At 34.8% G+C, this 56,663-nt stretch overlaps 3 protein-coding genes across 6 annotated transcripts; 2 read left to right on the top strand and 1 right to left on the bottom strand.

The window, feature by feature from the left end:
* Positions 1 to 5,932: 5,932 nt before the first annotated feature.
* SDR16C5 (short chain dehydrogenase/reductase family 16C member 5) lies at positions 5,933 to 23,032 on the top strand. 2 transcript variants are annotated; one of them, XR_001548808.1, is made up of 8 exons: positions 5,933 to 6,165; positions 10,646 to 10,987; positions 12,470 to 12,601; positions 14,267 to 14,366; positions 15,078 to 15,222; positions 17,394 to 17,519; positions 20,051 to 21,921; positions 22,486 to 23,032. XR_001548808.1 is itself a non-coding variant. In XM_015812367.1 (7 exons), exons 2-7 carry the CDS (start codon positions 10,670 to 10,672, stop codon positions 20,193 to 20,195), a joined length of 966 nt encoding a protein of 321 aa, XP_015667853.1. In that variant the 5' UTR covers positions 5,933 to 6,165; positions 10,646 to 10,669; the 3' UTR covers positions 20,196 to 22,318. The 2 variants fall into 2 exon arrangements, 1 of the variants encoding a protein (XP_015667853.1); XM_015812367.1 differs by lacking the exon at positions 22,486 to 23,032 and having other exon boundaries at positions 20,051 to 22,318.
* Positions 23,033 to 23,144: 112 nt separating this feature from the next.
* Positions 23,145 to 32,476, bottom strand: CHCHD7 (coiled-coil-helix-coiled-coil-helix domain containing 7). Of its 3 annotated transcripts, none has more exons than XM_015812368.1 (5): positions 32,373 to 32,476; positions 30,146 to 30,216; positions 28,228 to 28,335; positions 25,849 to 25,947; positions 23,145 to 23,370 (listed from the first exon to the last, which is right to left on the bottom strand). In XM_015812368.1, exons 2-5 carry the CDS (start codon positions 30,164 to 30,166, stop codon positions 23,266 to 23,268), a joined length of 333 nt encoding a protein of 110 aa, XP_015667854.1. In that variant the 5' UTR covers positions 30,167 to 30,216; positions 32,373 to 32,476; the 3' UTR covers positions 23,145 to 23,265. The 3 variants fall into 3 exon arrangements, with proteins under 3 accessions (XP_015667854.1, XP_015667856.1, XP_015667855.1); XM_015812369.1 differs by lacking the exon at positions 23,145 to 23,370 and adding an exon at positions 26,457 to 26,557; XM_015812370.1 differs by lacking the exon at positions 30,146 to 30,216 and having other exon boundaries at positions 32,373 to 32,423.
* Positions 32,477 to 52,477: 20,001 nt separating this feature from the next.
* Positions 52,478 to 54,476, top strand: PLAG1 (PLAG1 zinc finger). The gene is made up of 2 exons (XM_015812378.1): positions 52,478 to 52,731; positions 53,213 to 54,476. Exons 1-2 carry the CDS (start codon positions 52,490 to 52,492, stop codon positions 54,474 to 54,476), a joined length of 1,506 nt encoding a protein of 501 aa, XP_015667864.1. The 5' UTR covers positions 52,478 to 52,489.
* The last annotated feature ends 2,187 nt before the right edge of the window (positions 54,477 to 56,663 follow it).

The raw sequence follows: 56,663 nt of genomic DNA, 5'->3' as shown, positions 1-56,663 counted from the left end.
TCTTGAGGGCGCGGCGGAAAGTAAGGAGATCCGGAATCATCCGGATCTCGGGGGGTAGTTCGTTCCAGAGGGTGGGGGCACCCACAGAGAAGGCCCTCCCCCTGGGGGTCGCCAGCCTACACTGCTTGGCCGACGGCACCCTGAGGAGGCCCGCTCTGTGGGAGCGTACCGGTCTATGGGAGGGAATCTGTGGCAGATTCCCTCCCATAGAGGTAGTCTGAAATGCAGTTATAACATTCAGACTACCTCCCATAGAGGTAGTCTGAAATGCAGTTATAACAAAATGTTTTTTAAGACAATGTAGGACAGCAATCGATACTCCATTTTTTTCCCTTTGGACAAAAGCAACATGTAAGTGGTAGATAAAGAAAAGCAAGATGGCAATTTAATGGCAATAGCACTTAGACTTATATACTGTGTCACACTGCTTTACAGATTTACACTGCTTTACAGAGCTAGCAGTTTACTACTCCAAGCAGTTGAGAGAGTCAGCATATTGCCCCCAACAATCTGGTCCTCATTTTACCGACCTTGCAAGGATGGAAGGATGGAAGGCTGAGTCAACCTTGAGCAGGTGAGAATCAAACTGCTAGCAGTCGGCAGAATTAGCCTGCAATACAGCATTCTAACCACTGTGCCACCATGCACTATTAATTATTAAATTAATAGAAAGATTACAGCATTTTTGTAACAATGGCTATCGATGAAAACTTACACCAGACACATGCTGAAAGTCTAACCAAATACTTTTGAAATATAGTAAAGCAAGTAGTACCAATACATTCAAAGGAGGATTTGAACCCCGCCCAAAAAAACACAAGGATACTGTAGTCCTAGTTGAAACATGCTTTTTTTCAAAACCAGGTTTGTGATCTAAACTGAACCAGATTGTGTACAACAAAAATATCTGGGGTCCTACTTGAGAAAATTCAGAAGCAATACCAATTCATTATGTTGGTTTGCATAAATTTCCAAATTTTCATCTCACATATAAGGCTTCTATTGGAGAACAGCTGCCAAGAAACTGGCTTGTCTAGAGTTTTACTAATCAAGCTCGGTATTGTTCCATGCCAGCTATTTCTAAATGCTCAAAGTCAAGCAGCAAAAAACAGGTCAAAATTATGCAAGGACAGACTTACCTTTCGTGGAGAGTGTTTTCTCAACTCTGCTGTATGAAGATGCAAAAGGCCATGCTTGCTGGAACTGGAGCCCAAATAATCTTGATTGATGAAGGTTTTATTACAATATTTAGTGCACATAAATGTAAGTTTTAATTTACTAAATTGGATTTAGGGCAGCATTTTCAGAACCCAGCAAAAACATTTTTTTTAAGATAAACATTCAGGATATAATGACTCTCGTGCTTTTCTGACAAGCTTTGATTTTTATTCTCTTCTCTAGCTTCTAAATTACACAGCTACAAAGCCATCATTTGGCTTTTCGTAGCTTAGTAGAAAGAAAGGCTATATCATCATCTATTCAAATAATGTGAATATAGAATTTGTACTCATTTAACAGAAAAATGTATGCTATGTTCACAGATGTGTACAATTCAGCTAATAATAAGGATTAGTCACAAATGGTGAATGTCTTGATTTATCAATCAATTCTTTTTTTATTTACAAAGACTTAAAAATGCCCAATCTTGATAGATGGAGAAAAACTAACAATAATACAGGAAAAACTATAAATGCAGAGCTTTTTGGTATGATGTTCAACATATTTATAAACTATAAATAATTTGAATGTGAGATTGGAAATTGTGATTTGATATTATAACACAAAGATAGGAGGAGGGCAAATACCTTAGGGAATAGTAGTTGATGCTCCCATTAGATGAATACAGAGCTGGGTGAACAATTACATCCATGAGTGTACATCAGAGGATATAGTAGAAATATAGATCCAGTTTGGTCTATAGTTAAGTACCAGCCTAGTAGCAGGAGACTGTGAGTTCTAGTCCCACCTTAGGCATGAAAGCCAGTTGGGGTGACTTTGGGGAAATCACTCTCTCTCAACAACTCTCCTCACAGGGTTGTTGCTGTTGGGAAAACAGAAGGAAGAAATATGTGTTCACTGTCTTGAGTTATTTATAAAAATAATAAAGGCAGGATATAAATAAGTACTGTGGGGCTCTTTTCCTAAAAATAAAAATATTTTCCTAAGCATTTATAAATGTATTGAATAGCCCTCAGTTATTCAATACATTTATAAATGCTTAGAAAAATATTTAGAAAATATTATCAATTTTCAGGTGACATAAAAATAACAAAGCATAGCAAATGCCTTAGAGAAAAGCTTTAAGGCACAGGAGAATCTTGGCAAATTTGAACATCAGTCAAAATTCATTAAAATGAATTTTAACATACAGAAATGCTAACTATTGTGAAAAGGATTTAGTGGATCACAACCTGAACATGTACGAACAGGATGTTGAAATAATTTTTTTTTTTTCGTTTATGTCAAGATCCAATGTATTTGTCTACATGTTGTAGTTCTAGTTCTATTGTGTAATAAGAAGAGATAAGATGTAACTAGTTTGATATGGATTTTATAACACGGGTCGAGACTCGTGTAAAATCCTTCCTGTAACTGTTTCACCTCATACAGGTCTCCTTTCGTTTGACCTGTTGTCGGGACTTTCCTTAATCTTATGAGAAACAATTTGAGTTATGAGTGGGTGTAAATCTCGTTTCTCTTTGTTGGTTCTGCTAGAAACTGTCCTTTCACAAGGTTGGCGCCAAGCTGAACACAGACTAACTAACTAGTCAGTAAATTTTTATCACAACTAATGGATCAACAGTTTGATTCTGGTTGCTGCATTTGATCACATGAAACTGCATTTGTTGATCCAAAAAGCAGACACTGCACATGGGAAATGCTAGGATAAAGAAGAACAGTTCAAATCACTGAGTGACTGGGAAAAATACTGCAGAAAGGCATGATAGCTGTCCTCAAATATTAGAGAGGCTCTTATGTGGGAGCTGGGACAGAATTGTTCAGAATTATTCAAAAAATATTTCTAAACAGTGAGTTTAGAAAAATATTTCAATTATCAATCAGAAAAAAATCCAAAAGATAAGAACTTTTCAATAATGTAAAATAATGCATCAGAAAGTGATGGACTCTCTTTCACTGGGAGTATTTAAATAGGAAGAATGGCGCTCAGTTGGGAATAGTACAATAGTGGAACCCTGTAAATTGGGCAGGGAGTTGGACAAGATGATCTTTGGAGTGTTCTAATATTTATATTGTATGATTCTATTAAAAATAAAACGATGTGGGCTCCAGGGTGAGTATTATCAGGTATAAGAATTTACATGAACTCTTAGAGCAAAAATCTTAACTCTCTAGAAATACTATTCCATGTTCCATAACTATCTAATGGATACATAGGTATATCACAATGTATATATTATTGCTGTATGTATTATTGCTATATACATAGAAAGTTACCTGTTAAAGAAATCAAGCCTTCCATATGTGTTTTTGCATTAATGTCAGTTCCAAGTCCTCTTGCCATTTTGAATAAACAACTTTTAGGCATTCTTTTCTGGCCATCAGAGTTTTAAATATTTGCTTCATGATTTCATAATAATTATTTCTGTCTTGAAAATTGCTCATTATCAGCTTTTACACCAGATTAACTACTTGATTTGACCTTTGCATAGTAGGCAGATTATTGATTACATTTTTCTTAAGAGGTATGAAAATACAGTATGGAAAAAGTATTGGATGAAAATAGGTCTAAGATATGTGTGACTGTTATTCACACTTAAATAAGGATTTCTCTTTTTAACTTCTCCAAAGAGAAGGGATAACTCTTCCCAAGAGAGTGGTCTAAGTTCCCTTCCCTATCACCTGTCTATTCATCTTCCAAGTTGTTACTCTGCTTTAACTAATCATGCAGCTTTTTACAGAGATGCTTAACATATAAATTTACTAATTAGTTATGAAGCTTATTGTTCTATATTTGGTGCATTAGAAAAAATATGATCTGCAAGGTGTGCTAAAACAAACATTACATAACATACAGCAATAAGTAGCTTTCTTGTGCTTGCATAATACAATACTGCTATTTCAGAAGATTCAGGAAGCAGTTGCCCAAGTGACATTAGATTATGTTAACAGTATTATTCCTACCATGGCAATAATGTCAGACTCACTTAAGATAAACTGAAACTTCACATTTTGACAGTTCTACCGTCTCCAACCTTTTGGTATGTGTTGGCTGTTGAGTTCCATCACCTAAAATTAATCTTCATCTTTGCTAACATACATATATCTTCATGACTTATAACACTTGGCTTTTCTTGAAATTCATTCTGCATTTTCACTAATTTTATCACATGGCACATAATTCAGTCTAATAATTCAAGTTTGGGAAGAGCTTAATTAGGCTAGTTGAAGTCCAAATGATCATAAACTGCTAGTTTGTATCATTGTTAAAATGAGGTAAATTCTTAAACCCCATGCTTTCAAATTTTGGGGGTGGAATGGTGGGGATTAGTTTCACGAGCTAAGCTTAGTCTGGATCTGTCTTTCCCTGGCCACACTCCTCTTTCCCACTGTCTATGCAGGGCTTTTCAACCAGTGGTACGGGTACCACCTGTGATACATTGGCACCTGGCAGGTGGTACGCGAGCATCCTAGAAAAGTGGTAGCGGGGCAGGGGAATGAGCTGAACTGGTGGCAGCACCACACAAGCCTGAGTGAGAGATGGCTGGAGCTGCAGGGCTGTCAGGGCTCAGTGGAAATACCAGGATCAGTGCCGCTTTCCAGCTGATTGGTGCTTCTTCGGGGCTGTCAGGGCTCAGTGGAAGCGCCAGGATCAGCGCCAGGCTCCAGCTGGAGCTTGGTGCTGATCCTGGTGCTTCTGCTGAGCCCTGAAGAAGCACCAATTAACTGGAAAGCAGCACTGATCCTGGCACTTTTGCTGAGCCCAGAAGAAGCGTCGATCAGCTGGAATGTTGCAGCATCTCCAGGGTCTTGTGATTTACATTCAGATGCTTGGCAACTGATTCATATTTATGACGGTCACAGTGTTCCAGGGTCATGTGAAGTGACCAAAACCTTCTGCAACCACCCAGCAGACGGGGGGGGGGGTATAAAAACCAACCCACCCCACCCCACCCCCGCTGCCAATCCTCAAAAAAATGCTCACAACAATGAAAACCTTGGACAGGAGGAAGAGCGCCGCTAGGCGCTGTCTTGCTCGGCTGTGGCTTGGGGGGCACTTTTTTCAGTGCCATTGTAACTTTGAACAGTCACTAAGTGAACTGTTGTAAGTCGAGGACTACTTGTATTTTATCACTTTTTTCCTTTTGGGGGGGGGTCATCAAGTTTTTGACACCTTGCTAGGCAACTGGTGGTACTCGGATGTTGCCATATCCTAAAAGTGGTACAATGGGTGAAAAGGTTGAAAAGCCTTGGTCTATGCTTAGGGTGTCTTTTCTGTTTCCCGAGACCCCTCGGACTCTCCTTCCTCCACCGGAGCTCATCCTCGACAATAAGACAGTGCCAAGAGGCGGTTGCTCTGAGTAAACTGCCTCAAGCACATTCACCTGACCAAAGCATAATACGTAATACACACTGGCTTGTTTAAGAGCCCAAAGAACAAACAATCGCTGCGCCCAGAGTTGGCAGGGATTCAATTGCAACAGGATACTTCTAGTTTTCAGCTGTGCCAGGCGGAACGAGAGGCTCAAGCCGTCCGATCATTTTTCCTCTTTAAGGGATGCTTAAGTGGGTTAACGCTACCCACTGCGTTGCCCAAGGGGGCGCTCGGTTTTCTACTTTTTTTTTCCTCAGCAGCCGAATTGAGATAACTGGGCTGAGCAGTGGAAGGGAATTTCCCATCTCCTTTGCAACGACCCCTGTCAGACAACTTCTCCTTTCCATTGCTTTGGCTGAACAACGAGGAAGGCAAACTCGATCCTGCAATTGCAGATTAGACTACAATTAGACTAATTGTGGTCTGCGCGTAGAACAGCTGGTAGGACCGCCTTTGGAGTGAATGGGCGGGTCCTCTTCTGGACCGCCATCATTCTAGATTAAAGAATCTCCGCCGGCGGCACTGCTTCGTGGCGGCCTTCTTGCTCATAATACGGAAGTAACCTTTTCCTCTTCAACGAAGTATTGAGCCGGGAGGAGTGAAATAGCTGAGTAAGTCGGTGCGCGGGGCTGATAATGAGCTGGAATGCTTCTACGGCGTGCCTCTGGGGCGCTGAGGATTGTGGTTGCTTCAGCTCAGGGCTAGGACCCTAGAAATACTTAAGAATACTTTGATTTCACTTTGTGTGTTTGTGTGTGTACACGCGCGCGCGCGCACACACACACAGAGGGGGGGGAAGAATAGAAAGGTCTTTTGGGCCGCTATCTGCGGGTTCCCCAGTTGCTCTTTATGTCGCTGCTTCCTTTAATCCAAAGTTCACAGTTACGTCGCCTGAAACGGCTGTTAAAATACAAGAGCAGTTCCTTTTTAGTAGGAGGGAATTTCCTCTCGTTTCTGCACTAATTATGGTCAGGTCAGAACTTATCGAAGTTAACAGAGGCAATATTAAACTTATTTGCTTAATCCATATGTTGGGCTGTGGATTTATTTTATTTAAAAGATGTATAAGTCTCCTCCTTTTTATGAAGTATAACTTTGGATGGGTAACAAACCTATTCAATATATTAAAAATACAAATGTATCTCTATTCCCACTTAAAAACCATCCTCCTCCAACCAGGCAGCAAAACAACCTCCCACCAAATTGCATATGTAAGTGTACATTGTATATTTAGTATATTGTACTGTTTATATTAAGATTATCGTAATATACAATACAAATGAAAATAAAGATAATAGGGAAATGGAAAAGGAAAAGAAAGAAGTGTATGATAAAGGGGGGGGGGGAAAAAAGCATTGAGTTCCAGCTTTTTTCAGTTTCGTAACATACAAAATTAGAGCCTCGCCTTTTTACTTTTGCATACTGCACCATGCCACAGGGTGAGCGCTCTTTACTTGTTCCAACTCCTCCACAACTAGCAGTCCAAAAGCATGCAAATGCAAGTAGATTAATAAGTACTACTTCAGTGGGAAAGTAACAGAATTTTGTGTGCTTTTGGCGTAAAGCCATGCTGGCCACATGACCACAGAAATTGTTTTTGGGTGACATTGACTCTCTCAGCTAGGAAATGTAGATGAGGACTGCCCTAGAGTAGGGACAGGGAAACCTCTACCTTTCTTCCTTAGTAAATACTAGCCATTTCTATAATGACAAACTAATCAGCAAGTCCGAAAGTCAAGCTTTCATTTGTTTTTTTGCCTTGAGCAGTTTAATATATTGTACTGTTGTAGTTCCAAAAAGTTGGATTTATCTGGAAAGTCTCCGGGAAGACAATATTCTGAAACTGGGGGAATAAGGTGTTGTGTGATCTGACTACAGAACTAGCTGTTGAGCTGAAATGTAGTAAATAGTAACTTTAGCTTATCTGTTGACAGTCTAGAGAAGCTAAATTCCTTCCTTCCTTCCTTTTTTATTATTTATTTTTGCAAAAGAAGCCATATATAGGATTGGGGTTATCAGACCACTATACATTATATAATATTTAACGATGCTTGTTCACTAGTTTACTGGATCATACTGCTGGGTTTTATTTGTAATTAAACATACATAAGACTAAAGAAAGTGCTGAATTATATTCAACAACCAAGACATCTCTGTACATGAACATCACCAGATGGAGTATAGAGAAATAAAATTGGCTATATATTATAGCATCAAGACAGCCAGGAGCTGACTGTGGAACAGATCTCAAACTGCAATGGAATGTGTGATGACATTGAAGAACTAGGTCAAAAGAGGCTGCCTAAGAGACTATTAGGCAAGACAGGTAGCAGTTCCTAGTGGCTTAATGGTCAGAGAAAGAAGCTTAGGAAAGACCCAACCTAATGTAACAAGCAATTAAAAGTGGTGGCAGTAAATGTATACTGGTAAACTAGCCTTACAATAAAATGGAACTAGGTCATCTAGTCATGTTTCCCATATGGTTTAGTTGGGAGGACTGACATGAATTGTTCCAAGTTAGGCTAAATAAGAAGAACACCAGGCAGTTTCTATGATATGATCTTGAATATAAACCCATAATTTTCAAAGAGAACATCAAGAATCACTGTGAATCTTGTTGATAAAGGACAGATGAGTTATGGAATGAGCTTAAAGACATTGTTAAGGATGAATGTAAAAATGTCTGCCAAAAATGAAGAAAACAAACTGGATGTTGGAACAAACTGGAGATTCTCAGGAAGAGAAGAGAAACCCAAACCAAGAAAGAAAAACTCTCAGGAGTTTAACAAAGAATTTAAGAGCACGGTTTGAAGAAACAATAAGCAGTATTACAACATCTGTAAAGACACCGAAAATGGAAACATATATGTTAAAAACAAGGAAAGTCTTTCAACATAACTCTCGGTTAAAAAGGAGATTCTAAACTCCTTTTTGCCCCATAGCAAACAATAGGTTTATTTATTAACCATGGCATTTGCAAAAAAGGTTGACAATTTGAATCAGTCACATGATGACATATTTATGACTGCCACAAATTAACAACCATAATTGACAGGTTAAATTACAGTTTTGAAGACTCCTCGTCTTTAGTAATAAAACAAAAATCTGTAATTAATTGGAGGCTGGTGATTTTATTATTCTGTATTAACCAGTTTTATTATTTGGCAGGCATAAACAAGGCAAACATCAAACAGAAATATCTAAAGAATTGAATATCTACAGAAGGATGAGAAAGAAATACAATAAATCATGGGTAGAAGCAGACTAAAACTATAAATCCTTTTATGCAGTTTGCTCAGTATTCTTAGTAAATTCAATAGGATTTAAGTCAGGATATAATAAAGCAATTCTTAACCCTTAACAAAGAATTGTATATATAAAAAAGTGATATGTAAGTAACAAGGATGTCTGCAAAATAAGATATGGTAACAGTATGATAGCTGCAATGAGGTGGTGGCAGTGATACTGCAGTCAAAGTTCTGTCTGGCTTTCCAGTGCCCATGAACAACAGGTAGAGTTTTGAGTACCCCATTATGACACTATCTTGAGCTTTTTTTAAAAAAAAACTATAAAATATATTGTTTATTTAGTTATTTATTTTGTGCCCTTGAGTCAGTATTGATGAATCCCTGTAATTTATCAGTCTCTAATAAATAATTCAATGATGCTGGTGGCAAAAATCCTGAAAACCTCTAGTAAAATGTGTTTGTAGTTATGTGCTGGGGCACTTAAAAAGTCAGTCTACTCAACTATCATGCATATTTACTGCACTTCAGGAGAATGTACACATAAATTGTCTATGAAGAGACATAACAAACTTCCTCCCATTTTTGGACCCAATTTCACATGGGTTTTGCAAAACTAGATAAACCCATTCTTCATGTGCTACATACCATTTACTGTCTCGTATATTGTACTTTTATTTGTATTTAGCCAAATGCCACAATATCTGTACATAGGATAAACATTAATTGCAAATGTAATAACTGAAATTATTTAATTTATTGAAATTTACCTGTGATGTTTCCTTACTAATTGGGAAACCTTTGGGGAATAATCATTTAAACATGAAGCAATGAAATCTTTGTGAGATTTATCCCAGGTTTGCTTTAAAATAAATCCGTATACAAAGAATGATATCTTCTATACATTGAAATTAATACTGCAAAGCTTTTCTTACAAAAATATGTTAGAAAGTCCTACCATTAAATAAATTGAGAAAAGTGTTTGAAATCCATTCAGTTAAAGCTCGCACATTTTAAGACAAAATGGAAATGGAGACTATGTTCTAATTTATTTCTCCTTGAACAATAAAAGTATCTATTTAAATGAAACTAAAAGTCATAGCCCCATCTTCACCTCCATAATAATCATAAGTCTAGTTCAGCTAGACAAATCAATAATCATCTGTTCAAACATTTCCCATTCTAAGGTTATGTTGCTTTATCAGAATCTAACTAAACCCCATCTCTATTACTCCATCCAATTGGAGGGGGAGGTAGGCATTACCTACTCTATTCATACTGTGCCAGAATTTCAGATAATACAGGTATATTCTAATTACAATAAATTAGACTGGATTCTGCCAAGAGGAAAGCTGTAGATATACTGAATAAAGGCCCAGAAACTTTCCCAAAAATGTATTCTTAAGAGATTCTAAGGTATCACCAGCAACTGAGCTTAAATATGTGCTCTGTACATAATGTGAGCGAAAATAATATTTCGTTAATACTTGTCCATACAGACATTCCAAGGTTTTAGATAGAAGTGGGAGAAATTAACAGTATAGCACCTCTGTTCTGTTGCCAAGAAGAAAATATGGATATGTCCATGTAGTCACCATGATCAAGCTCAAGGAAGAGATCTTATTTTGGCTGAAAGATCTTCAATAATGTTAAACAGTTTCATCATTCACCCTGCCCACAGGAATGATATACATCTGCCTCTTTCTCACTGATAAACCCTAACAGTTTTGATCTACCCCTCTGGAAGATCCCAAGGGAAGAAGAAAGGATCGTAGTTGAAAGGGGGTGAAAACAAGACATAAATGTTTGGCAGTGGATTTAACTGATGTTTGAATTTATTCAACAGGTAATCTGAAACGTTTTCTCCAAAATGAATTTCTTCCTGGAAACGCTCAAAATAATCGTGCTGTGTATATATAATCTGATGGAGTATTTCTTATCGTTTATCTATGCACCGAAGAAAAATGTTGCTGGTGAAATAGTGCTTATAACTGGAGCTGGAAGTGGAATGGGAAGGCTGATGGCTTTAAAATTTGCTCATCTTGGAGCTACTTTAGTTCTTTGGGATATTAATCTGGAAGGAATCAAAGAAACAGCTAGATTAGCACGTAAAATTGGAACTGCGAGAGTACATGATTACATTTGTGATTGCAGCAAAAGGCAAGAAATCTATCAAGTGGCAGACCAGGTAATTATACTTTGTTATAGATTTTGTACAACATAAAATATTTTATTTATCCATCAAACATTTGTTCCATCTGCTAACATGGCATCTGTAATCACTGGAATCATATATTGCATTAAACTATAATTCATTTAAAACTGGATTGACCCAGCATGTTAGGCAATAGACCATGATTTATAAAGTACTGTGTCTGGATTTATACAACATATAAAATCAAAAATATCTGAGGATTGTACATGATATTCCAAATTACTTGCACGTATTCTAATACTACCTATGGTCTTTGATTTATTCATATAACAGTATTTTTCATGGAGACTTCTGCTTGTAAAACACATGCACCCCAATTTTTAGTGATGTCATTTTAAACAGCGGTAAAGCCCCTAACTTTACCACAGATCCTTAATGCTGAATGCTGAATTGAATAGAAGGGAATAAAGGTGAAAATCAGAGAAAAAATGTTTTATCTTGCAACTTTCCCCAGTGTTTTTCCTTCTTTGAAACTTTAAAGCAGGGCTTTTCAACCTTTTTACCCATTGTACCATTTTTAGGATATGGCAATATCCGAATACCACCAGTCGCCTAGCAAGGTGTCAAAAACTTGATGACCAAAAAAAAAGGAAAAAAGTGATAAAGTACAGGTAATCCTCAACTTACAACAGTTCACTTAGTGACTGTTCGAAGTTACAATGGCACTGAAAAAAGTGCTCCCCAAGGCACAGCCGAGCAAGACACCTGCCTGCCCACCCGCGGCGCTCTTCCTCCTGTCCGAGATTTTCATTGTTGTGAGCATTTCTATTGAGGATTGGCAGCTGGGGGGGGCATGTTTGTTTTTTATTCCCCCCGTCTGCTGGGTGATTGCAGCAGGTTTTGGTTACTTCACATGACACTGTCACCATCATAAATATGAATCAGTTGCCAAGCATCTTAATGTAAATCACAAGACCCTGGAGATGCTGCAACATTCCAGCTGATCGGCGCTTCTTCTGCGCTTAGCAGAAGTGCCATGATCAGTGCTGAGCTCCAGCTGGAGCCTGGCGCTGATCCTGGCGCTTCCACTGAGCCCTGACAGTCCCGAAGAAGCGCTGATCCTGGCGCTTCCGCTGAGCCCTGACAGACCTGCAGCTCCAGTCATCTCTCGCTCAGGCTTGTGCGGTGCTGCCACCGGTTCAGCTCATTCCTCTCCCCCGCTACCACTTTTCTAGGATGGTCACGTACTATCCAATGTACCTGCCAATGTACCACAGGTGGTACCCGTACCACTGGTTGAAAAGCCCTGCTTTAAAGTCTACTTTGCTGAACAGTGAAATGTGAGGATAAATGACAGATAAAATAAGCAGACTGATTTCATGTAATGTCCGACGGCATGTTTAATGCAAACATAAAGATCCTTATATGAAGATTTTTGGTAGCTGTACTTTTCCTTTGAATTATGTAAATTTACTAAAATTGTTTTAACTTGGGCCTGCTCTATGACTGTTCTAGGTGAAAAAGGAAGTTGGTGATGTTGGTATCCTGATTAATAATGCTGGCATCATAACGGGAAGAATGTTTTTAGACAGCCCCGATATGCTTCTAGAGAAGAGTATTCAAGTGAACACAATGGCACACTTTTGGGTAACAGATTTATGATTGATTATGAAAGCATATCCAGTATGAACTTGCATTTTTTGTATTAGTAAAAATGGCCTTACAGATAGAACTCCTGTGGAAAGTCCTTTTGTTTTTTCTCATCATCTGTTGACCAATAAGAGAAATGATTTCATAGTAGAATATCTTCTCTCACTAGTTTCTGATCAAATTTCTAAAAAGCAAACTAAACAGAATCCAAGAAAGATGATAGGGGGAAGAAAAACCAGGGGAACATGATTGTAAGAAAATCATAACTATAAATCCTGTTTCTCATAAGCAATTTCAAAGCTATGCATAACATTGTCCTCAGCCCCCACTCAATTCTACTCTATCACCACACAATACATTTCTATCCTACTGAAGAAGCTATAAGAATTGCACAAAGGCTCTTTTAGAAAATAATTCAATAATTTCAAAGAAGTAATTCTATTATGATGGGATCATATTCTTTCACAAAAGGACTATACGTGATCTCTAAGATCCACAAATATTTTAATGAGTCTCTTATCATTTTCAGACCATGGAAATCAGCCAACCTGAAGAGTGCTTGTATCCCACTCTCCCTGATCAACAAAAGATTATATTTTTAGTAATTTGTTTTTTTTTTTAAATTAAGCTGTACAATTAAGCATGTCCCTTCTTAACCCTTCTCTGGATATCTGAAAGGCCACCAATTGTTTAAGCAGATAATATTGATGTTGATTTTGACTAAGGTCTGCATTTATACACAATCAGCTATTGCTGTCAGCAATCACAGGTTCAACCCTATAAGCTTTTGAAAACATGTCAAACATGCTTCTCTAGACATAGTGCTTTGCAAGAAACAACAAAAAATAAGATTTTTACTTCTGTAGCACAGATATTCAAAAATGTTGTTTTTGTTTCTACTTTTGACTTCAGTCTTGATTCCTGGGAACTTCCTCAATACCATAATTCCATGCAGTTTTAAAGTCTGATTTTTTTTTTCTTATTGATGCCCTCTAGTGGTCTATCAAAGAAAAACAAGAATCATAGCTGTAGTTAGTTTATATATTAAGTAGTACATTTGAACATAACACAGCAATAATATAGAAATATAGAAAACTAATAATAGAAAAAGACCCAGCGGTCTATCGAATCTGCCCTTTGAGGGGTTTGTTTTGTTTTGTTTTTAAATGTTTTTATTATTTATTTATTTATTTATTTTAAAATTTTTATTAGATGATAGACACGTGTTTATCCCAAGCATATTTAAATTTACTTCCTAAAAACTGACCCATTACCTGCCCCAGAAGTTGACTCCAAGTTTCAACTATTCAACAGCAAATATTTCCAACAAAAGGAAGTTTGGAGACTGTATGATTATTATCGCAAAAGAGGGATCTAGTAGTGACCTCTTGAAGAGAGAGTGTACCCCTCCCTCCCTTTTTCAAAGAGATTGATACCATCACATAGACCCGTCCTTGGTCACCTCCAGGTTGCCTTAACATCCAAGAAGAGACCAAAATGAAACAGATAGCTAAACTAAAAGACTGGAAGACCTTTCAGAAACTCTGAAATATTGTTTTATCTACCCGATTAGGTCATTTTTGAAGTGAAATTTAAAACACTTCATTTATTTTTTATATATTCATATGCTGAAATGTATTTGTTTTTACCTCTTCTCCATAGACTGTCAAAGCATTTGTTCCAGCCATGGTAGCCTCTAATCATGGACATGTGGTGACTATTGCAAGTGTAGCTGGCTATTATGCTGTCAACAAAATGGCAGGTTAGTATATGGCAAAAGTGCTGCAGAAAAGATTAAAAAAACTTTTAATAGATAGTTTAAATAAAAGTCTTAATTTGACAAGTGAAGTAGGCCAAAGAGTTAGCAACTGTTGTTACAAATTAAAATTTCCTTCGGACAAGAAACAAAAGACTACAGTAGCAAGAAAAAAGAAGAAATATGAAAGAAAGGTAATCGGATTTATAGAAGTATTTGAATTTTTTGAAAAAATGATAGGGCAATTTACTTGAAGTAATTGAATTAAATTCAGTGAAATGATGGCTGTCCATTTTTTTAATTACTTCTTCTATCACATTTCATTGATAATATTTGAATGAACTGTATAGGGGTTCCCCTCAAATATTTTTAGGTATAGCACATTTTATCATAAACATGAGACAGGAGCTAATAACAAATAGTTTGATTTATTGTTGCTATTAAGTATAATATACATAGTAATTAAGAAAGTTGCATTTCCACACATCTGGAGCGTGCATTTTAAGAAAGTGTGTAGTTTACCCTAAAAATTCCCAGCCTTTTTTTAGCAGCAGTGTTGTAAATATAGAAAATAGACCTCTGAAGGTACAAACAAAAGATACCAATTGCCATTGATTTTATTCATTTATTTATGCTTATGTGGGATATCCAAAATATGTTATAGGAAGAATATTCTGCTTCATGCACATACTATTATGTTTTTTTCTCACTTTTCAGATTACTGTACAAGTAAATTTGCAGTTCTGGGTTTTGCTGAATCTCTAGCTTTAGAGATGATGACAATGAAAAAGAATGGTGTTAAATCTACAATTGTCTGTCCATATCTAGTGAACACTGGAATGTTTGAAGGCTGTGAAACAAAGTGAGTTGTTTGCATTTCATATATATATATGTATGTGTGTGTGTATGTGTATGTATGTATATGTATATATGTATATGTATGTATGTATACGTATATGTATATATGCATATAGATGTATATAGATGTATGTATATATGGCCTTAAATTACATAAAATAACGATGACACGTTTTAAATAAAATAGTGATGACAGGTTTAAATAAAACAGAACTTGCTCTTCTACAATGTTTTGCAACCTTAGTGCCAATTATATATATGAATTTTCCCAGTTTCCCTTCCAGAAGCTATTTCTGATATTTCTATAGTTGAAATCCACACATCTGGAAGACTGTTGTTGTATGTTGAAGTCACATACATGAAAGTATATTCTTTTGGAGAAACTCCTTCTGGTTATGAGCTCCTGCTCCCAATAATTTTAGTAATATATATAGGGTGACCATGAATGCTCTGAGGCGTACTTGGTACTGGTTCTGTTTCCGCCACCTTATATTTTCTCCAAAAGGAAAGCCAACAAGAGAAGATGCTTTGTTAAAGCAAATGCATGTTCAATTGTGAATCATGCAGGAAGGGATGATTATGGTGACTGGCTCAATGACAAATCAAATCCTTTTTACTGACAGAATCGAAGGGAAAAGTTCATAAGGGATCAGGATTTCCTTTGTTCAAATTTCTACTGCATTATTCAGTCTACCAGATCTTTCATCAGAGAAAATCTGGCCAAGAAAATCAAGAAGTAAAACAACAGCCTAATCAAGGAACAGCCAGATAAGCTAACAATAAACAGCCTAACCAAAAAACCTCCAAGACCACCCCCGACACTCACCAACACTGACTGACAGGGCAAGCCAGTGGTATATAAACTGAGAGCAAAACTCACTCCTTACTAGCACTGATGATATTACCTAGTTAAGGTAATGAAATGTCTGCAGGAAAACAACCAAGCTCAGAGAGCACCAAGGACTTCTCAGCTGTGGTGGCACAATGGTTAGAATGCAGTATTATTGCAGGCTAACTCTGCCCACCGCTGGTTCAATCCTGATCGGCTCAAGGTTGACTCAGCCTTCCATTCTTCAGAGGTCAGTAAAATGAGGACCCAGATTGTTGGGAGCAATATGCCGACTCTGTAAACCACTTGGAGAGTGCTGTAAAGTATTAGGAGGAGGTAAATAACTCTATTGCTATTGCCATTTCAACTCTGAACTACAAATACTCTCCTTTATTGGTAAAATTTAGTTTTGGTAAAATCTGGTAGAAATCTAGTAAAATCTATTAAAATGATTCTTTAGAACATGTATAAAATGCTTGAGCTATGCCTGTTATGGATAGTGATGTTTTTATACTCTTAGCATCAAATTTTACACTCGAATATAATGTAATTTGGTCAGCTAAATCCACAAAAGAAATCTCATATTTGCAATGTTAGATGTGCTTCTCTGAATGATTAATGGAGTATTGGCAAATTACTTCATTAGAATTAAGAAAACTACCTATAAAAAAATTGAAATGTCCTAAGAAAACAAAGAGTTCAAATTCTGATAAAACAGAACAATAAGGCAAATGAGAAGATATGGATAGATGATAGCTGGTAGGCAAGCAAATAGGCAAGCAGGTAGGTATTACAGAAGAGGGATTTTGCTGGATTGATAAGATACCAAATCTAAAATCAAATTTTAACAAAGGTTGGAAAATTAAGTTGGGGGAATTATTTATATAAATTATAACTGCTTCAAAGCCTTTTATACAGAAGGCATATGAAGAACTGAGTAAAATATAGATGACAAATTGAGGATAAAATATAAAAAATTAATAAATGTAGATTGTCCAAAGATTTTCTCCATTGTTAACTCAAATATGCAATTGTTAATTTTCTAGCCAATATGTTTTGCTCTAGAATACTATTTATTTATTGTAGTAAGTTGTATTATTGTAATATTGTAATAATGTGAACATATCTGTATTAAATATACACACACAAGAAAAAAAAGCATGAGCAAGATATTGGGGTTAGAGAGTGTGTGAGACAGGGAGACAATGTTCATGAGTTTGGTTGGTGCAATATGGTTCCAAGCATATTGATGATTGCTTTGTTTTGTTTAAGCTTCAGTTGCTATTATTACAGATGAAATTCAAGAAAAAAATATAATTCAAAATGGTGGTTCTTTATTCCATCAGGTGGCCTCATTTCCTACCTATTATAGAGCCAGAATATGCTGTAGAAAGAATTGTGTCCGGGATACTCCGAAATGAACGATATATCTTTATACCGCGAAGTCTATACTTGATTAATGTAATTAAAAGGTAAGAATGTTCTGCCTAGAACTAATTGAAAATGTGTCAAGAAAGGAACATTGAACAACAAAAACAAGGTAGCAGTATAAAAAGATCCCCAAATTGTATGTTATGTTGAAAGACCTCTTAGGTCTATGTAAATTAGGCAAAATTTTATCCAGGTTAATTTTATTTTGGAAATTTATCCAATTCAATTCAATTATTTTAATTAATCTGAATTATTCAGAAAAATAAGGCATCAGACTAGGCTACTTAAAATCTCTTAGAACAGATTCTAAAGTTGATATTCAGTTTCATATAAAAGTATAGAAAAGATGGATTTACCTATAGTTAATTTTAAAAAAATGAGAAATCAGTGCCATACATACTTTCATCCAATAGCACAAATAAGGAACATGCTGAGTGAAGACTGTATCTGAAATGTAGCAGAGTGGTACTTCAGAGAAAAACAGGGCAAAGAACAGTGTAGCAGATACAGCATCAAATTCCTGGTGTATATTCTTTGAGTGTGCCATCAGTCTTTGGGAAGATTAATTTCCTTTAATTTGAGGTGACAGCCATTAATTTTTGTTTTGAAAAGGGCAAGGGAAAGCTGCACCTATGCACTAAAGTCGGGCTCCATCAGTATTCTCTTTCATTTTTCTTGTTACTTTAAAGAAAGAAGAAAATTGAATTTCATATCCATAGGGATATGAAAGTTTTGCAGAATATTGAAATGTGTAAAACAGGACCACCAATGATTAGAGGGCATACCTGGAATTCTGAAAACATACTGGGAATTATCTTACAAAAGGCCTGTTCAATTACAAGATGCTGTTTTCCTCTTATTTATCTTCTGTCTCTCTGCAGAATTCACCGTACTACTTCTATTTATCTTTACCCTTCTGGGTAGAAGATTAAGCACTACTTTGCAGCCATTCATTTTCCTTTACCAATAATATAAAAAATGATGGGCGCAGCCATAGTTGGAAATGCATATGTTGTTAGAAATAGTTGCTTTGCAGTTTTTTAATATTATATTTTAATTGATTTTAATTTAAAAAGTAGGGAGCAATAAACCTGGTGGATGAAAAAGATTAAAGATATGGCAAGCATCTTTAAAATAGAATCATTTCTATAAATTCAGATATCACATCATAGTTAGAATATTGAAGGCACATTTTACTGCTTGCAGCAGCATAAACTAGGTAGTATACACAGTGCAGAACAAATGCGGCTTGTCTCCAATCACACTTGAAGTCACACTTGAAGCAAAATTGAAATATGGTCATCTTCAGATATTGCCTAGAAACCTGATAAGTATCTCTATCAGAAGGGGCTGGCTCTTGGGATGGGGTTACTTGTAGAGATTAAAAATCTGCAACATAACCTTGGCTTCAGTGATAGCCCAGCAGAGGACAAGATAGCACTTAGCAATAGCATTTAGACTTATATACCGCTTCTGAGTGCTTTACAACCCTCTCTAAGCGGTTTACAGAATTAGCATATTAATTGTTCCTTCTAGCCTTGTACTCAGAAAGGCTTTTCTTTTTTGTTTGAGAAAGACCCTGCATGAATTTTACTGTAAATTCAGCCCTGGAATAGGGTTAACATTTCTGGATAAAAGGGACATTGTTCCCAAGGGAATAAAGCCCGCAGTTCAACTAACCTTGTATTCCTATATGCAAAATGTGACGACAAAAAGGACAATCACATTAATTTGAGGAAGAAATAGATTTTTATTTGCTTCCAAACAAATTGTGAGGACAATCACATTAATTTGAAGAACAATAGGTTTTATTTGCTTCCAAACAAATTGAGAAGGGATACCTGAATCATACTCATAGTAGACCCAGAGAAGAAGCAGTTTGCAGAGGTGTTAACAGCTAGCGGTGGCATGAATCCAGAGGAGAAGTATTACATATCAGTGTACTTTTATTTGTGGATCAAAATACTGTAGACTGGTTAGATGGTTTTACTATATGTACTCTGCATTTCTACATCTCAAAGCAAATTGGGATATCCAAATGAAGACATTTCTGTGTTTCATCAATAACAAACACTGCATAGCAGGCATGTCAAACTGCCAGCCCATGGACTGGATGCATCACGCCAAAACCACGCCCACCCCATTGCCGGCAATGGGGGAAAAGTTGCGATGCGTTGTGCGACGAGTTTGACATGCCTGCTGTATAGGATACCTAAGAAGGGTTTACATGTGTGTATGCCCCACCTGAGTTATAGACATCTCTTCCAAAGTGAATTCAATTGATTCTCTTATTTCTTGTCATCCATTTAATATGACTGAGAGGGGTGTTTATTAGCTTCTACAGATTATCTGCTGTCTACCATTTTAATTTTATGCTATGTTATCAGATTTAATTTTTATGTTGTTTCTTTTGCATTTCTTAATATTTATTAAATTTCTATACTGCCCATCCCACCTAAGTGATTCTGTTTAGCTTCTTAATGTGTAAACTCGCATAACACTAATGTAGCAAAATTGACAGCATCTCAAAGTTTAATATAGAGTGGCTTATGTTTGTCTCTTTTCTTTTTAGCATTACTCCTGCAAAATCAGCTGACATCCTTTATGACTATTTTGGAATTTTACAAACTATGAATAAATTCAAAGGTCGGACAAAGAAGACTGATGATTACAAATATCAGACAAAATCAATAAAACCTCCAGGTTCCCTTGACTGATTTATAAACTGAGAAGCCAGTATAGAGAACTTCCAGTTTACACTGTTGTAAAGGGTACACTTAAAACAACAGATCTGAAATAGCTTATTAGCAAAAATGAAATACTGGGAGCAGGGTATGATAATTTTAACTACCACTTTTTACAATTGCTGAAATACAACCTAATAGTGATGTTTTATTTCAATAAAATTACTTAATTATACAAAACCAATTAATTTTTTGTGGACTGTTAGCAAAACAAGGAAAATAGTAAACTAATAGTAAACTAATGATATATAAGCTGAAGGTGCTCAAGACCTAGTTGAGTCTAATTACCCCATTCTAACCAGGAAATTGTGGTTTTTCACTTTAGATGAGAAGAGGAAGAGGTTCATATGACTGCTGCCAAAACGCCCAGATATTATTTCAAAGTTAGGTTCTGAATCCCAACCCAGACTGACGACAACTGCCCACCTAGAAATTGAGTAGGAACATCTTGTGGGCTCTGGCTTTCCAGACCCTGCAGTAGAAAAATCTTAGCCTCAATGTACCCAGCCACGACAAAATTCTATCAACTAACTGGGCATTTTAGGTACAAAATAAATACACTTGTACCACCCACACTTGTACAAGTAATTGTTCCATTACTGTTTAGATTTTTCACAACCAAGAATATTTAGACCTCTGCTTGGGTATGTCTTGGTAAGAATCACAGACCTTTATCTAATTAAATTATCTAGTTTAAAATACAATTGCGAAAAACAGTATTTTTAATATTAGAAATTTAAATTGTTTAATGTAGCAGTCTGTGATCAACATTTTATTAACAGCTCCAGTATTCCATAGAGAACTTCCATACAAATATTATCCAGGCCTGATCCTATTTAGCATCTAAGTCCAGAAATATTACCTAGGTGTTACACCTAAAACAGGCATCAAGGCAACTTGAGTTGTAATAAACTTTGTTTTTTAAATTTAGTAATTTAAACATTGACAATGCTGTGAGCATACCTTACTATTTCCTGCAATGAATTACATATATCAGTATAACACTGTTGTATTTCTAATAGCATTTGAAATTACCTTAATTATGTAGAAGACAGATATATTTACCAATAACAATTTATTCTAGAAAAAAAGATAAAGCCATGTTTTCCTACATGAAAAACTTAATCGATCCAAATTTTCTTTTCTTGTAAGATCAAGAGGCAAATAATAGAATTAATAATATAATTATATTAACAATATATTATTTGTATCATAAGTCCCTACTCATGCAGAAATTCAAATTACAGCATTTCAAATAACTCCATCTAGCTGAGTGCAGTAATAAACAATTGTTTATTTAATAAATGTACTAAATATGGGAATAGCTTCAATATAGTCTGAAATGTTGCGGTCAATTTTTCACATTCTAATTTCAGTTTACTGCCTGGTAATAATATAGAACTGTTTCTAATCAGCATCAACAAAACATTTTTTTTAAAAAATCGTAAGATTTATATGTATAACTGCTCATACTCAAAACTTTTGTTATACTGAGTATAAACAGGAATGAAATCATCAGCTGAAATAATTCAGAAGATCAAATCTGATGCAACACCCCTTTGTCTCAAAGAATTAAATATGGTTCAGATACAAGGGTTTATACAGGATATGTATAGATCTATTCATTTTAATTATTTGTATAACTCTGACATTGTAGTTTGATTTAACCCTTCAATACAACATACCCTTTAACTCCGAGGTCCCCAACCCCTGGTCCATGGACCAGCACCGAGCCACAGCATGCCAGAAACTGGCCCGTGCAAACAAGCGAAGCCCATCCATGGAAAGCAGGCAGCACACAAAAACCACACAGAACTGGTCGCTGGTGCCTAAAAGGTTGGGGACCTCTGCTTTAACTAATAGCTGCTAAGTATTTCCCAGCTCATCTGGCTGTTCTTTGCAGAAGATTTTCCTCATAATGTTCAAATAATATCCTATAAGCAAGAGATGAAGAGGGGAGTTTAAGCAGCAAGTTGGAAAGTCTCTCAGAACTTTACAAGTGTATCAAAATACATTTAAGTACTACTCAGTTTGAACATTTATGATGTTGTTTATAAACCTCTTCAGCCTTTATTTTTAATAACAAATAACTTTAAAAATGTTTTTATTTTTTATGTTTATTTGGAAATAATAAATTTTATAAAGTTATTAAAAATAAATTATTAAAAATTAAAAATAAAGGCTGAAGAGATTCATAAATAACGTTATTCTGAGGGAACAAAATATTGTCCAAATTAATACATTTAGTGAGCTATTTTTAAAGGTCCCATGGAAGAGATATAAAAAACAATATGAATGCTATGATATCCTGACACTTAATGCTTCATATGAACTCAGTGATTCTTGATTCCATCCAGACTGACATTTATATATAAATTACAAGCTGATGTCTGCTGGACATATAGAAAGTGTCCAGTTCTTCCTAAACTTTTTGAAAATACATGTAGCACCTTTTCTAGGAACCTCCTAATATATACCAAACTGCTTAATTTATTAATAAAAATGTTAGTTAATACCATTGAATTGACAGACTTGAGGCTAAAGGTGAAAATATCTATAGATTGGTAACCATCAACATCATAGTGAAGAATATTAGTCCTTAAAATAACAATTTTTAACAGGATATTAAAATTTAGTGATAACTGATACACTGTTCTAAAGTGAGCCAACTTTTGTCTTGTCTTGAGAAATAAATCTATGGGAATGCTCAGTCCCATACTATATTTTCAACTATTTCGTTTGATTACATTATCTGTAATCAATTTGAATTCCTTCCTCTTTGTATATATGAAATTATGTGTTACAATAAATACAAAACCACATGAATTTGCCTAATCAAAACCTTATTTCTGCACATTTTCCCCACATAATGCATTACATTCTTTAGACATTTAAAGTTTCAAGTTTCTTTGGGGTTTTTTTATAAAATACAATACAAGGATAGTGGCAATACAGCTATCAAGAAACCACTTTTTAAAAAATAAAATAAAGCATACCATTATAGTAAAACCATTATACATCCTATATTAATAAAACTGTATGGTCAATATGGTGCTCCTCCCAATGAAGCTAGGATTGTTTTTCTTTCTTCTGCTACAGGCATATGTGGTTTTATTCCATCTTGTCTTCTCTGCATCATAATCCCATGCTAAAAATGAAAAAAAAATAACACACTGTGGTTAAATCCATTTTTCTGTTAGCAAACAAATATTTAATATATTTACATATTTAGTTCAGCAAATCAAATACTTGCTCTGTAGTTGTAGAAGAATTGCTCCATTAAAATAAATGTTATCTCTTGTCATCTAGAGTACGGTACCTATTTTTGAAATACTGTTTCAGCATGAGTAGAAGATAAATCACTCTGTTTAACATACACAATCATCACTCAATAGTTTGGAGATGGAACTTGGCCATTCATAGAAATGTGAGTCAGGACAGTTTGCACATGACAGAACTATACAGAGCATCATGCTTTGACTTTCTCCGTATATGCAGACACTGATTTATATACATGGACACTACCAGAATGAAGCCACAATGTGTTTAGGCTTAGAGGCTCAATGTCAATAATCTGCCAGAAGAGTCACTTTTTTCATTAAAAGGAAAATAGTTTGGTAGATTCTAGTTGAACAGAGTGGTATAACATCAGAGTATGGTGAGCTAATTTTTTGCACATATGAATAAATGAATGCTTTCACCCATAATATTAAGTGAAGGATAGACAGCCTCTCTGGGCAAGTGGCCATATTTGGACTTTTGAGAGCATGTGATATATTCAAAAATGGCTGCCATGGCAAGCTTGCCTCTTTTAACAAAAGAGCTATATGATTTCATCAGAACTAAAATTAATGAGATTACTCTCACCCACTTTGCTTTCTTTTTTTAGTAGGTATGAATATTTTCAAAGTAAGCACTGGGATACACCCACCCACCATTACTTATCTTTTAAGAATGGCTAAAAGCTTAGAAATATTATAAATTATAAAAGACAAACTAGAAAATGGCCACTTTCTTTGCAACATATCAGCTTTATTTAAATATAGAAAAATCTGGAAATTGCTCTATGGAAATCTGGAAAGCACCAAAAGGAGATGTCTATGAGAATGTTATCTAACATTGTGAATTTTTCTTAGTATGAATGTGACCTATCCAAAGAACAAAATGATGGTTTATATACCAGATCAAACCAATTCCTCTTCTCTCTCTACATACAATATGGATTGATCTTATGTGTAAAAAAAACAGTAAACAAATTCTGATTTGGTGTCTAAATTCCTGAATAAATAAACGATTACCATAAAGTTTTAAATACAGGTAGATATATCCTTACAGGTACATAAAGGATAGAGGTATCCTATCACAATTGTAGTAATATCCATAGGATTCAATCTGTGTACCGGTGTCCCATCATGAATGTCAAAATTCATTAGGACCTGTATATAAAGAGTGCTTGTTCTGGGCCATCCTCTAAAAGGTGTTTCATACTATCAACCAAAGTAGTTATCTAGACCCCCTATGACGAATGGGTAGAGACAGTCTCAGTGTACCAGCTGATAGTGATAAGTAGTTATAAGATACAATAGGCTCTGCATTTAAGTTTTTTAGGAAATCACTGGGGCAGGTGATTCATTAATTAGGTTGAGGTATTAAGATAAACATCCAATTACATATTTCCACCATTGGCAAAGCTGATAAGTGGTAGGTATCATTAACTGTGTCTTGAGGATGGATGGATAAAACAATCTAAAGTAAAATATTAAATACTGTTTGAATACTGTCAGCTATTCTTCTTTTACAGGATAAAGCAGCTGCAACTTCCAGATTCTCTTGCGTTTACAGAATCTGGCTGAGGTTAGGAGAGCCTAGTTTCAACTAATGGGGCAACTGCAGCCCTTTTTGGAGCAGCCAGCACTAGCAACGGTTACGCTCACTCTTACCAACTTAAGATTGATCTGTTGCAGCACATTCTATAAGGTTTCTTTTAAAAGCTTCCTGGAAACATCCATTGGTACAGCATGTAGCCATCCACTTACTCATGTTTGAAAGCCAGGTCAACAGCATCTCAGATATATTGCAAGTAGTTGATTGCAAGTAGTTTTTATTATAAAGTTCTATAGTTCTTTATCTTCCAGACTACCTTCTCCAAACAGAATATGCCCATTCTGATGCATTCAATCCAGAATAAGATACTTCGGATCCCAGTGCCAATGAGATTGTGAGAAGTGAGTGTGAAGATAAGTCTTATTGAAAGTACACTATCTCTATAGATTAGTCTGCCCCTGGAGTTCAAAGAACCAAACAATGTTAGCATGTAGTATGAGTGAAAACTATTCATTTTTTTCTGGAAAATGAATTTCCTTGGAAATTGTATACTTGGTTATTTTAATTCGTTGTGTGTAAAGAATATTATTTTAATTTATCTTAATTTTAACCATTTAAACTGTGACATTTTGTTGGATTCTGTAGCGCAGAGACATTGTAATGTAAATTCATATAAATGATGCAATAAATAATCTGACAATAATATTGATAGAGACAGAAATAGATTAGAGACAGGTTTAGAGCCTTATTTCTGTTTCCCTTCCTGAACAAGTTTATTTATAAGCCTTTCAAATCTACTTACCCAAAATTTTCGGCAACTTTTGTACTTTAAAAAATAGATTGCACACATATCCTTATTGGATTGATTCGCTTCCAAACACTTTCTAGAAGCATCGCTTTCCTTGAATATGAAAGGAAATAAAATATAAAAACCTAATAGTTGGGTTCCACAATTTAGAAGAGTACCATATTCATTTGTTGAAATGCAACTAAACAATAAGAGTGCAAACTTATAATTATGTTGGAATAAAATCCTACTTAACAGTAGTGTAACTATATGTTTCTTCGAAGTATTAAGACATCAAAACTAAGATTAGGCTAAAAGTTAAATCTATAGTTTTGTAAATATTAAGATAATAGGTATCTTAAAATTCTCCCAACAACAAATATTGTTACCAAGAAATGTAACCAAATTTGATAAGGATGCAAACTTTTTGGCTTGTTTTAAATTAAAATAGAACTGATAATCTAAAAGATTCTAGAACCGCAAGAAATACGCAAGAAATAAGATAATTTCCTCATCTGACTAGATAGTAACAGTTTGTTTAAAGCTTTTGTAACATCATACAATATCACCTGTAACAAATCACAATTAAAATTTAAAAAAAGCTACATCTTCAACTGAATTACTTATCAATTCGTAGAAAGGAGTTGGGAGATGAAAAAATAAATCTAGTGGTACTTCTTTGCAGAACCAAAGCAAAGGCATCAGCGGAACTTCCTTCACAGAGCTTATAGGAAAGCAAGGAAAGAAACATGGAATTCTTATTGTTGAAAAACAGTACCATAATAGCACTGAAGAGCTCATGTTATTTGTTGTATACACCAGACTTAGGCCAAGTTTTGTATAAATGTTTTTAAAAGATTTTAGGTTAAAATATAAATTACATTAGCCAATAAAAACATTTGGTTTATGATACCGTCAAGATTTTTAATAAAAGTGCTTAAAATATTAGAATAATTAGTGTGATTATTAGTATTTAAGGTTGTTAGATGCAATCAATATTCTATTATCAAGAAATACATTGTTTATAGGTATATATGAATAATTATTTATATTTTACTTGTTCTGTAAGGGGTTAATCTTTGTGCTAACATATTTGAAAAAACTAAGGAATATAATAGATCTTGAATTATATTATATCAAATCAGTTTATTACAGTGATAAATTCAGGTAAAATATCGAACAGAATTATACATCTATGTGACACAAAAAAACAATGAATATAAGACTTAAACCAAAGAATATCTTTAATAAATTATTACAAGTGAACAAAAAAGCATTCAAACTTAGATTTTGAATTATACCTACATTCAAAGAAGCCTTACATTAGTACATATTTTTTAAAAAGAAATCATGATTAAATTTTAATTTAATTACATTTATTATTGCTATCCACTCCTTTTATAGTGGTTTTGTTGTATTTCAAGATGCAAATACATTATAGAATTCATATATTAGCTAGGTACAAAGGTATTTGCACTTTAACTGTAGGCATCAGAAGAGAGCCAGATCTGAATATTATATTAAGTATTGCTATTTTATATTAATTACTATGATTGAATATGTATACCCGGACGGGTTTACTTGCTAAAGCGTTGACTTATTCTGGGGGACAACTCCACTATTGTACCTATCCCTTCCCCTGGTCTAATCTTTTTTGTTTGTTACCCCTTGTCATACCCTTATTGACCCCACTTCCCCTTTACCCTTATAAAATTTAATAAAATATTTATAAAAAGAAGAAGAAGAAGAGAGCCAGATCTGGAACACAAAGAGTGTGGGCATTGTAAGTATCTCTGGTAAAATACTGTTTCAGAGGGCAAGGTCAACAACAGGAAATGTTTTGTTTCAAACTACTGAAGTTCAGAAGTTTTTCCAAACCTTTATGATTTTGCAACAGAAACAAATTTAGAATATATTTGTAGTTACAGGATCCTGTCAATATCCATCATCAATGTTCTGGTCTATCTGCTATCCCAATGTATGCAATATATCCCACCGCCTACCATCCCAATCTTCCCAACTTTTTACCTTCCTTCTCCTGCCACCCTTGATGTCCCAGCACAGCATATCCTTTTCATTCCCAGCATCTCCTCAACTGCCACTAGTTAGGTCTTCACAAACTGTTGCCAAGAAAATCCCTTCAGACTTGTTTTTTTAAAAAAACAAACTCTCAGCCCTTCTCTGACTCATACTTGCTTGGATAAATGTATCTAAAAGAACATAGCCCCATTTCATTCTACATATAAACTAAGATGCCTAGAATACATGTCTCCGTTTGGACACAGACTACCCACAATCAACTGCTATATGCAGTATTTTGTACATTATTATGTAAAGCTACATTTCAGAAAAATAAATTAAAACCTCATAGCATCCATTTAGAAGAAAACTTACCATTAAACATGGATTAATGTCATGATCCTGCAATCGGTGTTTTGGGGACATAAAGTCAGTATTGTATTGTTTTTTTTCTGTGTATGGTTTTTCTTTTAAGGACAGCAGCTAAAAAAGATAATTTCAACATATCAGAACAGCTTTTGTCTTAACAAAAAATTAATATTTTTTTTAGGGACTTGTAAATAATATTTTAAGAAAAGAAAATGCATGTTTTGTAGGAAATTTTGAATAAGAAAAAAAGGTTGTTTGCAAATAAGTATAATTAAAATCAGCATATTATGCATTAGTATGTCCAGTACTATTTTTAAAAAATTGCAGCTTCTTTTATGAGGTTTAACATTACCTTGAAAGAAGTACAAAGTTCTGAAAAATAATTATTTAAAAATTAGAAAAAAATATGGCAATAGGTGACAATTTTTTAAAAAATATTCTGCAAAGCAAATATAACTTTGAAACTACCAAAGTTGGCTGAAGTAAAGCATATTTCACATAAAATTCTGATTCCAGAAAATATACATTGGCATATTTTTGAAAGAAATATAAAGCAGAAATATATTTTGCTCATTCCAAAATTATAAATATACAATTTTTCATATGGTATGGCTATCACATGAATTTAGAGGTAAGAGGTGGGCAGTTAGGTCAGACAAATCTATAGGGGGTTCAGATAAGTCATTTGAATTTATTGGAGGGGCAATATAAGATCTATTTTTCTACACAGCATTAATTGGGGTCTTGAGCTAACATTCCTGAAAGCTATGAAATAAAAAGAGCAATTGCAATAGATATTACAGAAAAAAATCTGGCTTTCTTATTATAATTTTAAAAAGAGCAAAATTTCTTAGCTGATGTTTCCTGTCACTCTATCTACTATCTCCTACCTACAGAATGACTTTTCAACGACAATTAAGGAAAAGACAAAGCATGAGGATGATTTCCAGACCAAATCAATTGTGGCTGGTTTTCCTTCTGTTGTATATAATTACTGGCTTAACTAAAATGCAGCAAGTTACAATTTGAGCTTTGAAATACAAAGCAGTAAGAAATTTTCCAAGTTTTAGTATCTAAATTAAGAATTAAATTAATACCTTTTTTTACATTCATGTTGCAGGAGAGCTATGTTAGCATAGTCAAAATTCAGAAGTCCGTTAGCAGTCTTTACATCTTTTCAAGCTTCAAGGCACAAGTTTTCATGAACTATAGCTGCTTTCATCAGATCAAAACCAAACTTATCAAAAATACACAAAAGATTATACCTTTCAATAAAATTAGTTAATCTGAAAAACTGCTACCAGATTCCTGATACATGGTATATATGTAGATGAGCAGAATCAAGGGAGGAGTCAGGCAGGACATCAGTTTATAGAGTGTCTACATCAGACATGTCAAACTGTTTTGACATTGCTGGCAATGGGGTAGGTGCGTGACGCATCCGGCCCAGGGGCTGGCAGTTTGACACCCCTGGTCTACATAGTCACAAGAGGACGAAGTCCAACTCCTTTGAATGCAGTTGACTCTTATCTAATTTTATCCAGGTGCAAACCCTTTGTCTGAGAAGATTCCTGTGCATAGGCTTGAGAAATAAATCAGTAGTTTTGAACCTTCACATGTGGACCTGCTTATTTGAGCCTGACAGTATAGCACTCTCTTGAAATGGGACAACAGATATCACTTAACTTGGATATAAGTCAACATAACGGCAAATCAAATAACAGGCAACCACTTAAGAAATATTGACACACACCCCAAAAAAACCCCCAGCTGGATCTGTCTATGTAGTCATCATAAGTCAAGGTTGACTTTAGGGATCATGACATATACATACACTGATTTGAAAACAAGCTTCTAGATGTGATTTACAGCCTAATATTTGTGTGATTGATACTACCTCAATTCTTAATATTCTTACATTTACCTGCTGATATTGGTCATTCATTTCTTCATTTCAAAATAAGGAAAGACATTCATGTATTTTGGACACTGGTTCTGACAAAAAAAGGGCAAATTGTGCTTTTAAAGAGATTTTATATGTTAAAGCAGTATACAGCATAGCTGTACAGAATAGATTTGTATCTACGCAGTAAACAATTCGTGTGAAATTTGCAATCTAATCCTATGTACCGTAGGTTACACTAAATTCAACATGGCTTACTATCAGATTGCTGAAAGTTACAACTTATATTTAAAGCTCTGTATTTTCTTAAAATGTTACAATAACTATTAAATATACCAAAAACTAAACTATAGTGTATGTGAACTCTAAAACACTGTAACTTCATTTTCTGAAAAACAAGATACATTAAGTTTACAGACTTGCTACCACCACAAAATAGTTTTTGTTTTTGTGTCAGATTCAGGCTGAAGCATTTATACTCTAACAGCCTATTCCTAAACAGTCTAAACCTTGTGAACTCTCAAGCTTCGTCCTTCCGTTATATATTCAAGATGGGCAGTGTTTAATATTCATATGTTATATATATGTAGGGGTGTAAGTCTATACATATGTTGTGTAAAGTATGTATATATTGTATATAGTATGTTTAGGTGTTTGTCATGTATATGTTCACTTTGAGAGTGGGCAACTAAATTTCATTTTTGATGTGTGTCATGCCCATAGTAAAAAATGACAATAAAGGTTATCTTATCTTATCTATATCTTATACTAGGAAAGCAATCCTTTATTTCACTCCTTGGTGGAAAACACACAAATATATGCAGGCTGAGCTCTGTGAAATTGAGGGCCAGTCTATTAGATCTCTGTGCAACTTGCAGCAGATAGGCAAAATGCCTATATTCCCATTGATTTAAAAATGGTAATAGCAAATATCAACATATTCCTCCCAAAAACAGTTGCAGAAGTGAAGAGTTGGGAAACCAGCAAAGTAGCCCTAACACTGAAAATAAATTCCCAAACACACCTTTTTTCAGGTCTACATATGTCCTGCATTATGTCCTTTCTGGTTAGACTTGACAAATACTCTTAAAAATACAATAAAAATTCCTTGAGTCTACTTTAATCCTAATGAGTTAATAACACTTTCTTGTTATTTTCTAGATGACAGTATATGGAAGTGGTCTCGTTCTGGGATTTACAGTCCTGGGAATTTTCTATTAGTCCATCTATATACTAATACAGAGGTTCCCAACCTTTTGGGCACCAGGGACCGGTTCCACGGAGAGAGGTTTTTCCATGGACCAAGAGTGCATGGTTTTATATGGTGCCTGCCTCTCGCGGATGGGGCTTTGCTTGTTTGTGCGGACCGGTACTAACTGACAAGGTCCAACTATCTAGCAAAGATGTATAACCGTTTCCCATCGTTGTGTACATTCCTATGTAGCCTTCTATGCTAGCAATTTATGGAAGAAACTAGTTCCTAGTTTTATGACCCCTGTTAATTATGAATAGTTTCTAATATTTTTACATCTTTGCTTTTATTATATTGTAAGCCTCCCAGAGTTGCTGGTATAGTGAAACGGGCGGAAAATAAATTTAATAAATACGTTGCTTCCGTAGCTTTCTTTCCAATGAAAAGCTTGCGGGAAGGAAAGGAAAGGAAACAGCTGTCTCTGAGCTTCGAATCCAACTTTCCCTACAATGGAGCACACCGCCATTCGCAAAAGAAACTGAGAAAGCCTTTCTGCACCCACTCTTTTTCCTAAATCCGAACCCCGAACCGGGGAAAAATTGAGGATTGAGGATTGAGCCTCCCGTCGACTGAACTGCTCCCGGGACCTTCCAATGCAATTTAGCCGACGGGAACCTGGAGCATCTTGGTGAGTGGCGAGAATGACCCCTTAAAGTCACTCCGGCCCGTTTGTGGAGGAGCCACGAAAGAAAAGCGAATCTAAGAAAGCCGGGATCAACGCGACAAGAGGGAGAGGTCTGAAAGAAGCGTTCAGCACCTGAAACGGACCGGGGGGAAGCAGGACGAGGCCCGGTTTCGGCCACCTTTACCGCAAAGCTCCTTTCTCCTCATTCTTCAGTGTCTTCAGAGAACAGCCGGGGGCAGCGTTTGCCTTGGGCGCTGCGACGCCCCCAGAAGGCAGCAGCCCTAGCGAGGATTTTCTAAGCGGGCGAAGGCGCCCCACGCACCACAGGCGATACCGCGCTCTCACGACGCCACTCCGGAGCGAATACTCACCTCCGCCACCACGAGGAACACAGCTCACGGCCTGAGGGCTCGTCTCGAATTCGAAAGACGTCAGCGGCTTGGGCAACGACCTTATAACTGGCGCAGCCTACCCCGTTTCTGGCCCCGCAGCCCGGTGAAAAATGACAGCTCCTTGACCCAATGCAGGCGACCGGAGCTCTTTGAAAGACAGCCCCAAGCCGCCTCAGACTGGCCAATCTTTGCTCGGTTCCGCCCCGGCCTATCCCGAGCGGCGTTTCCACCCACCAACGGGACAAGCTGTGAACGCGAAAGGCTCCACCGACTGGGCGCGGCTAGAAGGCTGAGTGACAGGGGGAGGTGTCCAACCCGCGGCGCGTGTGGGCGGCTGGCGGTGTGGGCGCGGCGTGTGCGGCAGGCTGAGCTGCACCGCAGCGCATACACTACAATGGCTGCTGGAAAGAGGGGAAAGCAAACAATTTCCAGGCCCGCCGCGTCCAGCACGAAATATGGGGAAAAAATTACAGAAAAATCGGAGAACCCTGTAAAAGGCGGGAAGCGGGCGCTGAAGGGATGCTGAGGCTCCCGGGGTAAGTCTGCTGTGGGTTAGGGGTTCTGCAGCCGGGGTTCAGCAGGGAAATATTAGGGTTATTTAAATTCTGAAGGGGGAGGAGGAGGAGGAGGAGGGACGCGAAGAGCGAAGCAACAGCAGCCGAAGCAGGGATGGGAAAAGGTTTGCGCGGCTCCATCTCTTTTTAGCCCTTCTGGGCTTCTTGGGGGGTCCCTGCGTCCAGCACGGGAAGGCACCCTAAAAGTAAGCCTCGCTTTCTCCAGACTTGGCTGGGAGTTTTTCCCCGCTCTCTCCCTCCCTCCCTCCCCTTTGCCTCGGTCCGGGTTTCTTGGAACGGTGAAGAAGTGCCCCCCCCCCCGCGCGCGGTTGCTTTAGTAAGTGGGGAGTTTTGCAGAAACTTGGAGAAAAGTTCCCCCCCCCCACTTCGCCTCTCTGTATGTGTGTCTTCTCCACCCCCTCCCTTCCCTGAGCTCCAGCGTCTGTGCTGTGAATATAGTGACAGCAGCGGTAGCAGCAGCAGCAGCAGCAACAGCAAGGAAGGAGCGGAAGACATTAGAGTCCGCGGTGCCCCAAAATGAGAGAAAATTAATGAAAATTCAGCGGTGTCGCCGAATCGGACACATTTTGCGCAGAAACGTTGCAAGGGCATTGCTCTTGCCGGACGGAGTACCGGGGTGCCCTCAGCCGAAGCTTTAGGGGGATCTGGAGTCACTTTGGGACATCCAGCGCCCTTCTCCCTCTTTTCATTGGACAAAAGTTTTTTTTTTCTCCCCCCCTCCCCCCAGCAGCATAAAGAAACGAATTTGCCTCCTTTTTTTTTACTTCGGCGGATGCGAGAGGCTTTCTTTTCCTTTCTTGTGTGGGTTTGGAAGAGAAGCTTAGGAAGGCGAGCAAGGTTGAGGGTGGGTAGTATTGGGGAGCGGGGTTCGCTAACTGAAAGCAGGAGAGATCCGGAGAGAGCAGGGACAGCTTGTTGTCAGTATCATAAACAACCAAAATGGAGGGAGAACTGAGGCATATAACAAAATTAAAAATAGCTCGAAAATTCCTAAAAAAAATCCCCAAGTCGCCCGAGCTTCCGAATTGCCCCCTAAAAGATCACACTGAACCCGCATACCCTCGTGTGAGTTTTTAATACTCTCGGAGAGCAAGGAGTTAAAATTGATGCCTATTTTTGTTGATGATCGCTTTAGAAAGGCAAAAGCCCTTTTACAGCTCATTCCCGACACTGCGAGAACGTGAAAAACCCCTTTCTTCCTTGAATGGTGGCGGGAGGTGGGAATGCACGAGCTGCACGGCTTTGGGGCAATGTGGAGCTGATTGTAAAGGAGGTAACTGCTACGTTTGCCAAACTTTGTACCTTCCTTTTCTTGTTCTTTGTCTGGGGAGGGGGGGATTTGGTAGAAACACAGTTGGAAGAAGGGGGAGGTGGCGCGAAATGAATTACCTCGAGATTGCCTGTCTGTCCCTTTCCCAGTCAAAATGTAATGCAGTATAAAAAAGTAAATCTTAACTGGTTATGGAATGTCTTTAGGTTGATTATGGATCTCAGTGTTTGGGTTCCTCTCTGTAAAGTGCATTCTGTTAGTACAATACGGAGTTAAAGCAGCGTGCCTTAGAGTGAATTGGCAGAAAATCCATGTAATGAGGTTTTCTCTTCTGGGAGAGAACCGTTGACTTGGTCTAGTATACTTACTTCACTTGGTTTGTATTTTACAAAGAATGCAATCTATAGTTTTCTCCAGATAAAAACAATGTATTCTTTGCATCATATTAAAGTTAATGTGAAAGTGCTGCTGATGTTGGTTTCCACGTGGGATCAGAGACAGAGCAGGGTATCTTAAAGAGACAGCTCCTCTTTTAGCTATCCTCACCTATGTCAGAGCTCTAGCTAAGGCAAAGCAGTTGTCCTGTATTTGCTAAAATGTAAAGTCATAAATCAAACTCAGAAGGGAGACTATGACTACTTAAGCTGACAGAGTTACACTAGTTCCATTGTGATTTCTATGGATGTTGATTGGATCTAAGTATTTACTTGCTGTGATGCCATAAGGCTGTATAGTGCAGTGGTTGAATGTAAATTAAATTGTGTTTTGGAAATTGATTTTGCAGTGTTATGTGTAGAAACTGAAATAGTTTCTGCAAGTTATAGCATTATAATTTCCTAGAATAACCTAAAGTTTTCTTTGTATTAAAATAAATTCAATTGAAGGCACTAGGGAGCTGATAATTAGACAGGTACTATGGGGGTGTGTCAGTTGAAATGAAGTAAACGTATGTCTTTTTAAGATATTCAAACCTGATCAAAATATATGGCTAGAGCACATAGGAGACCTAATCTGTATGAATTTTTACATATGCTTAAGATATCTCTGTTGTTTTCATTGAAATACAATATAAAGTGAAATTAGAATTTGTTGTTGATAGTCACCTAATAATTTGAAGTACCAGTGCCTGTTTTTTAAGTGAATAATGTTAGTCTTTGTGATATAAAAACCATACATGTTTCAAAGCTTCCAGCAATATGCCTGAAAAACAAAGCTTCTAGCAATATGCCTGAAAAACATAGCCCTCACTTTCCTCATGCACACATATCTAACATACTTGCTTTTACACAGTATAGATTATAAAGTGAGTTCAAATAAGTATTCTACCCAAAAGGATGAACTGAATGTTGAGATTAAAATCATTGGTGTTTATTTTGTGCATTTGAACATCTGTTTTAGTGTGTTTTTTATGTGAGCAACTGAACTCAAGGATTATAGCCTTGCGATCATACATGTCTTGTCACTTCCTTGGGTAAATATATTGACTGAATAATCCTGTAGCTTATTACCCTTTGCACAAAACACCAAATTTTCCAGTTTATCTCTCTTTTAAAAATGTCACCATTGCAATTATTTTTTAAAAAGATATTAGTTCATTTGGGAAGGGATTAATTTATCTTTATGAAGATGCTATATAAACTCTTGCTTGAAGATTTACCTATTTTTGCTATATGATCTAATAGTTCAAATATAATAAAAAGAACTTTAAGAAAAACAAACTTTCAAATAACTGAGCACACCACATGTTTTAAGAATGACACTTGAGTAACTGGTGTTTGTAGAACATAAGTAATTTTGAATTACCAATTAAAGTCACTACATTCATAAGTAGGTGTATATATAGGGGAATAAATAGGAAACAGACATGTAGTCTTCCATTGTTACCTTAAACACATGATACACTATGGCATTTGTGAAGCACAAATAGAAATATTCAACATTGGCATTAACCTTAATGCTGAATTTTGGCATGAATCTGTAGGTTCTCAGTAATAAAATATCTATATTCTTGGAGGTCCATTCAATTTTTAAAAAGATCTAGAAATTCACCTGTTGTAAAAAAAAGTTCAGGAAATAAAATATATTCTAGAAACAAATACCTTTCTCAATCTTTTGGCTTTAAATATATTTAGAGCTAAATAACAAACACTCTAATTTAATTTCATTAAACTTTTCCATAAATGGAGAACATTTATAAAATAGCAAAAAAAATAAAACTCAGATTGTATTTTTCAGAATAATTCATTTAACAATGAATTTATCATGGTATCAGTATACCACATAAAACTATACACCAATACAAATTTTGTAGATCTATTTTAGATAGATCAAGATTCATGCCAAAATTCAGCATTAAGGTTAAAACTATCTTTTAAGAAGTTATCTTGATTGTAACACTGTTGAATTAATATAAAATCCCACCTTCTATTATGCTATAATGTTATAAATGTAATAGTTCTTCAGTGAATTTTATTCTTCATGTTACTTTTTAATACAACCTTGTTCCACAAAATCTTTTAAATTTTAATTAGGTTTTCACACTTGGTGCATGAATAATTCAATTATGAAATTCAACCTCTTAATAATATTTTATCAAAATAGTTTCTTTCCACTATTCTTTTGATTTTAGAGATTTAAGTTGCTCAGTTTAATGCATTATCTCAGTCATTTATGTAAATTTGTTTTACACTTAGAAGTTTTTAAAAGCGGCTTTAAATTGTGTACTTTACACTTAGAAATTATCGTTTTAATCTGATAAATTTAATTATAATAGTTTTCATACATGTTAAACTTTAAAGGGATACTGAATATTATGTTAAAGGTTTATAGTATCCAAATCTTCAATGAGTCACACTAAAATGCTGAAATGTCTTGTGATGAGACTATCCTGGATAGGATTAATAATTCTAGTAGACTTCAGCATGATTTAGTAAATATCTGAATGATATGCTGATCATATTTAACCAATTACTGTTTAAAAAGTGTTAGAGAACTATCAGAATAAATGAAATATGAAAATATAATTTGTACTTGTCTGACATAAAATTTGTTTAAAAATGTACATGACAGACAGCTGCTTTAAGTAAGATGCTAGAAACAAAAAACTCTACATTTAAATAAAGCAAGAAGCAGTTATAAAGTAGTTTTTTTTCTTTGCAATAATACAGATTTTTGCAAATAAACAGAATAGTGTTTTCCTCAAAAACAGTAAAACCAATTTATCTTAGTTTTATGTATATTTAGTTGGTATTGGATAATAGCATAATTATATCTATAATGCATTAATATAATCTGAACATGTGTGTCTGCTCTATAACTGCACAACAATTAGATAACCAAAACTACATGATGTAAGTTAGTACTTTCAAATAATGGTGTAAATTTTTGAAAGAAATTTTTTATCTTTATATTGAAACAACTAGTATGAATATATTTGTTAAAAATTAAAATTCTTATCAATTTTAACAATTGTTTTATCCTGTATACAACTGCAAAATTACATTATTAGAGTTTTTGTGAATGTGTAGAATGGCAGCTTATTCGCACTTTGAAGAAATTATAAATTATAAAACAGAGTAACATAAGTGGAAAAAAGCTTTATTAAAATTAAAAAAATTTCTTAATCTGTTCCAAAATTAACCTCTTACCATGAAATTGTGTGTATGTGTATAGTTTTGCTCCAGACCACTAAATAACAAAACTGTTAAGAGATATAACTTTTCAAAACAAAAATGTGAAGCAAGATAATATATATATATATACATATGAATGACAATCACTTCATTTCATATCCCCTCATATGGAGCTAAATCAGCCAAGAATCTATGGGGGGAAAAGAAATGAAAATAAAATATGTTTGAAAAAGCTATTATAATCATATTTGTAGTGTGTGTGCACAATATCCCTGGAAATCAGATTACAAGTATTTTGCAGACATCAGCTAAAATTAATTTTTAAAAGGCTAATATTCATGTACTGATGGGACAAACTGGATCACTTTCGATTTTAATAGATCTTTGTGTAAGGGTATCCTTTTTATGTTACATTATATGGAGATATATATGTTGTATCTAATGGTATAATCCTGAATTCAAAATGCTGTTGTAAAAACAATTTTAATAAAAATATTGGCACAATAATTGATGACTAAGAGATGAGTTGTAATTGGCTGGAAAAAATAGATACATAGATGAAAATGATTGTAGAAATATTGTAGTATACTTTTGTTCTAAAATAGGGATACTTAATAATACAGTTTTAATTGTCTAATTTTCTGACAAATCAATTCTTAACATTTTCACAATTATATGTACAACATGCTAGGATACAATATTTTCTTATTGATGCTGACAGCTTTTTAAATTATATATTTGTTTTAAAACTTCAAAGAAAAGGAATTGTGCAACTTATATCCTAGAATCACATTTGTTCAGAAAGACTTGAATATATATTTATTTTATATATGATAAGTATAAATAATTTCAAAGTTTTGTATGACTCAAACATTTACAGTTAAAATTGATTCTGCTTGATAGAAACAGAATTGGATGTTCTGTAAATACTGTTTCAGTCTAATGTTCCATTATGCAACTCAGATTACATTGAATTAATGGTCCTATAAATTTACAATATTTCTGTTTAGGATTAGGAATACTGTTATTTTTCCAATAGATGTTAAAATTATATTGCTAGTCTTATTCGGTACTATTTATTCTGAAGTTAAAATACGTACAATACATATTGTAAGCCTATTTTCTTTCTGTCTTACAGCCTTCTAAGTGTATGGAATACTTGTAGAACTATTTGTCATAAATGACATTTTAAATAGGGAAGTTACATACAAGTCTCTCCAAATACTGTTCTAGTGCAATGTTATCTTTTCTTTATTAAGGGATATATCCTTGTGTGTCCTTCCTTCCTTCCTTCCTTCCTTCCTTCCTTCCTTCCTTCCTTCCTTCCTTCCTTCCTTCCTTCCTTCCTTCCTTCCTTCCTTCCTTCCTTCCTTCCCCTTACCTTACCTTACCTTACCTTACCACCTGCTTCTTACTGGTTAATTTAGCTTCTCAATTATTGATTTTCTCATTCTCTTTTTCAGTTTCTTAAATAAAATGATTAATCTGTTTGTAATAATCTTATTCAAAACACCTTGAAATAATCTAGCCTACAGTGTAAGGTATATAAAGTTTGTTACACACAGTATTTTAGATTTTGCTCAAAACTGACCAAAGTCTAAAATATTGTGCATTACACAGTTTATATGTATGCTTAAAAGGAACGTTCTGGGAAATATTTGTAACGGAATAATTTTTATTTTCTTACAGGAAAAAATAGTCTGTAATAGATGAAATCAGATTGTAATGGTTTTAATATGGTATATACATTGGGAATTTCCTTAATTATCCTAAGGTTTCAGAGAATTAATATTGATACAAAATTCTAGTTCTTAAAAAATGATAGACATTTCTTTGGTATTGTAATAAAGTTAGGACTGTGCACTTGAAGAGAAACTTATATTTCAGAATACTACTACTACTTTCATCATACTACAAGTTGCTTTTAATAACAAGAAGTTGAAATTGGAAGCAAACCATAAATCACAGCGAAATGGGAACCAATTCTCAGACTTAACTATCTGACAAACTGGATCTACATCTTGCTCATTTTGTCTACTTTTTAAAAAAAATTAGCAAAATGTATATGTTTCTATCCACGAAACTAGTTCTAAAATAGTCCATGGTTTTAAATTGCTATCATTACTTTTGGATTTTGTGATATAGTAAATTAATAAATTGGGAACAAAAGAATGTTATGTTATCTTGTACATTAACTAATATACTGTGGACAAAAAAAAAGCTTTGGACTATAATTAATGAAAGCATATGCCCAGAAAATATTTCAGTTTTTAAAGAGCCACAAGATTACTTATCATTGTGGTATATGATTTACCTAGTTAGTTTTCTTTTATTTCTAGATGAGTAAGTGTTTAAAAATATACTTAAAAACATAAAGCTTGCTCAGTTCATGTATAATTGTTTTTCTTCTTTATGTATGATGGCACACAGCTTCTGGGGCAGTAAATGAATTTGTGGTAGATTTCACAAATCTTCCAGTAGTAAAATGCAAATTACATAACATTTATTCTTGAAATATTTAGTTATATCAGTGTTTCATACATTTTCTGAATAACAATATCCTTGCTTAATATGATAAACAATATTCTGGACAGTATTAATGGGAATTATGTGTAATAAATAATTTTCATATTTACTAAAGTAGTTGAAACCTGTTAAGTTAAAAAAATTCTATTACTAAACTTTTAGGAAAGTCATCTCTATCCAACAAATTAAAGGTATCTTACAACCATCATATGCATTATATGTTACTTAGGTCTGAGATGCACAAACAAGTGCAATTTCATATCATGCTAGTTTTTGCGTAAAAGAGTGAGCAGTCCTGTATATATGTAATTTTTTCTAAGTAGCTCTCTGCTCTTGGATCTTAATAAAATAATTAAATGTAGTTGAAAAATAAGTCCAGTGAGTTGAATCCTGAATTTCCTTGCTGATTTTTTCTTTTAATTTCAAGCATTTTCCTTTACTCTGCAGTTTTTGTGCCCTGAAAATGTTTTTAACAACTGGGAACATAGTGTGGCAAACTGCAGAAATAATGAACAGGCAATGTAGTGTTAGATAAAGTTAATACAGTACTATACTGAAATCTACATTCCATTTTAAAGTTTTGCCTTTTGGGAATATTAATATTAAATCAATAATAATACAAATAAATAATTATATTTCTGGAAAATTATACTGATATCATTTACTGTATAAAACTGTAAATTGATAATTTCTTTCAAAAACTATTATTTTATAATCTATTAATAATAAGAGGTGCAAGTCACTATAACTTTAATACAGAACAAACTATTGGAAAAGAGTTTGAATATGGCCTACATATTCTGTCCCTATTGCTTGCCTATCTTAAAGATACCAATAATGTGATCCTCAATAAACTCTCAAGGCACAGGCAGATTCAAGTAGATCCAGGTTTTCCAAATCTGTTCCCGAAACCATTTTATTTTAAAATAAAAACAGCACTTTGAATTGGATCTTGGAAACTCCTTTTAATCTTGACAAAATAAAATTTGATTTTATTGGTTTTTCCTTTTCCAGTTAGACTTGCAATTGATGTCCTATCAGTCTAGGTTACTTCTGGTACTTTTACAGGTAATCCTTGACTTACAACCACAATTGAGCCCCAAATTTCAATTGCTGAACAAGACAGCTGTTAAGTGAGTTGCATTCCATTTAATGGCTCTTTTTGTCACAATTGTCAAGTGAATCATGTGCTTATTAAGCAAATCTGGCTTCCCCCATTGACTTGGCTAGTTGCCAGCCTGTTGGGAATATTACATATGGTGATCACGATCTCAGGACAGTGCAACTGTCATAAATACTTGCCAGTTACCAAGCATCCGAATTTTGATCACATGACCATAAAGATGTTTCTTCTTTAAGAAAGAAGAAAAAATGTTGGGTTTTCTTCAACAATAATGTTTGGTTTGTTTTTAAAACAATAACAAAGCATGTTATTGTCTTTAACTTAAACATTAGAAGCTAAAAAATATTACAGTGAAACCTCAATTTACCAAAACTCAATGTAACAGACTGTATGTGAAATAGACCAATTTCAATTACATGTAATCTGTGTGATAAAAACTATATAAAACACACAGATAAATATTTTATGGGCATGTGAATAGTGGGGATCCTATCTCCCCAATTAGTCTACTAAAATGAAAATTATTATTAATAATCTGATTATCTCTGAAGTCACGGTGACTTTTGAAAAACAAAGACCTTTCCTGAAAGGATTAATCCATGTACTTTGGAGGAATCATACAACTGCTATGAAGGTTTCTGACTGTGTATGCATATGTAGACTCTTCAGTGGAGTCGGAGAACTGTTGCCTGTGCAACACATGAATACTACTAGAATATTTTTTAATCAGCTGCACAAGCCTTCCAGAGATCTAGCTGTGCCATGATTTTATGCAAAACAAGTGCTTTGCATAGCCTTATTTTATTGTAATATAAAATTACTAGTAATACAATGTAGTAATTTTATAGTAATGTTACAGACTAAACAAACTACAAAAATAGTTTTTGCTTATTCCAGGTAAGGTTTTAAACTAGTCATTAATTAGTTATAAAAATAATTACCCATAATATAAAGACAACGCTACAAAATCAATGCAAGATCTGTCTCTAGTATTGTTAGCCATCCCTTTATCTTTTACATACATTTTGCATTACTATCTAGGATAGAGTGAATAATCAAAAAGTCACTTCTTTATCAAATATATATATAACAGCTCATGTCACCAAAGGTAATTCTGGATAGCACACAACAAATGGGTGAAACCACATATAAAAACTACAGATATAAAAGATATTAAAATTACATTAATAGTAAATATTATAAAAACAGAGGTACAATGCTAAGCAAAAAGGAAATAAAAAATAGCCACCTCAGCAATTGAGCTTCAGCTGATGGGCAGAAGCAGGACCAAAAGTGGGTAAAATTTTAGAATTACAGAATAGTCTAGCTTTTTCCTTATGGCAGTCCAGTCATCTTGTGACAAATGCCTTACAACTGTAAATGCATATGAAAGGAAAAGGTAACTTACAATAGAATAGTGTGAAGAACAGGAGAATTTGTAGGCATCTAGAAAAACAGATGATAACATGCTTCCTGGTTTGATTAAAAAAACCTAAAATCTGGAATGAAACAACAGTAGGCAAAAGCCTTTTCTGTGTGTCTGCAATTTATTGGAATATTTCTGAATAGTGAATCTGTCATAGCAGAAAAAGATGTATAAATAAAACATTTTTTATCCTCTACAGAAATACAGCATACTCCCCCCCTCCTCAAGTTATTGTAGTGAATTATAGTCATTAAAGATCTTTTAATAAGCCATTGAACAACTCCACCTGCATGGTTGGATGCCTTTTGGTTGTTTAAATTAGCTGCAGAAGATTTTTGAGTGTTGCTGCTGACTAAAAATATAGCTTTGGGAGAAATTGCTTTAGCAGAATGTTTGCTTTTGGAAAATTAATGTTTCTTTAAAAACTGTCAGGTTTCAAAAGCTCTCCCATTCTCACTTTGTACATTGATAGATACTGAAAACACCATGACTTTCCAAAATAACCTCAAAAGAATGTGCCCTATAAAGACTATTGCTATTGCTTAAAGAAATAAGAAACACACCACAATATTGTTACTTTCATAAGAATGTGTCTGAGCAAGTTAGAAGTTGCTCTTCCATCTAGCTTCAGCACAAACCAGACAAACTATTTTAGCATGATATGTGAATCCAGGCAAAGGTTCTTTGTCCTCTACAGTCCCAGCACTTAGATTGATACAGATAGATATTCAGGATGACTGGAGAGATGAGAATGTCCTTTTCAACTTGCTGGATAGATTGAGGAAAAGAGACTACAGGCTGGAAGTGGCAATCTGAAGCTTACATCCACCCATTGCCCAGCAAAGTGTTTGAAGCTAGATAGTTGTCTAGCCAACTATCTTTCTATGTCATAAACAGCCAAGTAATGCTTCTTGCAAACTAGTTTGCAAAATGACTAAGCATATTGTCTGAACATTAGATTATGTTACCTATAAGACACTTTAAACTGTTCAACTATAAGTCATGAATACATATTAAAGTTTGCAGGAAACTAGAAATAGTTTGTATTAAAACAATACCCGTAAATAATTAGCAAGCTAGAGACATCATTGTTCTTGTCACATGCAACAGGAGTACATTCTTAATCATTTTATACTGAGTGTGATCATGTAATGAATCTTTCACAGTTTCTTTTAATTATTTTCTAAGACTGGATTTACATATCATGCTAAGCTATAATAAGGGGGCTGTTTGATCACTTTGCTTAGTATATTATGTGATTCCAGTAATCAAGTTGGCTTGTCAAAATTACCATAAATGAATGACACTAACATTTTAACCAAGATCATGGCATCCGGCCCTCTCAATTCCTGGCAAATAGATGGGGGGAAAATGGAGGTAGTGACAGATTTTATCTTCCTGGGCTCCAAGATCACCACAGATGGGGACTGCAACCAAGAAATTAAAAGACGCTTGTTCCTAGGGAGAAAAGCTATGGCAAATCTAGACAGCATACTAAAAAGCAGAGACATCACCCTGCCAACAAAATTATGTATAGTCAAGGCCATGGTTTTCCCAGTTGCAACGTATGGCTGTGAAAGTTGGGCTATAAGAAAGGCTGAGCGCAAAAGAATTGAGGCCTTTGAACTATGGTGCTGGAGAAGACTCCTGCGAGTGCCCTGGACTGCAAGGTGATCAAACTGGTCAGTCCTAAAGGAGATCAACCCTGACTGCTCTTTAGAAGGCCAGATCCTTAAGTTAAAACTCAAATACTTTGGCCACCTAATGAGAAGGAAGGACTTACTGGAGAAGAGCCTGATGCTGGGAAAGATTGAGGGCAATAGAAGAACAGGACGACAGAGAATGAGGTGGCTGGATAGAGTCACTGAAGCAGTAGGTGTGAGCTTAAATGGACTCCAGAAGATGGTAGAGGACAGGAAGGCCTGGAGGAACATTGTCCATGGGGTCGCGATGGTCAGACATGACTTCGCAACTAACAACAACAACAACAACATTTTAGAAGCTCTGCATATCATGAAATTAAATTTGATGACAGTTACAGGTTTTCATGGTTGAGAAAACCAATGGCTGAATCATCATTCAATACTGTCAAATAGATTATAATTAACACACATCATAAAAATTGTTAGAACTCATGCATGGACATAGAATTATTGATGCCAATACATAAAATAGATGTATGAAATATATGAAGATTTGCCCATATCTGTCCTTAGTTGTGACGACTATATCTGTCATTGTGAACTTATATGAAGTCTTATTGTTTTAGATAATTCTTTTGTTTTTCTCCAGCTTTTCCTTTCTTGGGCACCAAGTTCTATTCCAATAATAGTAATAAATGCAGAATATATAGAAAGTTTTACTTGTGATAGAAGTCATTGGAGGTACTTTTAATACATGGAAAGGATAACATTGAATATATGAGCTTGCGTGTCTCCACAACATTATTTCAAAACCAATACCTTAAGCTTCGATATATTGCTTGAGTGATATATCATGTTTGTTCATTTTTCATGATTCTACAGTATGCTTTAACAAGAATTTCCAGAAGCAGCCTAGGGAAGAACTTTGGTGTTACATCGAAAATTGAAGACCATAGAGGACACTCTCATTATCACAGGCTTCTTTCAGTAAAGTAATTTATGTGTCGTGGGCTAGTGGAGAAAAACAGTAGTTGTAATGTTACTTGATTTGTTATGTAGGGTTTGGTGTAGTTTGTTAACTAACCTGTAGAGAAAAAAGGTTGAGGCTGAAAGACCAAGACATATGCAGAGGGATAGAACTTAATTGTAAGCAGGCATAATACAAAGCAAAATGCTGTGCACAACATGTGAAAGTTGTGTTGAACATCAGAGCTTAAAATGCTTTTTTATGCAGTAATTACTGCTTTTTTATGCAGTAATACATTACTGCATAAAAATACATTACTAGGCACTTGTTTCTTCAATCAAACTTTTTGTACTCCTGAAATAACTTTTTTTAAACTATGGATGTATGTATTTCTTTTTCTAAACAAATACATCTAAATGGGCAGTTTGTATACATAATCCCATATCTGTCTGCTGAAAAGTGACTATTATTTAATGGTCATGAATGCAGCCCTGAAAACGTGGATCTGATTCACTTTTATCACTTATTATATGCCATGAAATAGGTTTTTTTAAAAAGTACTGTCCTATATTCTCTTGTCTTGTCCAATGCAGTCCTGGATCTTGGGTGTTTTTTTAATCAGTTATTTCCAAGTTTGTATTTCCAAGTTTGATTTTTTAATGGGTCATGTTTTGCAGAGCAATATTTCATGCACTGAGTTGTGATTATGCAAATATCTATTGTGATATAACTTTTTTTAACTTTAAGATGATTTGACGTGAAAAGTTACATGGTTGGTTTGTTCAGCTATTTCCCTGAAAATTGTTTAAATAGAAAGGCAAATTATACGTTCATAAAATAAAGGTAGCATATAGGCTGCCATAACAGAAACTCAGTACAAATTGTGTTAAATATTTGTCTTGGATCATATGATGTCTAGCTCTTTCTTTTTCTTTCTTTTTTTTCAGATCAGCAAAAATGGGAAGCAGTAGATTCTGGTTTACTTCTAGAAATGTCAATGGAACTGGTTAAGACCAAAATCTGAAGGTTTATCTTCGTTGCCCATCACCAGGTGTGCACTGACAGAGGCTACCATAAAACTATTTTGAGTATGAACATCTTTTAAAATGGTATAATATATACATATATATATATATGAAAGTGTTGTTTTGTAATATAATTTTAAATTGTTATTGATACTGTATCATTCATTCTACAGTTATGAAAGAATGAATGTGAATACTGTGTACTGAAGCTGAAAATAGACATTGCTCAAATTTTTTTCAGCTGGTCTTTGAGAAGTGTAATATTTGAGCAACAGTATTAAATACTGTCTGCATTGCTCAGCCTGTACATCCACAATTGAATTAGCAATATTTGACAACTACAAATAATAAGCTAGTGTTTTAATTATTTAAAAATTTACCCTAGGGATAACAGAACCAAAAGCAGCTGGGATTCAAAACACTATGCGCATTGTTCATCATTTACATGAGAACTTTTCCAATAATCTTTTTCTGCGCTGCTCCTAATATATATTTTCTCACTCTCTACAAAAAAAAAAAACCCTACTGCTTTCGAAAACCAATCATTTTCTATGGTATTATTCAATAATGTAATTTAAAGGGAAGATCAGTTTTCTCTTCAGATATTTTATATGCACAGACCTCTTTGGATCCGGGCCACCAAAATTATTTTGTTTTTTAAAGAACCCATAATTCTGAATTTTATTATCACTCGAATCCACCTAATTCATAATCAATTAATTCATAATTAATTTTAAAGCAAGCAGGCAACAAGCGCTATTTTCCTTTCTCTCATGGTTTGGATAAATATACATCTTTTGGGGATCACAGGCTGCATGATTTCAGAAGGTGAGCCACATCCAGCCCATAGACTGTAGGTTACTGACCCCTGTTCTAGGGAATGCATCTACAGTTTACTGAATTGTTTCAAGATTTTGTCTCCAGTGCAGATAGAATTACCGGAAGCATGTAACTCAGTGTTTCTCAACCTTGACAATTTTAAGGCATGTGGACTTCAACTCCCAGAATTCCACAGCCAGCATTGGGAGTTGAAGTCCACATGCCTTAAAATTGTCAAGGTTGAGAAACACTGATGTAACTGAAACACTTGGTTTCCATATATTTTCATATATTTAAAGTACAACTAGTCCTCAACTTACCATTCATTTAGTAATCACTCAAAGTTAATAACAATACTGAAAAATAAGTCCTTATACTTGCAACCATTACAGTGCACCTATAGTCACATGATCAAAATTTGGGATCTTGGCAACTGACGGATTTATGAAAGTTGCAACATCTCAGGGTCACATGATCAGCATTTGCAACTTTCTCAGTTGGTTTCCACCAAGCAAAGTCGTGGGGAGGGGTTCTCTTAATGACTCCATGCTTCACATAACAACAGTTGTGATTCACTTAATATCTATGGCAAAACTAGTCATAAAATTGGGTGCAACTCACTTAACAACTGCCTCAATTAGCAACAGAAGTTCCAGTCTCAATTGTAGTAAGTTGAGGACTACCTGTAAAATGCTTCCTTTTTCATCTGAACTTGAGGCTCTTACTATGTACAATACTAATATTATGGAACCTAAACTGCATAGTTCCAAGATGCAATGAATGTGAACTTTTGTAGTTATTCTTGAGAAAATGAACATTTGTTGGTATATGCTGTGCACTGGAGAGAAGAAAGCAGACTTAAACCAATAGGGTCACTTCCCTATTAAGCCTTTGCAGGGGCTACAGTGGGAAGAATGGATTGGTGAAAATCACTATCCCCTTTTCTCCCACAAAACTCTGCTGAACCATTAGCTGAAGCCAACTAATATAAACATAAAGGACAGGAGGGATGGTAAGAAAAAAGAGTTTTATTTATTACCCTCAGTTGTATCTTCTAAAAAGATTTTATCACATCTGGGCTTGAATATCAGTATTAAATATGGACAGGAAAACTATTTTGGGGATATCTAATTTAGGAAATGGGAATGCAGAATCTGAGGGGCAAGGGTTCAGTTGGCCATCACAACCTAAGATGTATTTATTTTTAAGAAGTTGAATATTAACTAATGGGGATATAGTGAGCAATATAAGATATTATCCTTTCTTTTCTGCTCCATAATGCAATTCTGTAAAAATCTCTTGCATTTTATTGTTTTTCTTTCTCTGCTTACTCATAGGTTTTTTTTAGCGTTCTTTAATCATGATCATAATAGAATCTAGGGTGTTTTCCTGATTAGTTCCACATCTGTTGTACTTTATTAGTTAAATAGGCATTAGTATTAATAAGAATAGTTAGCAAGCTAGCTTTATTAAAAGTCGCTTTTATGATTGTATTGTTAGAGATAGAACTATAATTTAAAAAATCAGATTCTAAAATTCAGTATAATTTAATTAAATGTTGAAATTTACAGAGCAACATATATACCAGTATTATTAATTCGATTAAGATTCAGTTGTCTTAGAAGTTAGGCCTTCTATTGCTTTAAGACAGATATTGGTTACTTTTTTATGATTGGAAATGTTCAGAATTCCCTCTTTAGCATAAGTTATACTACTGAATTGTTCAAGAAATGACCAAATTTGTGCTTGATAAATACAAATTATGTATCAAACTTTTTTACCAATAAATAACTCCATCATTCTGTACTTAAGTTTTTAGAATGACTTCAGATTTTTCTGGTGGCCAATTGTTTTTAAGCAATCAACAGTCTCTTGTGGATTTGATTTTTTTTCTTCCTTAGATGCCAATTCTTCCTCACATTTTTGAGTTAAATATAATTCATATTGCTGTATAGCTGCAGTTTTACTATAGCATTAAAACACATTTATAAAGAATTTATCAGTTATATTTGCAAAGTGCTAAATAAAATTTCTATAACCTCTTTAACTGCAATTAGACTAAATCTGAAGAGTGAGAAGTATCCATGTACTTAAAACGTATTGTACTTCTGCCTACCTAAGACCAAATAAAACTATCTATCCGTATCTTAATGTATTTAGCTAAAGTGTTGAATATTTGGATATTTGTGAGAACACCTAAAAATAATTTTGTGCCAACTATTTTTATAAGCTTTGGGTTTTAAAATATGCATTCTTTAGAACTTTTTTCCTTAAAAATCATGTATATGTAAAAAGATTTACAGCAATTACTTTCTACATTACTAAACAAAGGTTTTTATACAAAAAGAGACTTTACAATGATTGTATACTTTCTACTTAGCAGTAGCAGCAAAGACTTCATTTGGATCACAGAGTAAATTAATCTAAGACACTATAGGGAAAAATATTGCCTTTTTTATTTCTGCCATACCTTTTCCCTTCTAGACATCTCTCTGAATATTTGAAAACCCTATTGAACAATAGTGGATAGATTATAATTTTCTCTTACTTAACACTCCATTTGCCTTGTTCAAGTGGGAATTATGAACTTATTAAATTCAAGTTTATTGAAGGATCTAAACCTGTGAATCGGTATACATGGGTATACTGTCTACTGCAAAATCAGTGAGCAGCAAAAAAAGAGTCATAGATATTTAATCTCTACCCTGTAGCACCATGTTCATGCAAATGAAAGTTCCATAAATTTCCAGAACATATTTAGATGTCAAAGAGGAGGGAGAGGAAGAGGAAAAATCCATTCTTTGATTAAAATTTATGTTCACAGATGTATTCTAGTTGGATTCAATATTATGTTTGTAGTAGAGATCCAAATAGGCATAAAAGTTGGGGAACTCCCTAGTAACTAACAGAAAGGAAATACTGGATTATTCAAAGATGTACCGTAGATATCCTGAAGTTATTCTCCCCAACTGTTCAAACATTCAGGAACAGGGTTAAAAACAAAAACAGGATTGTTGGAGCATCAGCAATTCAAATCAAAATTCAAAGTAACATTCAAAATAAAATGTCTAACTAAGAAAGAAAATAGAAGGCCAAGGCTTGATTTACTGCTCTTGCCCCAACAGTCTTAATAAGCATTACAGCCTAAACTGGAGGTGTATATGTAACTCTTTACTTGTATAGTCCCTGGCTCCCTTCCTTTCTTCTGATGAAATACTTGCAAGTTGAGGAATCAACTTTCTTCTCTGCTTGGGCAATTTGCTGACCCAGGTAGCAGGCAGAGTTTAGTTTTACTGAGCTAATAAGGATAATTCATCAGGTGCTTTCTTTGCAAACTTCTTGACATCTTCCCTCAGCCGCCTTCTTCAACCCCAACCTGCCCTTCTTTCAAAGCTGCCTTTATGCTCTGCAAGCACTGCTGTGGGTTGCTGATAAGGAGGTTGGTGTTTAACTTCTTTTTAACCTCAACTCAGGATTTACACGACCCTTTTTGTTAGGTTTCTTAGGCTTCATATCTACCATAGGGTAGGAAGGATACTTGCTTCTTGGTTGCTCTGATAACTTCTTGCCTGACTTGACTAAGCCACATGACATAGAGGAAGTGTCTTGACTATCTTCTGGCTCTTAACACATCTTAGTGAAGAATGGGCCTTCTGTTCTAAATAGCTGGCTTATTCGGCAAATAATAAATGTCAATATAGAGATAAAAATACATTCTTAAGAGAAAAACAAGGAAAAGAAAAAAAATCAGATGTGAAAAATAAGATTTTTTTTTAAAATTAAAATACAATTGATGTTAATCAGGAAGAAAAGTGTTAGGTTGATTTATGTTTTCTACAAGAAACTACCTTTTTCAGGGAAGTAAAACAGGTTTTGTCATTTTTAGTATATGTTTTATGATATCAGACATTTTTAAAATTGATCAGCCAATTAGGAAGACTGTACAAAATATATCAAATTCTGTAAACAAACTTTAACTAAGATAGGTCTTACTCAGCTTATTATGGCATCTTCTATGCTTCTATTTTTCTTTTCTGAAACTATCTGTCAGTTATTCCAATCTATTTCTCTGGCCTTGCTATCTGTGATCCTATTTTAATCTTATATATCTTAGGGTGATAAAAATTAAAGCAATTGCACAGTGCCTATAGTACTAATATTCAGGTTTAGGTAACTTGGATATAAGATATTTAAATAATTGGCTAGTAAATATTAGGCCATTTTCATATGTTAAAACATTGCATAGAAAAACTGAGGAGTTTATTACTTCAGAATATACCTGGATGATCTGCATCTGTGAATATTCTCATAATATTTTAAAAAGTATATATTCAGAATGATAAGATGTTAAAGAAGGAGTTTGGTTAAACTTTTTCTGACTTGCAAATAATAAGAATGATTTGGATTGCCTGTTCTGCTTTTATTTTTATATAAAGTTTGTGGGTTTTTTCCTTTTTTTTACAGATTGTTGCTTTTATTATGTGGCTTTTATTTAAGACTATTCAAATTCTCTTTGCAAACCATGTAGGAAGAAAAGAGATGTAAAAATAAAATTAATAATAATATAAACATGAGACCCTTCAAACATGCAGATCTTCCTTCTATTCTGTAGTATTACTTCCATATTGCTGTATCCTATAGCATTCATTTTCACAATGCTATGAGTCAGACAACAATCCTTTGGAAGTATATATTAGTCAACTTGAATTTTGATGCTAAAATTTCATGAAAACGTAGATAAATTAATTCAAAAACCTATAAAGCAATATGAGGTACTTCAGAGTACATGTGGATCTGTCCATCCTGAGCAGTGAATTTTGAGCTGTAATAAATAGTCTAAAAAGCGCCTACATATATTACATTAGACCAGCTGAACCTAATTTTATATCTGCTTTATTCAAAAGCATCACATAGCAAGTAAACTTCAAAATTAAGTGTAGTTACAAATAGTTGTTTCTTATTTTTTTTTCCAGTCCCCTTTTGCTTTCTTTAACGACCACATGAAACTTGAGAAGCCATCTAAAGCTAAATCATTTAGTGGAGTTGGGCAGTTCCCAAGTGTCCAACAAGAAGGCCTGGTTTAGGCTGCGATGGCCACTGTCATTCCTGGTGATTTGTCAGAAGTAAGAGATACCCAGAAAGTCCCTTCAGGGAAACGTAAGCGTGGTGAATCCAAACCAAGAAAAAACTTTCCTTGCCAACTGTGTGACAAGGCCTTTAACAGTGTTGAGAAATTAAAGGTTCACTCATACTCTCACACAGGAGAGAGGCCCTACAAGTGCACACAACAAGACTGCACCAAGGCCTTTGTTTCTAAGTACAAATTACTAAGGTATTAAACTCTATTTATTTTTCAGATTATATTATGTGTTGGCCATTTAATATATATCTGTGTACACTTCAGCTGATTTTTCTGAGAGGAAATGTTAATTTAGACATCAAATTGTACAATTATAAACTACAGTGCTTAATATTATAAACAAATCTGAATTTGTGTGTGTGTATTTGAAGAGAAAAGTTTAAACAAGTTATATAAACTTGTTTACAAAGGAGTGAATGGACTGAGCACTTTGGGTATGGCTATAACAATACTACATAATAAAATGTTAATGTAACTTAAAATCATCAAAGCATCAGTTGAATAAATTAGCTTATAATGTGTGTTGCTACATTTTAGTATCATATGTACTGTCTGTAGTGACATGACTTATGTAAATTTCTTTCAAAAATATTTAGTATTTAGGTACCATAAAAATGAGCATATGTAACTTCTGGTCAAAATAAATACTTACAGAATATATCTGTGTTTAAAGGCATATGGCTACTCATTCTCCTGAGAAAACCCACAAGTGTAATTATTGTGAGAAAATGTTTCATCGAAAAGATCATCTAAAGAATCACCTACATACACATAATCCCAATAAAGAGGCCTTTAAGTGTGAAGAATGTGGAAAGAACTACAATACGAAGCTTGGATTTAAGCGTCACCTGGCTTTGCATGCTGCAACAAGTGGTGATCTCAACTGTAAAGTATGTTTGCAGACATTTGAAAGCACAGGGGTGCTGCTGGAGCACCTAAAAACTCATGCAGGCAAATCATCAGGTGGAGTGAAGGAGAAAAAACACCAGTGTGAACATTGTGATCGACGGTTTTATACCCGAAAGGATGTCCGAAGACACATGGTAGTACACACTGGAAGAAAGGACTTCCTCTGTCAGTATTGTGCACAGAGATTTGGCCGGAAGGATCATCTAACACGGCATATGAAGAAAAGTCATAATCAAGAACTTTTGAAGGTCAAAACAGAGCCAATGGACCTTCTTGACCCATTTACTTGCAATGTTTCTGTGCCTATAAAGGACGAGCTGCTTCCTGTGATGTCTTTATCTTCCACTGAACTGACATCAAAGCCATTTACAAACACTCTACAATTAAATCTATACAACACACAACTTCAGTCCATGCAGAGTTCAACATCTGCACATCAAATGGTTGCCACATCATTACCTTTAGGAATGCCTTGTCCAATAGATATGGAATCAATCCACCCTTCTCATCAGCTTTCTTTAAAATATCCACTCAGTTCTACCTCATATACAGTTTCTATGACTGAGAAAGACCAGCCATTGAAAGGGGAAATGGAAAGTTACTTACTGGAACTGCAAAGTGGTATGCCTTCTTCATCCCAAGATTCTCAAGCATCATCATCTAAGTTAGGGTTGGATCCTCAGGTAGGTCCACTAGATGATGGATCTGGGGATGTTTCTCTTTCGAAAAGTTCTGTTTCTATAAGTGAACCTCTAAATACCCCATCACTGGACTTCTCTCAGTTATTCAATTTTATACCAGTAAATGGACCTCCTTTTAATCCTTCTGTTTCTGTGGGAAATCTTGGAATGAGTTACTCACAAGAGGAGGCACACTCATCTATGATTCAGCTTCCTCCACAGGCACAAGATCTTCAAGACCCTGGTAATGGTATTAGTCTTGGATCTCTTCACTCATTATCTGCAGCTTTCACTAGCAGTCTAAACACAACCACAACTCTACCACGTTTTCATCAAGCGTTCCAATAAGATGAGAAAATGGCCTTATGACAAATGTGTAGAAATGCCTTAGATGACAGTAAATACTGTAGTGCCTACTATGTCATTTGTAAATCTATTTTTGTACAGTATCAGTCTCATTAAGCCAGTATAAAATTCAAATTAACTTTTAAAATAGTTTGAATGTGTTCATTCACAGTTGTTTACTCTGGTTGTTAAAACAATCTGTATCCTCACTGCCAATAGATCCACAATTTTTAAAAAAGTGTATGGAAAAAATATTTCCAGAACATTATGGATCTCTTGTTTTAAAGCTTCATTGTGATTTGATAATTTTTATGGTAATTAAATGTGGCTCTTCTGATAATTTTAAGAAAGAACAAAACAGTAAAACGACACTTTCACAAGAAATGTATAAAACAACTGAGACAATGATTTATGAGTGCATTTGTCACCAGTATGAAAAATTGTCCAGCTTTTTACATGTAGACTTCTAAGAAGCTCTGAAGGACCTATTTTTTCTTAAATAATTTCACTATTAGGCATGAAAATGTATTTCTTCGTTTAAGTGCAATTACAAAGAAGTGTGATTTGGCAAAAAAAAGTATGCCTTATTGGCAACTCTAAATAGAGACAAAATTAAGAGCTTACCTTGAAATATAAATATTTTGGTTTCATCATTCTGTAAATATCTGTCATTTCCTATTCTCATTTAAAAGATGAGTCAAAATCTGCCAAAAGGTTTCACATGTTGTTGATTTCTATTTGAAGTTAGAACATGAATGTAAATCCACAAGTATATTTTTCCATAATTACATTGGAGCTAATCACTTTTGAGTTGTATTTCATGACATCTATTATCCCCTGTGCAAGACCTTTGCTGGTAATCTTCCTTACCACACCTGGATATTTGGCTAGTGATTTTTTTTCAATGCGAAGGATTTAAAACAGGACTCTCAGGAGTGAAGTAAAAGCATATTGCTTATGCCACTTTTACTTAATATTCAAGGTATTTAAAAAAAACTAATAGCAAAACAGCTATTCATGCTGTATGTCAAATTGCTATTCCTTTTCAAAACATATTCTTATATTCCCAATAACCGAAAGTAAGAAAAACTGATATAAAAATGGAAAATGTACTTTTGCTGTAATTTGGAAACATATCCACTGATACCTTTAGACTTTTAAATCATATAATTATCTCTATTCATTAGTGTGGTTAAATACATGAGTTTTAAGTAGTTAAAGGAAATATATTTAACAGAAACAAAGTTGCTCCCATTAAGGAGCTTTGGCTCCCAATATTTGTATCATAAGTTCCTACTTTATCGTAGGAGCAATATGCAGGTATAATTTTACTATTTTATACTGATGTATTTAAATTTTATTACTGAATAGTAACTTTATATAAGTGTTTTGTTCCAAAGGCATTAAAATAAGGATGTATTAATAAGGAAAAGACCTTTTCAAATTTTGTAAGCTGCTCCAATATGCTGTGAGAATACTTTCTCAAAGTAGTCATTAGCTCTGCTGCATGATTGCTTCTTTTAGTTTCTATGAAACAGACTGCTAAAATGTATCTTTAATAGAATGATTTGTTCAATATTGCTTTTCAGGCTTTTAGCACCATTATTTTAATCCCGGGGTAGGGGGATTTCACAAAGGAAAAGGCTTTATCATTTCAAAGGACTCATTCTACAAGAAATGTTTTTTGTAGATGGTGATTACTTTCAACCCTTAAAAACAGAATTGGCTTCATTGTCTTTATCCCAGTTTTTTTATTACTCATAATTGTTTGTGTTCCTAGGAAAATACTATCATAAGACATATAATTGAAAACAAAGTTTCACTTATTAAAGAAGTGAAATGAACCAATTTTAACCTATCAGTTTTTCATATTTACCACTACATTACTTACAATTTTTGACAGGGTTGGTATGTATAAAGCATGTTATAACAATGTTTCAGTATTAGTTGCTGATTATCTTGTTTTTCTAAAAAATAAGAACTATTTTTTCCAATAATCCTTGATCCATGTTAAAGGTCCATATTGTCATGGCAGCTCTTTCAGGTTCTGAAATGGGATTAATTAGAGAATAGGTGCATTTAAAATTAGCAATAGAACTTCAGACAAGATATTGAACCTCATTCAGTTAGTACTTTGGTAAATGGCTACACCTTGTGTGAATGTCACTGAAGATGTATGAATATATGGAA

Source organism: Protobothrops mucrosquamatus, unplaced genomic scaffold (genome assembly GCF_001527695.2).
Source record: "Protobothrops mucrosquamatus isolate PMUCROS unplaced genomic scaffold, P.Mucros_1.0 scaffold79, whole genome shotgun sequence".
Lineage (NCBI taxonomy): Eukaryota > Metazoa > Chordata > Lepidosauria > Squamata > Viperidae > Protobothrops > Protobothrops mucrosquamatus.
The sequence above is the reverse complement of the archived record's forward strand: the minus strand, read 5'-3'. Positions and strand labels throughout refer to the sequence as shown.

Excerpts from the sequence above, each read along its gene's own strand:
- SDR16C5 (XM_015812367.1), top strand. The coding sequence starts at position 10,670 with ATGAATTTCTTCCTGGAAACGCTCAAAATAATCGTGCTGTGTATATAT. Across the intron at positions 10,988-12,469 it reads TCTATCAAGTGGCAGACCAG|GTGAAAAAGGAAGTTGGTGA; the intron begins GTAATTATACTT and ends TGACTGTTCTAG. Across the intron at positions 15,223-17,393 it reads TTTGAAGGCTGTGAAACAAA|GTGGCCTCATTTCCTACCTA; the intron begins GTGAGTTGTTTG and ends TTATTCCATCAG.
- CHCHD7 (XM_015812368.1), bottom strand. The coding sequence starts at position 30,166 with ATGAATGACCAATATCAGCAG. Across the intron at positions 28,336-30,145 it reads TGAATGACCAATATCAGCAG|CTGCTGTCCTTAAAAGAAAA; the intron begins GTAAATGTAAGA and ends TATCTTTTTTAG. Across the intron at positions 25,948-28,227 it reads ACATTAATCCATGTTTAATG|GAAAGCGATGCTTCTAGAAA; the intron begins GTAAGTTTTCTT and ends TTCATATTCAAG.
- PLAG1 (XM_015812378.1), top strand. The coding sequence starts at position 52,490 with ATGGCCACTGTCATTCCTGGTGATTTGTCAGAAGTAAGAGATACCCAG. Across the intron at positions 52,732-53,212 it reads TCTAAGTACAAATTACTAAG|GCATATGGCTACTCATTCTC; the intron begins GTATTAAACTCT and ends CTGTGTTTAAAG.